Source organism: Capricornis sumatraensis, chromosome 14 (genome assembly GCF_032405125.1).
Source record: "Capricornis sumatraensis isolate serow.1 chromosome 14, serow.2, whole genome shotgun sequence".
Taxonomy (NCBI): Eukaryota; Metazoa; Chordata; class Mammalia; order Artiodactyla; family Bovidae; genus Capricornis; species Capricornis sumatraensis.
In genome coordinates this window covers 10,871,526-10,940,833 of record NC_091082.1, presented here as the reverse complement: position 1 = coordinate 10,940,833, position 69,308 = coordinate 10,871,526, and the positions used below count along the sequence as shown (strand labels likewise).

Sequence of the window (69,308 nt, the reverse complement as noted above, 5' to 3'; positions counted from 1 at the left end):
TTGCCCTGCCCCTCCCCACAGGTGGCACCATGGCATGGGGGCTGCTGGCTTCCTTTCTCTACTTTGTGGACTTGTTCTGGGGACCTGGCCCCCAGGTCCTTCTCGTCCCGGGCTCTGACCATCATCAGCACCAAGTGTGTCCTCGTGGGGAGGAGTGTGGGGCTGGGGCAGGCTTGTTCCCGAGGACCAACAGCAGCATGTGGCCTCCCCACACTGGGTCATGGGCCCTTCCCAGCTCTGCGGTGAGAGCCGGGGCAAATGCACTGACCGTTTGTGGGTCTCATTTGCCTCATTTCTATTAGACAGGCGGATCCTGTCATGGAGACGGGAGATAGCCTTTCAGATGTCCAGGAAAGGTGCTACCAGAAAACAACTGAAGAATGGTTAGAAGTGAATGAATTGGAGACACTCCCTGCAGATCAGAGAGTTGATCCTCAGCAAAGATGCCATTCTTGTGGAGGATGGTCTCACTGGCGTTATTCAGTTGACTCTGGCTATTCTGATGCCTCGGTGGTTACCCCGAGATACTTCCCCATCCTCTTGCTGTGGGCATGGGGCGTCATTTGCGATGCTGCTCAGCGCTCCCTTCTTCTTCCCTGCAGACTCTGATGGGTTGGCCCTGCCCAGCTTGTGAGGACTTGAGGAGTCTGCACTGGAGCCGTGAGCCAGAGTGACACCACCTGTCAGCTCTCCCCTCCGGTGAGTCCTCCAGGCAGAGCAGAGCCTTGCTGGTGTGTTGGGTCCTCACTTTGGTGCCTTGGCTGGATGGGAACAGCTGTGACCTGCTTTCTGGATTTTGCTTAACGGGCTGGCCTCCTCTAGGGAGTTTTCCCAGCCCACGCAAGAACCCCGGAGAGCTGGATCCCCGCGGGCATGAGCTGGGGAAGCTAGACTGGGGGTTCAGCTGGAGGTGTCAGCAACAGTCTAATCTTGCAGGAGCTCTCAGCTGCAGCCAGCAAATGGCCCTGGGAAAGGCTGCTGTGTCCCCGTGCCCTCCTCCACCCACTTTCTTATATCCCCCTCCTTGAGGGGCTTCCTTTATGCTTCAGGGGCCTACAGTAGATTCGGAGAGGCTGAGGTTTCCTAGATTTTGGAAATGTTAGGTTGTTTTTCTTTTGTAGGTAGGTTGGGGTGCACTTTAGTGGGAACTGATCTGAACTAGAAGGACTGGTTCCTGGAGCGGAGGGCAGGCAGCAGAGAAAGAGGGAAACGTGGCCCAGACAGAGGGGAGGTGTGGCTGCTCTGGCTCCTGGGATGGTTCCTGGGTTAGAAACTCACATGCTGCCAAGACCTTTCTTTCCTTTTTGCCAAATGTTCCATTCAGCTGACTGCCAGCTCCTGGTCCTGGGCCCTACTGTCTGTAACAGGGTGGCTCTTGGAAAGTTTTGAGAGGAGCCGTGAGGTGCTGCCTCACCTCTTCCATCCCTGACTGTCTTAATACCAAGACCCCACGTCTCCAGGGTGTGTGCCAGGAGCTTCGAGCCCCAGGAATTCCCTATGTGTGCACGTGTACGTATGTGTATGTGCTTTGAACAGAACCTGCTGCACAAATGGTTTCTGAGCAGGGACTGGGGACTGAAAGCAAACCTGAAGGGTATAACTGTGTCACACGGCCTCCTGACCCTCTGCTCTCTTAGGGCCAGAGAGCCTTTTATTAGGGCTCTTGGGTTCGCTTTGGCTTCAGATTGGTGGAGAATCCAGGGTAGGCCCGGGAGAGAGAGAGATGGAAAGTAAGTCCAGTAGCAAAGACTGAGCTACAATGGGACTGCTTTAATTTGGCTAAGAGGGTGCTGGAGAGGGGCTATGTGAGCAGGAAGCGCAAGTCGCTTTCTTCTACATTTGGAGCTAAGTGAGAACCATGCCGAGAGAACATGGTTAATAAGAGAAAGGCTTTGTTGGCGTGTGTTACTCAGTGATGGGCCTGACTTCAAAGCAGCCTGCAGAGTTGTATAAAACCTGTAGGTTTTCATTACGGAAGCAGGGATCGGCTGCACCTGTTTCAGGCAGAGAGCTGACCTACTTGACTTCTGGTTATACCTCCCTGCTGGAGGAGTCAGATTCCTGGCACAGGGCACGCTGACTTCCCTGTTGGAGCTGTGGGCGGGGAGACGTGGAGCAGGACAGCAGGGTGTGAGTTGAGGGGTGGGCGATGGGTCCCTGGCTGCAGAACCACTGGAATGGAGGTCTGGATACGTGTGGCTGTTGGGCGTGGCTAGGGGGAGGGTCCTCTCAGAAGAGTAAACTCTGTGAGCCAAAGGGATTAAGCCTTAATGGCCTCCAACCCTTTGACCCATTCTGTCCCGAGAGGTGGTGTGGAAGGTCTCCTCCTAGGGCGGCCCTAGGACTGAGTCATCTTAGGGAAGACAGAGGCTTGAGACTGCACATTTCTCACCACCTTTCTTGATATCTCTCCGTTTCCCCTGCTTGATGAAGATGGGCCAAGGTTCAGGCGGGGATTGAATTATTTATGATACATCTGTCACTTTCGCTAGATTGTAAGCTTCCTGGAATTGTGCCATTGTCAACTGAATACTTGGGTCTAGTATGGCGCCTGGCACGTAGCTGGTACTCAACACCCATTAGATTCCACTCTGTGGCTCAGCAGGTGGGGAGAGGACCCAGAACCATTAGTCTGTCCCAAGCAGGGCAGTTCTGATACAGTGGCCCCCATTGAGGCAACAGGAAGCCCTCTCCACCCAGAGCTGGAGTCACCGCTGGCCCCTGGGGCCCCGCCTTCTCTGGCACAGGCCCTGCACAGAGTCAGCTCGCTGCAGGGACTGCCCTCTCCTTTCTCCCCACCCTTTGACTCTGAACCATTGTTTGGCTCTGCTCGGACCAGCCTCCTCCCCTCTGACCTCCAGCCATCTGTTGGCAGCTGTGTGAACCTGAGTTTGGTGCCTGGTGCTGCTTAGACCCTGGCACCGGCCCGCTTGGCCATAAGCCCCTTTCCCTTCACCAGCTGACTGCCTGGTGCTCTTCGGGGTCCCTTTCCCCAGTTCCTTCTGTACTCCTGGTGGTTCTGAAACCTTAGTTCTTGGTGTCAGATCTGCACATCTGTATTGCCTGAGGGTCTTGGAAATGTTCAGAGTCCAGGGACTCACCCTACTAAATCAAACCCTCCAGGAGAAGGGCCAGGAATTTGTATGTTTGAAAAACTTACCAGATGGCAATTACAAGCATTCAAATGTGGGCCCTGTATTAGGTAATATTATTGGGTCAGCGTTACATTTTGCAGGTATGCTAACTGGCGTTGTGTTTACCTCGGAGAATGGCCTAGTTCTTCTGTAGAGATTCAGGCTAAAGTATTTAGAAGTGAAGCACTTACATCTTACTTTCAAATGTTAAGCAGAGAAAGTGTGTTCAAATGTGGGGAAATGTTAATAATGAGTGCATGCAGGTGAAAGGTAACTGGCTGAAAATGGTCTTTCAGATGGTTTTCATCTACTTTCTTGAGAGATGGATACTGGAAGAGAAAATAGCTGGGGCCACCAAGGCGCACAACTCCAGGGGGCACCACTCTCTTTGTTGTAGTAGACGGTGTCAGTCACACAGAGTATGGTGTCTGGGTGCTCCTTGCAGTTTGTGAGAGTGGTCTTGGCCCCTGCCTTCTCTTCCTGGATGAGCTGCAGAGTAGCAAAGACCCTGGTCCTCCTCTACCCCAGCTCTTTCCTGGGACCTCCATCATGCATATTTCTTTCTTTCTTCTTCTTCTTTGTTTAAACAGAATCCTTAGTAGCCCTTGAGGACTCAAGGAATAGAGAATTTGTCAACCCAGCAGAGTTTGGCAGGGAGGGAACTGAACTGGAAAGAGAATGGGGGAGGCAAGAAACACGAGACTCTGATTCTTAAAATACTTTGTGTATCCACACCCCTCCTGGAGGATGAAATTCAGGAACAGTCCTCAGTGGAAGCCAGCTCCCTCTAGCCCCAGGTGGTTGGGATCCTGCCTTCTCTTTCTCTAGATTTCCGCTGTGCCTGCTGCAGCTCTGAACCTTCACTCCACCTTGGGGGATGGCTCTCCCAGTCCTGCCTGCACACCTCAGGCCCGTCCGCAGTAGAGTGAGCAGAGCACTACGCTTTTGGAAGGCAGCTGCCGGTGTGGCCCGGACAAGACTTGTCAGCAGGCTGGGCCTCCTCTGCTTGGCCTGGTGGTGTCCTGGCAGGGAGCCAAGGGGCTGGTGGTTAGAGAAGGGTAGCTCAGCTTTCTGCATTTGATTTCCAGTTTGGAAAGAGCCGTAGGAGCTGGGCCTGCTGGATCTCCCTCGGGCTTTTTTTTTTTTTTTCCCTTGGCTACACCATGTGGCTTCTGGGATCTTAGTTCCTGGACCAGGAATTGAACCTGGGCCCTCAGCAGTAAAAACACCAAACTGTAACCACTGGATTGCCAGGAAATTCCCTGTTGGGGCTTTCTTCTCTTTCTTCCTAGGGCTAACTTTGGAGTCCTCTGAGAAATCAAGAGAAATCAACAAGACTGAAGGGAATCAATAGATCAGAATCAAAGAATCCCAGGGCTGGAAGGCATTTTGTGTGGTGGTCTTGTCCATTTGCCCACCTGCATTTACAGATGCTAAACCTGGTCCTATTAGCTGAAGCCTAGTCCTTCCTTTGAAGGATCCTCAAGGAAGGATCCATCTGTATCCTGACCACCCATCTCCTTGTCTGAAAATTCTTACTGTCAGAAAGCTCTACCCTTATGTCCCAGTTCAGGAGCATTTGTTTCTCAGTGGAAATGAGGTGATATTGGAACTTGAGCTTAGTTGGGGGGTAACAGAATCATACACATTTAATTTTGGATACATATTTTAAGCTGGTATTTGAGGTATATATAAGTTGCTTCCCAAGTGGTGCTCGTGGTAAAGAACCTGCCTGCCAATGCAGGAGACATGGGTTCGATCTCTGGGTCAGGAAGATCCCTTGGAAGAAGACATGGCAACTCACTCCAGTATTCTTGCCTGGAGAATCCCTTGGACAGAGGAGACTGGTGGACTACAGCCCATAGGGTTGCAAAGAGTCGGACATGACTGAAGGGACTTAGCACATTGAGAACAAGAAGATAGGGCCCTTAATTCAACCTGGGGGTCCAGAGAAGGCTTCCTGAAGAACCTGATGTCTGAGCATTTAGAATCAAATAAGCAAAGAACACTGGCAGTTGGGAAGGGTGCCTTGGAGCAGAAAGATACTGCATAAAATCACAGAGGTATCAAATAGGTAGTAATGAATGGTTGGAGATGGGAGGGAGATGTGGGCTGGTGATAAAGGCCTTGTTAAGGAATCAAATAGCCTTTGAAGGGGTTTAAACAGAGAGTGGGATGATTAGATTTACACTTTAGAAAGAGCCCTCAAGCCACTTTGGGGAGCAAGGGGTAAAGAGGGAAATGTTAGCACGAAGGACTGTTAGAAAGAAGGCTATTACGATAGTCCAGCTGAGAAGGTGTGGGTCTAATTAGGGCGGCAGCAGTTAGGATAGCAGGAGGGACTCGATTTGGGAAGAACTCAGAGGACAAGCCTTGGTGACCGGACGGGGCTGAAAGGAAGGAGGGATCCAGGAGGACCGCAGCTGCCTGGCCTGCGTGACTGCGTGGTGCCGTTCATGGCAGTGGGGAACCAGGAGGGGGAAGGCTGTGGGAAGGAAATACGGATGTGGTCGTTCATTTGGGCATCTGGGCTTGAGATATGGGTGGCCATAGCGACTTGAGGGGAGAGAGACTCATCTGGGGCCATCAGCACGCACCTTGTATGAGTGGGCAACAGACCGAGACTGCCCAGTGTCAGCCAACCCTAGGCGGGGAATGGAGTCCCGTGCCTACGCCAGCATTGCAGGGGTGGACACAGGAAGAGGAGGACGACGGTGGAAGATGAGAAGAAAGAGAGTCATGGAGGCAGCGGGTCAAGGGCACGGGAAGAAGGGAATGGTCCATGAGCCAAGGGCAGCAGCGGTGTCTGGACAGATAGAAACCTCTGTGGAAGCGGGGAGCCTGGGCGTTGTTGCTGGGGCATTCCAGTGGAGTGCTGGGGGCAGAAGGCAGGTGGCAGTGAGTTGAGGAGCCAGTAATGGAGACCTGAGAAGCGCTGTGTGTCGTCTGCTCTTAGCTCGGAAGGGAAGGGAGCACTGAGCAGGCATGAGCTGAAGGACAGGAAGCCAAGGTGATTAGAGTGTGTGTAGGCTTCTGTTTCTTCTTTCTTTCTAAGACCAGAAGAAGCTTGAACATGTTTAAGTGCTGCAGAGAGCAAGCCAGGTAAGGGGAAGAGGTGAAAGTCCCTGAGAGGAGAGGGGCGGGGAGTTTGTGGAGCATGTGTGGAGACTCAGGGGTGGGGCAAGTGCCCAGGAGGCTTCTAAGTCAGCGGGATGGGCTCTGCTTCCCCAGAGGCTGACGGGAGAAAAAGAGGCTGAATGCAGGCGTGGCTCAGTTAGTTAGTGGGCAAGAGAGGCAAGATGTTGAGAGAGATTATTTCCAGTGGCCTCAGTTTCTCTCTTCACAGTGGTGCCAGGCCAAGCCGTCTTACTACTATGCTTGTTCCAGCTTGGGGCTAAAAATAGAGCCATTCTCTGGATTAAACCTGGAGGAGGGCATGGCAACCCACTCCAGTATTCTTGCCTGGAGAGTCCCCATGGACAGAGGAGCCTGGCGAGCTATGGTCTACGGGGTCACAAAGAGTTGGACATGACTGAGCGACTGAGCAGAGCACAAGCTCAGTTCAGCTTTGAGCGTTTATCTCGTCTCCTATCAAAAGCACTGGGCCTCCTTTTCTTGGGTCCAGTGTCCCGTCTCTGGGCAGCCAAGTTCTGGGTATCTCCATCTGCTCATCCAATTCCTTGGAATTTTAAATAGCAGGACTCTCTCTTTTCCTCTGTGGACAAAAAGTAGTCTATAAGGAGATGTTGAAAGGTGGAGAAGTGCAGCGGATAGAGGAGGCAGCGGAGAGCCGTCTTTGCATACCCTGAAACCGGGCTGGGGCTATTCCACTTTGGGGGAAGTACATTCCAAGACTCACGGAGCCAGCCTATGCCTAATGGGTGCTCCAGGACCTGGGAGGGGGCCGCGTGTAAAGGGTGCTCTTGCCCTAACTCATGTGGGGTGTGATGGAACTTGCCACCCTGCACCTATCTGAACTTATTTTCTATTGATGTTTTCAATTTTCTTATCAGGAAGGACATGCTTCGTGTGTCTGTAACTTGCTGGGCCAAACAGTACAATAAAATGAAGGATTTTTTATAATTTTAGAAATGGTGAACTCAGCTGCTGGTGAGAAGCATCAGAAGTGACTTACTTCACACTCAGCTGTCCCAACCTCATCTGAAACACACATACACACACAGGTCTGTGGTTCTCAGCTTCGGCTACAGTCTAAAGTCTCCTAGGGAGTTTTTAAAAATACCACTGCCTTACTGCAGACCAATTAAATCAGAATCTCTTGAAAGTACCTGGGCTTCAGTACTTTAAAAAATTCCCCCAGTGTTTCTAATATGCAGCCAGGGTTGAGAACCACTGGGCCAGGCTAACCTGTCATCACGACCATGTCTTCATGCCATTTCATCCCACAGCACCTGAAGGAGAAGGATGCCAACGCTGAAGTAAATGAATGGGGCTGCTCATGGCAGAGGCAGCTGGCCAGGCGTGTGTGTGTGTGTGTGATCTTCCTGTCTGGTTTCCCAAGGGCTGAGGGAAATCAAGATTTTGGCACACCTTCCCTTCATCAGGCACCCGGGTCTTACCTGTTGGCAAGTTTTGTTTTATTGCTTGTATTGATTTATTTTGGGAGGATCTCAGTGCAGTCTGACTAGTTGTTTCATAGGGCCTTATTGTACTTTTCATTATAGATTTATTGAAGTGTAATTGACATATAGTAAACTATACATACTTAAAGTGTGCAACTTCATAAATTTTGAAGCCAGTGGTAAAGAATCTGCCTGCCAAAGCAGGAGATGCAGGTTCAATTCCTGGGTCAGGAAGATCCCTGGGAGAGGGAACAGCACCCCACTCCGGTACTCTTCACTCCGGTACTCTTGCCTGGAGAATGCCATGGACAGAGGAGCCTGGCGGGCTGTTGTCCGTGGGATTGCAAAGAGTCCACACAACTGAGTGAGCGACTAACAGCTGCATTTTCACTGTAGATTAGTTTTCCTTTTCCAGAATTTTATATAAATGGAATGCTACATACTCATAATCTTTTGTCTGACTTGTTTTTCTCAGCATAGTTATTTTGAGATTCATCCCTGTTATTGCATGTATCAATAATTAATTCCTTTTTGTTGCTGAGGGGTATTCAGCTGTGTGAACGTATCACATTTTTTAATCCGCTCACCTGCTGATGGACACTGGGTTATCCCCAGGTTTTGATACGTCTGTTAATCCCGAACGCCTAAGCCTTCCCCACCCCCGCCCCCTGGCAACCACAAGTCTGTTTTCTGTGTCTGTGCGTCTCTTTCTGTTTCGTAGATATGTTCATTTGCATCATATTTTAGACTCCACATGTAAGTGATATCAGTATGGAATTTGTCTTTCTCTGTTTGACATACTTCACTCAGTGTGATCATCTCTAGGTCCATTCATGTTGGAGAGCTGTCAGTTGACTGCAGAGCCCTTGTCTCTATCTTTTTGTCTTTGCTGATGCAAGGTGCCTCCTTCTTTCCTTGGGGTACCTGTAAGCGAGATGAGGATGGGATTTAGGGACCAGAGATAGAAACGGATGAATAGATACATAAAGTTCTCCTGGTGTCGCTCTCTTTTTTTCTCCCTCTTTCTGTTTCTTTCCATCTGTTGTAGGCACTCAAGAAACAGGCAGTGGCCCAGATTCTAGTGCCCAGTCAGATTGCTGACCCATCTCTTTTTGAGACCTAACGACTGGTATTTTTACCCCTTCCTTGCAGGTGCCCAGACACCATGCCACAGCCCTGCAGACCGGACGTTGCCATGAAGTAGACGACTTCCTTGTCTGCTCTCTCCCCTGTCCTCACCATGTCTTCGACTCAGGGCAGTGGGGAGCACTGGAAGTCCCTGGAGTCGGTGGGCATCAGCCGCAAAGAGCTGGCCATGGCTGAAGCCTTGCAGATGGAGTACGATGCGCTGTCCCGGCTTCGGCACGACAAGGAGGAAAGCAGGGCAAAGCAGAACGCAGACCCCTCTCTGATCAGCTGGGATGAGCCTGTCCTGGATGTCTATAGCAAGCCAGCCGGAAGGCGGAAGGATCTCAAGCTCCTACGCGGTCTTTCTGGCTCCGATCCTACCCTCAATTACAACTCAGTCTCCCCACAGGAAGGGCTGCCCAACCACTCTACCTCCCGGGGCTCCCAGCCTGGCCCAGATCCCTGGCCCAAAGGCTCCCTGGCCGAAGACTATCTCTACATTTTTGATGGTTCAGATGGGGGGCTCTCCTTGTCCTCAGGACCAAGGCACAGAGAAGACTCTTCTAAGAAACTGTCCCCGCCTCCTCTGCCTCCCCGAGTCTCTATCTGGGACACTCCTCCCCTGCCTCCCAGGAAGGGGTCCCCCTCCTCTTCCAAGGTTTCCCAGCCCAGTGACATCAACACTTTCTCTTTGGTTGAACAACCTCCAGGCAAGTTGCTGGGGCCCCGGATCCTAGAGGAGGAGGAGGAGCTGGGAGGTGGGAGTCCGGGGCGGCCACTGGGGTCCATGGACTACGACGGCATCAATGACGCCATCACACGGCTCAACCTGAAGTCGACCTATGACGCAGAGATGCTGCGGGATGCCACCAGGGGCTGGAAGGAGGGTCGGGGGCCCCTGGACTTTGCCAAGGACACTCCTGGGAAGCCCGTGGCCCGGAGCAAGACCATGCCCCCCCAGGTGCCCCCCCGCACATACGCCTCCCGCTGCGCCAACCGGAAAAACGCAACACCCGGCAAGAACCGCCGCATTTCTGCAGCCCCGGTGAGGACCTCTGTTTCTTCTGTGCCTGTTCCCCTTGTCCCTCAGAAACAGAACAGTCCCTCTTTCCTCTTTGGTGTCCGAATGCAGCTCTGCTCCACCCTCGCCCCTGGCCTGTGCCCCAGACCAGGCTGAGGAAGGGAGGAAGGATGCCAGGAGAGGGAGCTCCTTTCAGGGCCAAGCGGCCCTTGTGGGTGCGGGCGTTTCTGAATGCCCACTTAGTGATATTAGGGGAGACCTGGGGTGAGGAGATGCAGCACTGACTCCATGGCCAAACGGCCTCTGCTGACTTTCTGCTCGGCCAGAAGTGCTGCGTGACGATGGGGTTGAGTCCCGAGCCTGACCCATGTTTGGCGCTCACGGAGCCCGTCCTGGCCAGACCTCTCAGCGTCTTGCATGATGAACTGCGGTGCAGAGCCCTGCTGCCTCTGACCCCAAAGCTCCCCTGTGCTCGCTCACTTTCTCTCTGTGCTCTCTCCCCCACTTCTCTCCGGGTCTCTGTCTCTCTGCCCTGCTGTCTCCTCCCTGTCCTCTGTGCGTGCGCGCGCATGCCTCTCTCTCACTGGAATAAAACATACATCCCATAAATCTACTCTCCTAACCAGTCGTAGATGCAATTCAGCGGCATTAAGTTCGTTCATGTTGTTGTGCCATCATCACCATCATCCATCTCATTTTGCAGTGAAAATATTTAGAAAAAAGTATGCAGTATGACAATAATAGCTTCACTTTTATCAGTACATAGTATACAATAGCAAAGTATTTACACAGAAGCACAGGGTAGGTTTTTTTTTTTTTTTTGGTTTAAAAAGTGTCAGCAGCATCCCCTTCAGGGCAGGACCTGAAGCCTGCTTCGTGTTTCACCCTTGGGCTCTGGAAACCCTGGCCCCAGAGGAGCCAAGAGGCACCCCTTGGCAGATGCCTTCTGTGCTAATGGCGTTCCACTTCATTCCATCTTTGTTTTCTCCTTACCCATTGTCTAACGGACACTGGGGCTTTCCCACGTTACGTCCCAGTAATTGGGATCCTCCACGACTCTGGAAAAGCCACGTGGTCCTTCCTTCCTGTGCTGGTTAAGAGAGTCCCCAGAGCAGAGGCAGCTCCTGGGATAAGCTGTAGGGCACCAGGCTCTTTAAAGGCCCTGCTCCGAGAGGTGGGGCTGTTCCTGCTATTTATAGGGACAGGGAGAGTCTGTTCTCGCACAGCTGGGCCTGCTCGCACCGCGTCAGGCCACCCTGGTAGGTGGGCACCCCTGTGGCTCCCTTTCCCCTCCCCAGCTCTTACCCTTCCCACATCCCCTGTGTGTTATCAGAATTCTTGGGGGAAACTTGATCCAGAGTCTCCCTGAGGAAGCTAGGGCAAAGCAGAGCTCTTGCCCGTTCTTAGGGGGACATGCGGCCTTGGTCCTCCTCACCCGAGCCTGGTGCGGGGGCTCACCCCAGGAGCGGGGCCCCTTCCGGCTCCCGGCCCACACCACCTCCTCGCCTTCGCCGGGCCTCCAGCGGGAGCGACCCTCCTCATCCCGGGGCTGCAGGGCCAGCTAAGGAAACGGCTGGCTCCACGTGCCGGCGCGGTGCCCCTGCTGCCAGCCTCTACCTTGCAGGTGCCCCTGGCCAGCATCAGGCGATGCCCGCAGGGCCTGCCGGCCAGGCAAACGTAAGTGGCTTTGTTTTGTTTTCTTACGGAGCCCGTGAGCGGCACTGAAAGGGCCTGCGTGGCCCTCGCTGGCCACTCTGTTTTCTGCCCCTGCCCCCCCTCCCCTCCCTGTCTGTCTCTCTGTCTCTGTCGCTCTCGATTCTGTGGGTGAGCTGCTGACAGTGGCACTATTGTTTTGACTGGGATACAGCACGAACTTGGCAGGGCCAGGACCTCCCATGCCAACTGCCCCCACGCTGCCCTCCCCTCTCTGCACACCCTCCACACCCACCCAGGGGGGCAAGGCCAGGGCCTCCCATGCCAACTGCCCCCACGCTGCCCTCCCCTCTCTGCACACCCTCCATGCCCGCCCAGGGGGGCAAGGCCAGGGCCTCCCGTGCCAACTGCCCCCACGCTGCCCTCCTCTCTCTGCACACCCTCCACACCCACCCAGGGGGGCAAGGCCAGGGCCTCCCGTGCCAACTGCCCCCACGCTGCCCTCCCCTCTCTGCACACCCTCCACGCCCACCCAGGGGGGCAAGGCCAGGGCCTCCCGTGCCAACTGCCCCCACGCTGCCCTCCCCTCTCTGCACACCCTCCACACCCACCCAGGGGGGCAAGGCCAGGGCCTCCCATGCCAACTGCCCCCACGCTGCCCTCCCCTCTCTGCACACCCTCCACCCCCGCCCAGGGGGGCAAGGCCAGGGCCTCCCATGCCAACTGCCCCCACGATGCCCTCCTCTCTCTGCACACCCTCCACACCCACCCAGGGGGGCAAGGCCAGGGCCTCCCGTGACAACTGCCCCCACGATGCCCTCCCCTCTCTGCACACCCTCCACCCCCGCCCAGGGGGGCAAGGCCAGGGCCTCCCGTGCCAACTGCCCCCACGCTGCCCTCCCCTCTCTGCACACCCTCCACCCCCGCCCAGGGGGGCAAGGCCAGGGCCTCCCATGCCAACTGCCCCCACGCTGCCCTCCCCTCTCTGCACACCCTCCACCCCCGCCCAGGGGGGCAAGGCCAGGGCCTCCCATGCCAACTGCCCCCACGCTGCCCTCCCCTCTCTGCACACCCTCCACGCCCGCCCAGGGGGGCAAGGCCAGGGCCTCCCATGCCAACTGCCCCCACGATGCCCTCCTCTCTCTGCACACCCTCCACCCCCGCCCAGGGGGGCAAGGCCAGGGCCTCCCATGCCAACTGCCCCCACGATGCCCTCCCCTCTCTGCACACCCTCCACGCCCGCCCAGGGGGGCAAGGCCAGGGCCTCCCGTGACAGCTGCCCCCACGCTGCCCTCCCCTCTCTGCACACCCTCCACCCCCGCCCAGGGGGCGAGGCCAGTGAAGGAGGGTCACTCAGAGGAAGCGAACTGGATATTCAAAGGAGGAGCTCACTTGCTGCCATCTGCCCTGGGGCGGGGCAGGCAGGATGAGAGGTAGGGCTGGTGCGCGCAGACTGGTGCGCGGCTTCTCGGAAATGGCGCTTTTACCCGATGCCGGCTGGCGCTCCATCTGAGCCATCACTTCGTTCCTTGTGGGTGGCCTCCCCCGGGGATCTGGGCAGGTCTGTCAGGCCAGACCTGCACCAGCCCCTCCTCCACTTTGTCCCCCCCGGGGCTGTGCTGCAGGCTTTGTTGGAGGGCTGCTTTAAAACTCTCCGTGGATGACTGGACAGCCCTGTGGTGGAGGTCCTATCTGAGAACCCCAGGTGGCACACACGTGTTCTTGGACCGGAAGCGGAGCTCAGGCAGGCTCCCCGACATTCCAGCTGTGGGGGACCAGCAGAGTAAAGACCCAGGAGGACCTAACCCTTCTAGCAGGTCCTTTCCTGCACAGAAAGCTGCTTTGACACTGTATTCCTCAGACAGCATTGACCAGGAAGGCACGTGTGTCTGAGTCACCGCCTCCGTTTGTGGTCTCTTAGTCTCTCTCTGTGTTGGGCCCCTGGGGCTTGCTGTGGATGTTGAAGTGTTGCCCAGGGCCCCGCTTCCTTGGGGACTGTTTGGGCAACCTGCTTCCATGGGCTTCCGTTCTGGGATAGGGGAAACAGCTGTCCGCTCAGCTTCCCGCCATGCCTCTGAGAGCACCCCCCAGAAAGTCAGCCCCGGGGTCCAGCAAGCCGGGCGCTGCCTGACCTGCAGGCTTGAGCTTATTAGACACTGGCTTCTCTGGAAGGAGGTTTGGCCACACTCACATCCATCTCATCCAGGCTTCCAAACTCAGGCAAGACTTCAAGTGCTTTTTCAACTTGGCTCTTAGTCTCCCAGGACAGTAGATAAATATATTCCTGAAAGTCCCACATTTTCCTATGCCCCTCTCACCAGGAAGCCTTTACACCCAGAGGTTAAGAGTTTGGATCGAGGAGTGGCCTGTGGGAAGGGGATGATGAGGGAAAGGCTCTGAGTCAGCTGCTCTTCTCTTAAAGGTGGGCTCCCGGCCCCACGCCGTCGCCAATGGCCACGAGCTGTTTGAGGTCTCAGAGGAGAGAGATGAGGAGGTTGCTGCATTTTGCCACATGCTGGATGTGTAAGAGTTAATGACGGGGTTAGGGAGGGCTGTGGGATGGGGAGGAGACTCGCTCCTTTCAGAACTTTCCAGGCAGGAAGAAGAGCCATGTGTAATAGATCTCAGTGATAACTATGGAGCTCTTCCTGCAGCTGGTATTGGTAGGCTTTTTTGGAGTCTTAGAATTTTCACATTTTGGACAAAATTCATGAAACTTGGCTCTAACAAAGTATTCCAATCACTTCAGGAGCAGTTGCCCTTAGGAGCAAATATACCCCAGATGGAGATAAAGGGTGTAATCTTATCTGGAGCTAAAAGAGAAAGGAAATGGATCCGGAAAAATATTCCTCGGAACTTAATACGGAAAGCTGTGTTGTTTAGAATTGTCCCTAATGTTCAACTCAGCTTGAGAAATGTTTTGCCACTGTAACAAATGTGTCAAGTACATGGTTTAGCAGAGATGCTTCCCCACTGTCCCCATCCTGGCCTGAAGACCTGGAGGGCCGCAGGCGGGGTGGGGATGGAGGGGCCCTTGGGCCTCAGGACGGAGGCCAGCAGGCGTCTTGTCCGCCACTGTCTCCCGAAGGCACAGGTCTTCCCCTCTCTTTCTGCACAGCCTCCGATCCGGCTCTGATGTCCGGGACTACTCCCTCACCGGGTATGTCTGGAGTGCTGTCACCCCGAGCCCGGAGCACCTTGGGGACGAGGTGAACCTGAAGGTGACCGTGCTGTGTGACAGCCTGCGGGAGCCACTCACTTTTACCTGCAACTGTAAGTTGGGGGGGAGGCGGCATGGGCATCCTCAGAGGTAGGGCAGGGGTGACTGTTTTGAAACCCCAGACTGCTTCATTGGCTGGTGCTGGGCCTGCAGGGCGAGGGGGCTCAGGGTGAGCCCCGCCTGCCGCAGTGACCCCTCGTTGCCCCCCCGCCTCACCCCTTTCAGGCTCCTCCACTGTAGACTTGCTCATCTACCAGACCCTGTGCTACACCCGTGACGAACTGAGGGATGTCGACGTGGGTGACTTTGTGCTGAAGCCCTGTGGGCTGGAGGAGTTCCTGCAGAAGTGAGTGAGCGGGTGGGGACAAGCGGGCAGGAGGTGGCATGTGTCTTCTGGGGCGCAGGGTTGTGAGAGGGCTTCGCAGGGGCGCGCTGGGCTCGAGGCCTGGCCACAAGCAGGACTCCTGCTTTCCGGGCATACTCTCAGCCACGTTGCGCTTTCCCCAGGAGCTCGGTCTTCCAGAGGGCTTGGCTGGCTTCCTGAGACAAATCTGCTGTGGAAAGGGCTTGGAACTGGGATTGGGCAAAGATCGTATCTGCCTGCAGACTTCTGCACGTGGAGAGATGTGTGGGGGGGGCGGGGGGCTATGCTTCTCCTGCCCGAGATTACGTGCAGTGTCTTTACGGCTGGGGGCAGGAGGAGGACTGGGCAGAGTGCCCCCAGGACCAGGGGTAAGAACCACAATTGCTCTCCTCCCCCTTCCTCTGCCAGCGAGCCCTTGCCCCGCTGGCATGTGGGGCTGGCTGTCCTCCCCACCAGAGGCGCGCCTCCAGCACCCGTCTGTTCGGCGTCCTCTGCAGCGAGCAGCCTCACTGGAAAGTCTGATGGGGACCAGTAATCTTTCCACTGTGCCGGGCTCTGGGGGGCTGGGCTGGTGGAGAGGGGGCTGCACCCCTCGGGTGGCACGGCTGTGTGGCGGGCTGCAGAATCAGCGAGAGGTCAGTGGATCAGGAAACAGAGAGATCTGCCCTCCTCCTCAAGCTTCAGCCACCTGCTGCCCTCGTCCCTGGCCTCCTGGTGCAGCCGATGCTGGGAATGGGGAGAAGAGGCTGCCTCTCAGGGCTGAGGGGCTGAGGGGCACGTGGGGAACACCGCCACTTGCTCCTTCCCTTCCATGCAGGTCGAGAGGCAAGGACGCCTGATCTGTGACTAGCGCCATTCTTGGCTGGCTTCTCAGGGGTATTGTGGGCCCTTCCTGTCTCTGTGCCCTCAACAGGAAAACTGAGAGAAAAGAAGAGGGCAGGGCCCTAAGTGGCACAACTCCAGGGAAGTTCAATGTATACTTACTTTCCCCCAGAAGAATAAGAGGGGCCCCAGACTCGGGGGCTCCTGGCAGAGAGCCCCTGCCACTGTCGGAAGGAGCAGTGGGCACCGTGGGCACCTAAGCACAGCGGGTTGGGGTCTGGCTGCCTCTTAACTGGTTGTGAGACTCTGGCCCTCAGCTTCTGTAAAATGTGGCAAGGGTTATAGATGAGAACACCCTGATGAGCAATCCCTAAATATTCCCAGAGAAGGACCAGTCCAAAGAGAGGATCCAGGCCAGCTGGATACTGCCATTCCCTTTACGGCCCCTAGTCCTTCAGCCCCTGAGTTCAGAGGTGGTGGATAAGCGGTCAGGTGTTGACTTCTTGCCAAGACGCAGGGGGAGTGTCACAGGCGAGGGGAGCAGGATGGTTGGTCCTAGGGTCAGGCCTGCCTCCCTCTACCTTGAAGGCACGCGGAGGAAGGCCTTCCACAGAGAAAGTCAGGCGTGCTCCCCGGGGACTTGTGTCCATCACTCTTGGTCCAGGAGCCCCTCCTCCACCAGGGCTCTTCTCTTCCCTCTCGTGTAATAGAAAAGCCCAGGCCCCTGAGCACCTCCCTTGATTGGAGGTGGGAAGGCCCCTCCAGGGGCTCCAGAAAGCTGCTGCCTCCCAGGAGGCCCTGGGTTTCCTCCCCTGGCCTAGCAGAGGGGCCGACGCTGAGGGGGAGTGGCAGTCCAGGATGCAGGCTGCCCTGATAAAAACCTTGAGATGGTCCCAGGGGAGGGCTGGGTTTCCTGCCGCCTCCCCCACCTCCGCCGCCTCTTCCTTCCTCCCGGGCACTCCTGCCAGCCCCGCCCCATGGCCCAGCCTCTCCCACCCCCAGGTTTCGGCTGCCACCCAGTCTCAGCAGGGGGGCCCAGTTCAGAGGCTTGGCCCCTCTGTATGTGGACAACCCACTTACGTCCTAGCGGCCTGGCCTGGCCGTGGGCCTGGGCCCCTCTGTCGGCTTCTGCACAGAGCCCTCTGCATTGCTCTCTTCGCCGTTTCTGGCCTAGACTCCCGACTCTGCTGAGGAAGGAAGTCCCTTTCCGGCTTCTGTTCCCCAGCTGCTGGGACCTGGCCCAGGCCTGCCAAGCTGGCCTGCAGGGGGGGACTCTGTCTGCCCTTATCCCAGGCTTCCTTTCTGACCAAGATTTGACTTGGGGCTGGATCACCGGGGGACCCCCTAGTGTGCCTTCTCTGGAGCCTGGGCAGGGTAGGGGCACGGACGGCTCGTGTGTTGTCCTCTGAGCAGGGGTAATGGCATGCAGGTCGTCTGTAGAGATTATATTGTTATTCACAGTCACATGACCCACAGAGGGAGGTGAGAAGCAGGACTTTGGTTGGGGATAATTCCACCTGGAATCTTGGTGGGTTTGCTTGGTTGGCCTCGGCACCCCAGATGGTGATAGTGAGGAGTGTGTGACTTAAGACCACAGTGTGGGGGGACTTAAGACCACCTGTGCTTACGCTGGCTTCTGATCTGCCCAGGGCGTGCTTGCTGGAGGGACAGAGGGACAAGGCCGTTAGCATCCTAGAGATGCTAACCAAAGTTAGGCTTCCCTGGTGGCTTAGTTGGTATTGAATCTGCCTGCAGTACAGAAGACCCAGGTTCAGTTCCTGGGTCGGGAAGATTCCCCTGGAGAAGGGCATGGTAACCCACTCTAGTATTCTCGCCTGGAGAATCCCAGGGACAGAGGAGCCTGGCAGGCTACAGTCCACGGGGTCGTAGAGTTGGACATGACTGGGCAACTAACACACATATATACCAAAGCCAAGAGGAAAAGTGAAGTCGCTCAGTCGTGCCCAACTCTGCAACCCCATGGACTGTAGCCTACCAGGTTCCTGTGTCCAAGGGATTCTCCAGGCAAGAGTACTGGAGTGGGTTGCCATTTCCTTCTCCAGGGGATCTTCCCGACTCAGGGATTGAACCCGGGTCTCCTGCATTGTAGGCAGACGCTTTATTGTCTGAGCCGCCAGGGAGGATGGAGTTTAAACACTACCCCTGAGAAATCTCTGTTCCCTCCTCTCTCCAGAAGTTCCCACCCCTGGAGTTGAACCAGTGATAACGGTAATAAATACCTAGCAAAGTTCGTGTTTGTGCAGACCGAGGGTTAGCTGTATTAGGGGGCTTTTCTTTAGATACACCTCTGCTTCTTTCCCTGAGTTCTGCTGAGACATTTCCCAGCAGCCAGGGTAGAGGGTACGCCACAGATATACTGCCCCTCTCCCGCCTCCCCTTCCTCTTGTTTCTCTGGCCCCTAGGCTGAGGTGTGCACTTCCCTTGAAAGTTCCACTGAGTCTCTAGGATGCTAACGGCCTTGTCCTCTGTCCCTCCAGCAAGCACGCCCTGGGCAGCCACGAGTATATCCAGTACTGTCGGAAGTTTGGCGTCGACATCCGGCTGCAGCTGATGGAGCAGAAGGCCGTGCGTGGTGACCTGGCCCGCACGGTTCGTGTGTGCCGGGGAGGGGGGCCTGCACGGGGACACGGAGCACGCTGCGTGGGCCTGGGGCAGGAGCGCGGGGCTGCAGTAGAGGCAGCGCCCTTCTCTGAACAGGGTGCTCCTCACACAGGTGAATGATGACCAGAGCCCCTCCACCTTGAACTACCTCGTCCACCTGCAGGAGAGGCCAGTCAAGCAGACCATCAGCAGGTGAGAGCGGGTGCCGTCCTGGATGTGGGCCAAGCAGAGCGTCCGAGGGGACCCTAGGGGCACCCCTGCTTGCCTTTCTGCCGGGGTCCGGGCTTCTTGCCGGTGTCGGGCATGGGGTCCAGAGTCTCACAGGAGAAGATCCCCACTCCAGGGTGTGTGATGTGCCTTCCCTTGGTACTTTACTACGTTCTCCAAGTAAGAGGGGTCCCACAGAAGGGACTTCTGGCCTTCAGTCTGCATGGGACAGACGGGAAGAGCAGAAACCCCTTACATCAGAGCCTGATTCCTGAGCCGAGGAGGAGGAGGGAGAACCTGGGTGTTCCAGAACACTGGGTCTGTCCTGACTTCTCCTCTGACATTTCCCTGTCCCAACTCCCCAGGCAGGCCCTGAGTCTTCTGTTCGACACTTACCACAATGAGGTGGATGCCTTCCTGTTGGCTGATGTGAGTACAAATTCTGGAGCTGGCCCAGCGGCCCCAAACTTCTTCCTGCCTCTCCTCCAGTCCTCCTGGGATCAGTGAGCACTAAGGGGATCTGGAGCGGACCCTGAAATCTATTAGCAGAGCGCTTTTCATTCCTGTAGCACATGGGCACACCAAGACTGCCGGCCGTCGGGCGGCTGGCAGGTGTGTTCAGAAGGGTTCTGCTCCTCTGTGGGAGCGGGTCAGGAGTCATTCCTGGATCTTCTCTCTGGAGCACAGCATCTCCAAAGCTAAGAGACATAGAGTTGCTGCCTCGCTGCAGAACTCGAATGTCCTGTGAACAAGGCCAGGAACCTCCTATGTGCTGAGTCACAGGTGGCAAACCATCCGGAGGTGGAAGATCCCAAAGGTAGGGAGGGGCCAGGACTCTCCCCACTTGGATTCACATGGAGTTTTAAGCCTCAAAACCATAAGAATAAACATGTGCCCCACATGCTGTGACGGAGAAGGCAACGGCACCCCACTCCAGTACTCTTGCCTGGAAAATCCCATGGGTGGAGGAGCCTGGTAGGCTGCAGTCCGTGGGGTCGCTAAGAGTCGGACACGACTGAGTGACTTCACTTTCACTTTTCACTTTCACGCATTGGAGAGGGAAATGGCAACCCACTCCAGTGTTCTTGCCTGGAGAATCCCAGGGACGAGAGAGCCTGGTGGGCTGCCATCTGTGGGGTCGCACAGAGTCGGCCACGACTGAAGCGACTTAGCAGCAGCAGCAGCAGCCACATGCTGTGAAGTTGAAGAAAGTCACATAGTGGTCTTCAGAAACAATCCCTGTCTCACTGATGCTGTTTAAATGGTGGCCATCCTTTTGGGGGAGCTGGATATAGCTTTGTATCCTCCACCGACTGCCAGACTCCCTGCTCTAGCAGCCTCTGCTTGGACCTTTACTGTGATGAGAGATGAGTTCTCTGAATGCCTCTTTTGTACTAGTCTGGCCCTACGTTAGTGGCCGCTGTGGGTGGAGAAGCAGAAGAATTGTGTCAGGCTTCCGGGAGCTTGTGTTCCTGCCAAAAGAATGAAACAGTAACATAAAGCTATTAGTAGACAGAACAGGTTGGTATTGGGTAATCAAGGGCTCTTTGAGAGTGACGTAGAGGGGGACTGCTAGGCAAGGCTCTGGGAAGGAAGTGAGAATTTAGCTAGTCTGTGATCTGCGTTTACTTAGGTAGTCAGGGCAGGGAAGGTGAAGGGATTCCAGAATAGAAGGCCGCTGGAGCCATGGTGCAGGGCATGGCATGGCTGTGGGGCTGAGATGAGACCTCCGGGACAGGCTCGACACTAGTGGGACAATAAAGCTGCGTGCGCAAACGCGCCCCTTGCTCTTCATTCTCTGTGCATTGATTTTATGAAAACCGCACGTCACCTTGGTGAGACCCCGCATGTGTCTGTGTAGTATAAACAGACGAGTGGACAGAGGGAGGCTGGAGATAAGACGAGGTTCGGTGAGGATGGCTGAAAGCATTGGGGAACGTGGGCACGGCTCCTTTAATTCATCAGGAGCTGTGTGATACTCGCTAATGCTGGGTGTCTGAAAATAAAGCATGGGTCCCACAGGTTACCCTCCCAACCTGTTCCCCTTCAGCACTTGCCTGCCGGCCTCATTGTGCTGCCTCCCACAGGGGGACTTCCCACTGAAGGCCGACAGGGTGGTCCAGTCCGTCAAGGCCATCTGCAACGCCCTAGCTGCCGTGGAAACCCCTGAGATCACCAGCGCTCTCAACCAGCTGCCCCCCTGCCCTTCCCGAGTGAAGCCTAAAATCCAGAAGGTAACGGGGTGCAGAGTGCTAGCATGGGGAAGGAGGAGGGGAGTAGCCCGGGAAACCAGGTGGCGGGGTGTTCACCTCCTGAAGGGCTCTTCCCTCCAACTGCATCTTTCATTTCTGCACACTTGGTCACAAAGTTCCTGGGAAATGGGGGCCAAGTGTGTCCCCTTTCCCTGAGTCTGAGCGTGGGAAAAGTATATATATATATACTTTGAATGCTTTGGGGCCTGCCACCAGGACTGAGGCCAGGAACGCAGGCAAATGCTGCTCACAGTCACAGAGGCACTGCCTGGCGGTTCACATACCCACTGGGGTGCAAGACCAGAATCTCCTCGAGCCTGGGACGGGAGGTGCCACGGCGGGGGCTGCGTGCTGTGCAGACAGGGCCAGATGCACGGCAGGTGCTGCAATCTAACGCTGTGGCCCGAGGGCTGCACGGGCTCATTTGGGTGGACGCGATGGCTATATCCTAGCTCGTTTGGGTGGATGGGAGGACTGTATCCTGGCTCGTTTGGGTGGACGCGACAGCTGTACCCTGGCTCGTTTGGGTGGATGGGAGGACTGTACCCCGTCTCGTTTGGGTGGATGGGAGGACTGTACCCTGGCTCGTTTGGGTGGACGTGATGGCTGTATTCTGGCTCATTTGGGTAGACGGGAGGACTGTATCCTGGCTCGTTTGGGTGGATGGGAGGACTGTATTGTGGCTCGTTTGGGTGGACACGACGGCTATATCCTGGCTCGTTTGGGTGGACGAGAGGACTGTATCCCGGCTCGTTTGGGTGGATGGGAGGACTGTACCTGGCTCGTTTGGGTGGACGTCACAGCTGTACCTGGCTCGTTTGGGTGGACGAGAGGACTGTATCCTGGCTCATTTGGGTGGACGGGAGGACTGTATCCTGGCTCGTTTGAGTGGATGGGAGGACTGTATCCTGGCTCGTTTGGGTGGACGTCACAGCTGTACCTGGCTCGTTTGGGTGGACAGGAGGACTGTATCCTGGCTCATTTGGGTGGACGTGACAGCTGTACCCTGGCTCGTTTGAGTGGACGTGACAGCTGTACCCTGGCTCGTTTGGGTGGATGTGATGGATGTGCCCTGGCTCCTTTGGGTGGACGGGAAGACTGTATCCTGGCTCCTTTGGGTGGACAGGAGGACTGTCCTGGCTCGTTTGGGTGGACATGATGGCTGTGCCCTGTCTCGTTTGGGTAGACAGGAGGATTGTATCCTGGCTCGTTTGGGTGGACGTGATGGCTGTGCCCTGGCTCGTTTGGGTGGACGGGAGGACTGTATCCTGGCTTGTTTGGGTGGACAGGAGGACTATCCTGTCTCGTTTGGGTGGACAGGAGGACTGTATCCTGGCTCGTTTGCGTGGACGTGATGGCTGTGCCCTGGCTCGTTTGGGTGGACGGGAGGACTGTATCCTGGCTCGTTTGGGTGGACAGGAGGACTATCCTGTCTCGTTTGGGTGGACAGGAGGACTGTATCCTGGCTCGTTTGGGTGGACAGGAGGACTATCCTGTCTCGTTTGGGTGGACAGGAGGACTGTATCCTGGCTCGTTTGGGTGGACGGGAGGACTATCCTGGCTTGTTTGGGTGGACGTGACAGCTGTACCCTGGCTCGTTTGGGTGGACGTGATGGCTGTGCCCTGGCTCCTTTGGGTGGACGGGAAGACTGTATCCTGGCTCATTTGGGTGGACAGGAGGACTATCCTGTCTCGTTTGGGTGGACAGGAGGACTGTATCCTGGCTCGTTTGGGTGGACGTGACAGCTGTACCCTGGCTCGTTTGGGTGGACGTGATGGCTGTGCCCTGGCTCCTTTGGGTGGATGGGAAGACTGTATCCTGGCTCATCTGGGTGGACAGGAGGACTATCCTGTCTCGTTTGGGTGGACAGGAGGACTGTATCCTGGCTCGTTTGGGTGGACGGGAGGACTATCCTGGCTCGTTTGGGTGGACGTGACAGCTGTACCCTGGCTCGTTTGGGTGGACATGATGGCTGTGCCCTGGCTTGTTTGGGTGGACAGGAGGACTATCCTGGCTCGTTTGGGTGGACATGATGGCTGTGCCCTGTCTCGTTTGGGTGGACAGGAGGACTGTATCCTGGCTCGTTTGGGTGGACGTGATGGCTGTGCCCTGGCTCCTTTGGGTGGACGGGAGGACTGTATCCTGGCTTGTTTGGGTGGACGGGAGGACTATCCTGGCTCGTTTGGGTGGACGTGACAGCTGTACCCTGGCTCATTTGGGTGGATGTGATGGCTGTGCCCTGGCTTGTTTGGGTCGACGGGAAGACTGTATCCTGGCTCATTTCGGTGGACAGGAGGACTATCCTGGCTCGTTTGGGTGGACATGATGGCTGTGCCCTGTCTCGTTTGGGTGGACGGTAGGACTGTATCCTGGCTCGTTTGGGTGGACATGATGGCTGTGCCCTGGCTCGTTTGGGTGGACGGGAGGACTGTATCCTGGCTCGTTTGGGTGGACGGGAGGACTGTATCCTGGCTCATTTGGGTGGACATGACAGCTGTGCCCTGGCTCATTTGGGTGGACGTGATGGCTGTGCCCTGGCTTATTTGGGTGGATGTGATGATGGTACCCTGGCTCATTTGGGTGGACAGGAGGACGGTACCCTGGCCCGTTTGGGTGAACGTGATGGCTGTATTGTGGCTTGTTTGGGTGGACGGGAGGACTGTATCCTGGCTCGTTTGGGTGGATGTGATGGCTGTGCCCTGGCTTGTTTGGGTGGATGTGATGACTGTATCCTGGCTCGTTTGGGTGGACGGGAGGACTGTATCCTGGCTCGTTTGGGTGGACGGGAGGACTGTATCCTGGCTCATTTGGGTGGATGCGGTGACTGTATCCTGGCTTGTTTGGGTGGATGGGATGACTGTATCCTGGCTCGTTTGGGTGGACGGGAGGACTGTATCCTGGCTCATTTGGGTGGATGCGGTGACTGTATCCTGGCTTGTTTGGGTGGGCACAATGGCTGTATCATGGCTAGTTTGGGTGGACGGGAGGACTGTATCCTGGCTCATTTGGGTGGATGTGGTGACTGTATCCTGGCTTGTTTGGGTGGACACAATGGCTGTATCATGGCTAGTTTGGGTGGACGGGAGGACTGTATCCTGGCTCATTTGGGTGGATGCGGTGACTGTATCCTGGCTGGTTTGGGTGGACACAATGGCTGTATCATGGCTAGTTTGGGTGGACGTGAGGACTGTATCCTTGCTCTGGCTCATTGTCCGTCACACGGATCTGGTACAGACTGTCACTCTATCCTCCCTGGGGAACCTCTGGTCCTCGAATTTCGGTCCAGCCTGGTCCAGATGAGGGTGGCTATGAAAAGCTGTGACGGAAAGGACTGTGGCCCTGAAGCTCCCCTTCTCCTCCTTTCTCCCCAACAGGATCCCACCATCTTGGCCGTGAGGGAAAACCGAGGTAAGGGACCGCTGTCTTCATGCGGGCGGGGAGGGTGAAAACCGCAGGCTCTGCCCAGATTCCTTTTTCCTCCCCAGCTCCCTTGATTTATGGGTCCAGTCTGCCTCTGTGTGTGTGTTTTCCTATATGAGGTGTGGACACAGCTGGAGAGCACATTTCTTTCCACAAAATGTTTTTGCATTATTTTTCCTAGTTATTCCTATGGTGTCCCTGGGAGATGGAGATGAGTTGGTGTAAGTGTGGGGGTGGGCATGGTGCCCCGGCTTCCAAATGGGAAAACTTTCACTTGAGTAGGTTGTAGGCTCATAACCCCCATGTTTCCAATTTAGCAGGGGCCTAGGGCGACAGTGATAAAGAATTTGTCCCTAGGATCCCCTCTTAAGTCTTTCAAGCAGAATGTTGCCCATATCCTAGAAATATGTTGCTCGTATCTCCAGGATTCTTGGTCAGTGATTCCCAATCTTTCAGATTTTGTGGACCAAAAAGTATTATTGTGGTGACCAACATACAATTGCTGGTCTTATTTTGCTAAGCAGTGACTTCCTAGTAACTGATAACTCTTATTCCGACTATTTCCTAAAAGAAAGGACATTTAACACAAAATAAGTAGCAGCGCATATAAATAAGGACGGTGTTTAGAACTGAGCATCGTTCCCTTTATGAGCAGCGTGTGCTGTGCTCCTGCTTTCCCCATTTCAGCGCAGACGTGTGGCTGGCGGCTCAGGACCGCGGTCCTGGGCAGTGCCTTGCCCACGCAGTGGGGCTCACTGCCCCTCAGTGCTCTTTCTCCTGTGCCCTTCCTTAAACAGAGAAGGTTGTGGAAGCCTTGACGGCTGCCATCTTGGACCTGGTGGAGCTGTACTGCAACACGTTCAACGCAGACTTCCAGACTGCGGTGCCTGGGAGCCGCAAGCACGCCCTGGTTCAGGAGGCCTGCCATCTCTCCGGGCCGCTGGCCTTCACGGTCTATGCCACCCACCGCATCCCGATCACCTGGGCTACCAGGTGAATGCGGGCTCCTGGCCCGGGACCAGGGAGCGAGCCGCGTGTCACCTCGGATGCCTTTGTGTCTGCATGGGACTCCACGGCCCTAAATTCAGGGTCTGTGGCACGGTGGTGCCCCATGCGCCCACTGAGAGGGACACAGAAGGGGGACATGCAGCGGGGGAAGGGGCAGCGGCAGCCAGGGCTGGCATTCCCGCTCCGCCCGGTGCTGGCTGCAGAGGCATCCCTGCCCCTCCCACCCAAGGCCGGCGAGGGGGACACGCTGGCAGCGACAGATGGCCGCTTCCCGGCTTCCCAGGCTGAGTGCACCCTCCCACCGTGACCGCACTCCCCTGAGCACAGTGGGCGGGGCGGGGGCGCGGCAGACCCTTTGTCTGGAGTCCCCCAGGCCCGCGGGGGCCGGGTGGGGGACGTTAGCGTGATCCTCAGGCCCTACCGTGCCGGCCCCCTTGGCCCAAGGGGATCAGGCCTGTGGCGCCCCCCACTCCGCCCTCCTCCCGGACCCTCGCCCCCTTCCCCGCTCTTTTTGTTCCCTGCTTAATGTATTCCTCTGGGCGACTGGCAGAGAACAAAGGGTGACTCTGGGAGCCTGGGCCTTCGCTGCCCTCCTCTGTCAGGCACCTGTCGGCGCAGGGACCCCCCCTGTGTCGGCATTCATGTCTGCATCTGTCGCGCTCTCCTCCCACGCCCCCCACTCCCTACATGCACCGGCACAGATGTACACACGGGCCTGGGGCTGGCGCTGGCCCTGGCCCTGGGCAAGGGCTGTGGGCTGAGTCCAGTAAGGGGCAGAGGCCAGGGCTCTGCATGCAGCCTCAGAGCGGGCAGGGGCACCCAGGCTGAGCTGCTTTTCCCGGAGCCTGCGTCCCCAGATCCTACCTGGCTGTCCAGCCCCTTGACCGCGTGTTCCGGTCCCACAGACCGAGAAGAGTGTAACCAGGGGAAATGGACCTTGGTGTGGTTCGGTGCCAAGATGCCGTCTGGGAGCCGAGGGCCCTGACTTGCCTCCTTTCCCTTGTAGCTATGAAGAGTTCTACCTCTCCTGCTCCCTCAGCCACGGCGGCAAGGAATTGTGCAGCCCCCTGCAGACCCGACGGGTCCACTTCTCCAAGTACCTCTTCCACCTCGTCATCTGGGACCAACAGTAAGCACTCCTCCCACGCCGACCTCCTCCCTGAGGCTCCAGGGCCCACTGCAGACCCTCTCTCAGCCTCTGAAGACCCAGGTTAAACTGGGCTCTCTCATTGACTAGCCAGGAGAGCCATTCAGACTCTTGAGTCTCCACTTCCAGAACTCTTAAATGAGGACCGGTGTAATTTCTAACTTTAAAGTAGTTATGAGTCTCCAATGAGAAGTGACCATAAAAGCGTGTTGTAAACCATGAAGGACCATATAGACATTAGTCTTAATAATAATTCATCATTTTAATCTTGTCTCCCTTAAGAGGTTTAACTAGTCTGATTGAGTCTCATCTTCTCCCTTGCTCCTAAATTGCCTGTAGAAGAGGGAGACAGGACTGTGTGCTTTCTCCCTTACGTATCAGGGAGGAAAGGCTGCCTGTGGGGAAGAAGAATGGGCTTGGAGCCATAGGAGTGAAGCTCTGTTTCTAGCGCTGCCCATAGTCCTAGATTCTCTGAGACCTCAGTTTCTGCACCTGTGAAATGGGGACATTTGTTTAACCCAGAGGCAGTTGTGGCCCTGAAGTGAGATAGGTTACAGATACAAACATGAAACCACAAGCACAGGATAGTAACACCGTGCTATTAACAGTAATTTGCTGTCAGGAAGGTAGGCATCAGCCAAGCAGAACAGGAAGGAAACGGAGGTGCGGGTGCCTTCCTGGCGACATTGCAGAACCTCGTGTGCCTTGTGCATTTTCCGTGCTGTGCTCCATCCACTCAGGGAGTTTGGTTGCTCCCCCAGCTTCACTTTCCCAGATTGACTTATCTCTGAGTCCTTATGTACAAACCAGAAGATTTAGGAGATGGAGGAGGGTCCTTGGTGAGGCCACGGGGTGCTGAAATAGATGCATGGCGAGCCGGGAGGTCTGGGAGAGGTGGGCCATTTTACGGGTGGCTGAAGGGGGACGAGCAGGATGGAGGGCAGCCCCTGTCTCCTGCCGTCCACTTTTACGGTTCTTAGAGCAATAAAGGCAGAAATACGGTTCTCTGATTAAGCAGCCGCTAGGGCTGAAGAGTCTCTTTAGAGGCGGAGGATGGCTGCATTAAAAGGCTCTTGAATTCCATCATCCCCTCGGGACTCTCTGACTCACTTACCACTGCTGCTAAGGGAGGGAGCGTTACAGTGCTCTGGCCCAGGCAGACCCCACAGTGAGCCGTTGCCCGCGGAGCGTCAGAGGCATGGAAGCAGCCCAGCATGTTCTGCCCTGGGCTCCCTGAGTCTCTGCCTCAGACCCCACGGGGCTGGTCTCCTGCCTAGAGCCTCGTGGAAGGGGTCATCTCAGCACTGCCCCTCCAGGTCGCCCTTGGGCACCTTCCTGATTGAGACCAAGGTGCGTGGGAGGGCCTGCTACAGTGTGGGGTTCAGAGCACTGGCTTGGAGTGCCACCATCCTCTCCTCCCTGCAGGTGCCACCTTGGGCAGGTCATTGAGTCCAAAATGGACGGTGATACAGCCTACCCTATAGGGTTGTTTGAGAGCAGTCGAGACATTGCAAGTAAAGTGCTGGGCACGATACCTAGTGCGTGATAAATGCTTTCTTCTCTATGTCATGTTTTGAGCTGGAGGAGCCCTTTCAGTTCCGGTTTCTCTGTTCCAAGTGACTGGCGCAGTGACTGACACTTGAAGATGTTTGTGCGTGAAAGGACTAAATGTGTAACTCAGTTCCAGTGCAGTAACCACAGTGTCACACAGAGAACAGCACACAGTATACACACGTGTCACACACGTGAAGCTCTGATAAGGAAGCTGAGGCACAGAGGTGTGAATAGCTGGCCCAGGTTGGGAGAGGCAGAACCAGGACTGGAAGGGCACATCCCAGGACCCCTGCCGGCAGGAGCTGGCCCCTGTGCCATGCTGTTGAGGGATGGGGTGCAGAAGGGAGGAGGCCCAGGGCTGCAGCTCACCTACGGGATGTCCTGACTGACCCCAGGTCCATGGGGAGATTTCAGAATACCGGATATACCCAAGGGGCGAGGAGAAGCGGGCCTTGGCTGGGGCCAGACTTGCTGGTTTCGGTTCAGAAAGTTTCCACACTCCACTTTTCCTCTGGGTGCCCAGCTGGAAGCCTCTTCTCGGGTGAAAAGAAAGGATCGGAACTAGCTCGTCCCCTCTCTGCTGTGAGGCCAGCCGGTCCTCTCCCCCACCTTAGTGTGGGGATCAGCTAACTCTCAAAATAGGCACAGCAGCCTGGCTCTGCCCCTAGCCGGGCCTGGCATGCGTGCTGGCTCCTGGAGGGGTCCTAATTATAGCTGTGGGCCCCCGGGGTAGGGACGGGGCAGGGCCCTGCCGGTCTCTGGCAGGGAGGCGGGAGTGCTCCGCTTAGGTGGAGGTTCCCCCAGGACTGAGGGGCACGGTGGGGGGAGCTGCTGGTCATGAAGCTGCTCACCACTGGGGTGGCTGCCCTGCCTCTGTGTCCTCGGGCGTAGAAGCTGCTGGGCCCGGGGCTGGCCAGAAGGGTGTGACAGCATGGACTTTGGCCCCGGGACAGCTTCCCCGAAAGGTAACGCGGGGCCTCCCTCTTCCCACAGCTCCCCTCCCCTTCCCCCTCACCCCACCCCCGGGCCTGCTCCTGAACTTGGAGGGCGAGGCTGGGTGTGGTGTGACTCAGATGACCGGAGACCATCTGGGTCCTCCGGGGCTTCTGTGCCTGACTCCTTTGGACCCTGCCGTTTGCTTTCTCACTACCCGGGGGCGGGGAGGAGCCCCTTCTTTTTATCCCTTTGGTTTTCAAAATGTTGGGGGTGAGAACAAACTATTTGTGCCTGGTGGGTTAGAAGAGGGGGCTGGGGAGGGCTGTGTGGCGATGGGGGTGGTCAGCAGGAGGAAGAGATCCTGCTGCTGCTTCCTGGTGGCGGGGATTGTTCAGTGGAAAAGGATTGTCAGCAAATGGGCTCTTGGGGACCCTCTGCAGAAATCCTGAAACTCAGGAAGGAGTGCGGCAGACAGTTCGGGTCATGTCATCACCTGAACTCTAGGTGGCTCTGGCTAAGTGAGTTCTGTCTGGTTACACTGAGGAGCCTCAGAGTCAGAAGATGTTTGCCTGACTCTCCCCAGAGGCTGCAGAGACTCTGGACTGTGGTCCCGAGGGCCTCGAGGGAAGTTTGGCCTGCAGTCTAGGGTCTGTCCTGGTTCTGCAGGAAGGCTTCCGCCGGGAGCACGTGGGAGGCGGAGCCCTCAGCCTCAGCCTCAGCCTGCCGTCCTGGCCGCCTGGCCCTGGAGGCCACAGGGGCAGCACTGGCTGATCTGGTTTCCTGTGCTCCCTAGAATCTGCTTCCCTGTGCAGCTGAACCGGCTGCCTCGGGAGACCCTGCTGTGCGCCACCCTCTACGCTCTGCCCGTGCCCCCGCCTGGGAGCTCCTCGGAGGCCAACAAGCAGCGGCGGGTGCCTGAAGCTCTGGGCTGGGTCACTGCTCCGCTCTTCAACTTCAGGCAGTACGTGGCCTTGGCTGGAGGAGGGCCTAGGCAGAGGTGTGACCAAGGAAGCTACTGGGCAGGAATCACGGCCCAGGACTGGTGGGAAGGGGCAGGGAAATGCGTGCTCAGGTAATGCCATCTGGTCTTATCATTGGAAGGACCAGTCCCCCTCTCTAGCTCATGAAGGCGTCCACCCCAGGTGTAGTGAGCTTAGAAAGGCTTCCTGGAGAGAGTGGGATTTTTTTTAAGGCTTGAAAGAAGGAAAAGTTGGTGGTCTGGGGGGAGAATGAGAGAGAAGAGTTGGGCAGAGAATTCAAGCAGAAAAGGCAGATTTTTGGATGGGGAAGCAAGAGAAAACCATGTCCTTAGCCATTGGGTTTGTTGGCTCATCCCCTCTTCCATCTCCCTTAGAGTCCTGACCTGTGGCCGGAAGCTTCTGGGCTTATGGCCAGCAACACAGGAAAGTCCCAGTGCCCGCTGGAGTGCACCTAATTTCCATCAGCCAGATAGTGTGATCCTGCAGGTGAGAGCCCAGCCCGTCCCTCCCACCCTCAGACCCCTCCAGAGGCGGCTCCAAGGCTCCCCTGGGGGTCTGGGCTGGGCGGTAGCAGAGCATGCGGAGCTGGGGCGGGGGGTGGTTTGGCGGAGGCCGCCAGGCGCGTGAGGCTGGAGCAGAGTGGGAGGGCCGTCTCTGTGGAGTCCGAGTCCTGTCTCCTGGAGGTCACCTGATTTCAAGGAGCCCGAGGCGGGATTTGAGGCCCCTGCCAAGCAGGGCTCAGCTCCTCAGAGCCCCTTGTGATGAACTCTAATATTAGTAGGCTGAGCCATCCCCTCTTGGTGCCCGTGGGGGAACCCATTCTCTGGACAAGGGAGGAGTCGGTCAGGTCCAAGGTCTAGTTAACACTCTCCGGCTCCATGGTGGTCACGAGATGCTTTGGTTTGAAATACGGAATATCAAAGTGGATGCAGAATGAAACCTCCAAGAGGCAGGCATTTTTATCTGTCGTATTTACTACTCTGTACCCAGGGCCTAATGCTTGGCGTATATTAGGTTTCAATAAGCATTTCTTGAATGGAGGGATGTGGAACTCCCTTTGAGGACGGTCTCCCTGAGCTCTGACGTCCGTTACAGGAGGGTGAGCGTGGCAGCACAGAGGAAGGGGACGCAGCATTGCGGCCTCAGAGTTGGCAGGGCCCTCGCCTCGCGTGTGGTCCCGGCTTCCATCAGGTGGTGCCCGCCAGCCTCGGCCTAATCACACATCTGTTCAGAGCTCTGGCCTGGGACCAGTCTCTTCCTCATTTGACCATTTTTCTTTCTGTCTCTTCATTTCCTTCTCATTTTTTTGCTGGAGGTTATAGCTGGAAGGGACTGTAGTGATCACCAGGTCCAACAAGGTTATTTTGCAGACAAAGAATCTGCGGGAAGGGAGGGAGGGAGGCAGGAATGCTGGCAGGTAAGAGCGAATTGGAGCCCCGGGTCGGCGGCAGCCCCACCCAGTTGTGGTTCTCTCTCCTCACTTTCCCAATGCCATCCCGCAGATTGACTTTCCCACCTCGGCCTTTGACATCAAGTTCACCAGCCCTGCTGGAGACAAGTTCAGCCCCCGCTATGAGTTTGGCAGCCTCCGGGAGGAAGACCAACATGTGCTTAAAAACATCATGCAGAAGGAGTCCCTGCACTGGTGAGGTGCAGGGCATGCCCCGCGTGTGACTCAGGCCTCCAGTGAATTTCTCGGGTTCCAGCTGGCCTCCCAGCAGGTCCCTGTCCTCCCGCTCTGGGGGGCGAGGTGGGCTGGGGTGGGCATTGACTGCCACCTGGGCGGGAAGTCATGGAAAGAGGGCTCCGCAGCCCCTAGAGCTTTTTCAAAAGCTGGCGTTAGGAGAGTGGAGAGCTCAGAGTGAGGATGTTAGATCGGGGAATGCCCCTCCCCACAGTGGGCACTTGACCCAGGATCAGCTGGCCAGGAGCCCCAGAGCTCTGCCCACCGCAGATGAGCCGTCCGCTGTTTGCTGTCCACCGGGGCCGCTGGGCTTCCCACCGTGCCCCCACTTGCTGCCCCTGCCACACCCACAGCCTCGGTGTTTCTCTGGCCCTGCCACTTTCCAAAGAGGATCTGCTGTCCAGGCAAGCTGGCAGCTCTCGGGGGTCTGTGAGCCCAAGCTGATCTCCCCCTGGGGGCCACTTCTCTCGGCTGGTTTGGAGGAGCCTGAGGAGCCGTGGGGTCTGGGCACTCCCTGGCCTGTCCTCTCCTGTACCTGTCTGGCTCTGGCATGGCCCTGCCTGTGGCAGCTGAGGAAATGAGAGAGCTGGGGCTTCTCTTGCTCGCTCCTGTCCCATCAGGGCGCCCCCCGCACCCCCCGCCCCGCTGACCTCTTACTCCTCCGCCCCTCAGCTCCCTCCCCCATTGGACACGTCATCTCAGGCCAGGCCCGTTAGCTGCAGGCGCTCCAGCTGGCCCCCAAGGTCCCCAGAGGCCTCTCAGCTGCCCAAACCCTGGCGTGGGGACCGCTGCCCTCTGGTGGCTCTACTTGGGAGATGCCCTCGGTGATGCCCTCTGCATCCTCAGGAGGGGCAGCCTATCCTGTGCTTGGCCCGGATGTCCCTGAGATTTGGACTCTGGCTCCCAAAGTTCACTTCACACGTTGCGATCCCTTAGGGATAGCATCTGACTTCCCCATTCTGACTTAAGGGCTCTTGGGTGTAGCCTGGACGGAGGCGTTCACAGCGCCCCTCGGGTACTAGGCGGGAAGTTCGGGACTTTCTTAGTTGTCGCGCGCTGCATTCTCGGAGGCGCAGCCTTCTCTTGGAGGCCGGGCGCCCTGCAGACAGCTGGCCCCGCGCCCTCTCACCGCCCCCCGCCCCCGCCCCCAGGCTCACGGATGCGGACAAAAAGCGCCTGTGGGAGAAGCGGTATTACTGCCACGCGGAGGTGAGCGCGCTGCCGCTGGTGCTTGCCAGCGCGCCCAGCTGGGAGTGGGCCTGCCTCCCCGACACCTATGCTCTGCTGGCGCAGTGGACCCCCATGAACCACCAGGACGCCCTGGGGCTCCTGCACGCCACGTGAGTCGCGACACCCACCTTTCCCGAGCAAAAGTCCTGCCCCAGCAGTCACGTGGGCGTGGAAATTCAGGGCTTTCCCACTTCTGTTTCTCCACCCCTACCCTTCATGTTATACTATGAACATTTTCCAAACATACAACAAAGCTGAAAATAGTGAACATCCATATTCCCGCCACCTAGATTCTAACCTTTAGCATTTATTACATTTGATTTATTGTATATGTATTTCCATCAATATATCATATTTTTATATGCATTTTGAAGTAAATTGAGACATCGTAACTCCTTCCTAAATTCTTTAGCAAGCATATCATTAACTAGAGCTCAATGTTTATTTACAGTTTTTCCTTTGAGATAAAATATACATATAAATAAATGCCTGAGCCTTATGTGTACATGTGCTGAGATTTGATGTATGCACACACCTGTTTAACCCAAATCTTATTACTTTTTCAAAAGTTCTACTTTTGAAGCCATCGCTTTCTTCTTTCCGCTAGGGACACAGGCTTCCAGTCTCAAACCCCTAGATGGTACCCACTGTTCTTGGCTTATTTTCTACTACTCTTAGTAATTAAAATGTATCTAATCCATGCATTTTGCCTTCAGGACTGTTTGAGGCAATGGATTTGCTAATCTCTGCTAAACTAATTCTGGCTAGATATACTGGCTTATATATAGTGATCTCTGTTACTCACCAGACAAGTTTCGCATTAAAGGGTGGTACCAAGAAATGATAGCACTTTGACTCTCTTGAGATCTCTTTGATGATGGGAATTTCTAGCAGAGTGGGAATTAAAGAAGAGATCTTTGGGAGTGGGTTTGAGGACTTTGTCTCATTTTCTTTAGCTCATACAGGGAATGAGAGTGACTTCCATGGCCTGAGGCTGACTCTAACTGTGGGCTGGGACATTCTCAAGGATTGCAATCCAGAAAAGGTGCTTAGGACTCCTAGTGGCTTTGGCAGATTCTGGAAGTCATTACCTTTTCTCCACCCGTGCCTCTGAGGCCCCGGTGTGAGGGTGCTTGCTCACTCCTGTGCCTCAGACCCTGGGACTGGATTGTCAGCATTCTGGGCCCTGTCTTGCAGGTTCCCAGACCAGGAGGTGCGTCGCATGGCCGTACAGTGGATCGGCTCCCTCTCTGATGCTGAGCTGCTGGACTACTTGCCCCAGCTCGTGCAGGTGAGTGGGCTGGCCTTCCCTCCAGTTCTGATGGTCCCGCCCCCGGGACCCCAAGACAGACTGTATTCTACAAGGATATTGGTTGGTATAGAGTACGGACAGTCAACAAAGCCCCCTGTCCCCTGTCTCCCACCCAGGCCTTAAAGTACGAATGCTACCTGGACAGCCCCTTGGTGCGCTTCCTCCTGAAGCGAGCGGTCTCTGACTTGAGAGTGACTCACTACTTCTTCTGGTAAAACTGTGCAGAAAGGGGAGAGGTAGACTTGTCTCCCTCACTTGGGAGCACTTTACTTTCACCCTGCAGGATGGGGGCTTCCCGGGTGGTGCTAGTGGTAAAGAACCCGCCTGCTAGCACAGGAGACAAAAGAGGCGCAGGTTCTGTCCCTGGGTTGGGAAGATCCCCTGGAGAAGGAAATGGCAACCCACTCCAGTATTCTTGCTTGGAGAATCCCACAGACGTAGGAGCCTGGCAGGCTGTAATCTGAGGGTTTGCAAAGAGTCAGACACCACTGAAGCGATTTAGCACTGCCAGGTGGGGAGCTGAGCCGTCTGGGTTGCAGTATTTGGGCCAGCACCTTTTCCTCAAGGGGTCTCAGCCCACCCCTATGGTAAGCAGAGTGGGGAATCGTCCCTGGCCCTCCCCTCCACCCTCATGTGGCAGAAATATAAAGGAGAAACCAGATGCATGAGGCCTTTGAACTCTACTTAAAAACAGCATGGGCAAGCTGAGAGGTGGATGAACACCTCTGTATCAGTTTTACATACAGAGTCTGTTTTCTGTCCCAAGTTTGGGGTGGGTTTTCCAGGGAGTTGAGCTGGGTCTGCCCATTCCCCAGCCCCCTTGCTTGTGGTCCCTTGGGTGTTCTGACTGCCTCGCTTCCCTTTGCCGGATAGGTTGCTGAAGGACGGCCTCAAAGACTCTCAGTTCAGCATCCGCTACCAGTACCTGCTGGCCGCCTTGTTGTGTTGCTGTGGCAAGGGGCTGAGAGAGGAGTTTAACCGCCAGTGCTGGCTTGTTAATACCCTGGCCAAACTGGCCCAGCAGGTCCGGGAGGCTGCCCCGTCTGCACGGCAGGTGAGCAGGGCGAGGCTGCCTCTGCCCCATTCTGGTTCTGGGCCTCTGCAGCCAGTTGTAACTTCTCAGGCCTCCTGACCAGCAGGATGGCACTTGACCATCACTGGTGAGGGGCTGAAAGGAGGTGATTCTCTAATCTACAGGCTACAAACCATGGGTGTGTTTTCTTTGGCTTGCTAAGTATTAAAATGTTTATTTAACTGTTTGCCTTCAAGGCTGAGCCAAGTTGTACCAGTGGTTCACCGCGTAAGAGCACCCAGCCAGAGGGGCCAAGTGGGGGCGAAAACCCAGTCATCCTTTGTTCACTGTGCAGTGAGCCCCATTTCAGGACCACCAGAAGGGGCACCTTTATGTTTGTACAACGGGCCTGTATAGGCCAATATTAGGGACCCTGGTTGCTAACCTTTAAAAACTGGGAGATGATAAAGTCTAGATTATTGGCTTGCTCTGGCCACGGCCCAAGCGGCAGCTCCTCCTTGGCCTGCGGCCCCCTTGCGTTCACTGCGGCCCTGTGAGCCATTCTGCCATCCATTCCGTCTCTGCAAGTGTTTGGGCTGTGGCCTGGCGCTGGCCCGGGCAGGGGTGTGGGGGTGGTTTTCCTTCATCGCGGTCTGCAGGAGGCTGTCCACACCTCTCCGGTGATTATTTCCATACCAGCCACTACTGGGCACCCGACCGGGGAGGGGCCTGGCTCTGGCGGAGCCCCCGGCCCTCACCTGGGCACCCGGCCGGGGAGGGGCCTGGCTCTGGCGGAGCCCCGGTGCTCACCCCACCTGCTCCCCCCACAGGGCATCCTCCGTGCCGGCCTGGAGGAGGTGGAGCAGTTCTTCGCCCTCAACGGCTCCTGCCGCCTGCCCCTCAGCCCCAGCCTGCTGGTTAAGGGTGTTGTGCCCAGGGTGAGCGACTGGCGGGTGTGGGGCTCTCGGAGTGGGGAGGGCTCATGGAAGCAGGGCCCTCACTGACCTGCTTACTGAGAGAGACGAGAAAGAGGGGCTTATGTGGAGCCTCTTCCCAGCCCTGACACGTGTGGTCTTTCACCTGACAGCTGTGTGGTGTGGGTGAGTGTGTGATGTGGGTAGGTGTGTGGTGTGGGTGTGTGGTGTGGGTAAATGTGTATATGGTGTGATGTGGGTGTGTGGTGTGGGTAAGTGTGTGGTGTGTGGTGTGTGTGTGGTGTGTGTGTGTGGTGTGGGTGAGTGTGTGGTGAGGGTAAGTGTGTGGTGTGGGTGTGTGTAGTGTGAGTATGTGGGTAAATGTGTGGTGTGTGGTGTGGTGTGTGGTGTGGGTAAGTATGTGGTGTGTGGTGTGGGTGTGTGGTGGGGGTGAGTGATGTGTGGTGGGGGTAAGTGTGTGGTGTGGGTGTGTGGTGTGGATGTGTGATGTGTGGTGTGGGTAAGTGTGTGGTGTGGGTGAGTGTGTGGTGTGGGTGTGTGTGGTGTGTAGTGTGTGGTGGGGTGAGTGTGTGGGTGTGTGTGGTGTGTAGTATGTGGTGTGCGTGTGTGGTGTATGGTGGGGGTGTGTGGTGGGGTGAGTGTGTGGCGTGTGGTGTGGGTGAGTGTGCGGTGTGTGGTGTGGGTGAGTGTGTGTGGTGTGCATGTGTGGTGTGTGGTGGGGGTGTGTGGTGTGGGTGAGTGTGTGGTGCGTGGTGTGGGTGTGTGTGGTGTCTAGTGTGTGGTGTGCGTGTGGTGTGTGGTGTGTGTTGGGGGTGTGTGGTGGGGTGAGTGTATGTGGGGGTGTGGGTGAGTGTGTGGTGTGTGGTGTGGGTGTGTGTGGTGTGTAGTGTGTGGTGTGCGTGTGTGGTGTATGGTGGGGTTGTGTGGTGGGGTGAGTGTGTGGTGTGTGGTGTGGGTGAGTGTGTGTGGTGTGCAGTGTGTGGTATGCGTGTGTGGTGTGTGGCGGGGGTGTGTGGTGGGGTGAGTATGTGGTGTGGGTGTGGGTGTGTGGTGTGGGTGAGTGTGTGGTGTGTGGTGTGGGGGTGTGTGTGGTATGGGTGTGGGTATATAGTGTGGGTGAGTGTGTGGTGTGTGGTGTGGGTGAGTGTGTATGGTATGTGTGTGTGGTGTGTGGTGGGGGTGTGTGGTGTGGGTGTGGGTGCGTGGTGTGGGTGAGTGTGTGGTGTGGGTGTGAGTATGTGGTGTGGGTGGGTGTGTGGTGTGGGTATGTGGTGTGTGCGGTGTGTGGTGTGGGTGAGTGTGTGTGGTGTGCATGTGTGGTGTGTGGTGGGGGTGTGTGGTGTGGGTGAGTGTGTGGTGCGTGGTGTGGGTGTGTGTGGTGTCTAGTGTGTGGTGTGCGTGTGGTGTGTGGTGTGTGTTGGGGGTGTGTGGTGGGGTGAGTGTATGTGGGGGTGTGGGTGAGTGTGTGGTGTGTGGTGTGGGTGTGTGTGGTGTGTAGTGTGTGGTGTGCGTGTGTGGTGTATGGTGGGGTTGTGTGGTGGGGTGAGTGTGTGGTGTGTGGTGTGGGTGAGTGTGTGTGGTGTGTAGTGTGTGGTGTGCAGTGTGTGGTATGCGTGTGTGGTGTGTGGCGGGGGTGTGTGGTGGGGTGAGTATGTGGTGTGGGTGTGGGTGTGTGGTGTGGGTGAGTGTGTGGTGTGTGGTGTGGGGGTGTGTGTGGTATGGGTGTGGGTATATAGTGTGGGTGAGTGTGTGGTGTGTGGTGTGGGTGAGTGTGTATGGTATGTGTGTGTGGTGTGTGGTGGGGGTGTGTGGTGGGGTGAATGCGTGGTGTGGGTGTGGGTGCGTGGTGTGGGTGAGTGTGTGGTGTGGGTGTGGGTATGTGGTGTGGGTGGGTGTGTGGTGTGGGTGAGTGTGTGTGGTATGTGTGTGTGGTGTGTGGTGTGGGTGTGTGGTGTGGGTGAGTGTGTGGTGTAGGTGTGTGGTGGGGTGAATGTGTGGTGTGGGTGTGGGTGTGTGGTGTGGGTGGGTGTGTGGTGTGGGTATGTGGTGTGTGTGGTGTGGGGGTGTGTGTGTGGTGTGTGGTGGGGTGAGTGTGTGTGGGTGTGTGTGGTGTGTGGTGGGGTGAGTGTGTGTGGTGTGCGTGTGTGGTGTGTGGTGGGGGTGAGTGTGTGGTGTGGGTGTGGGTATGTGGTGTGGGTGGGTGTGTGGTGTGGGTATGTGGTGTGTGTGGTGTGGGGGTGTGTGTGTGGTGTGTGGTGGGGTGAGTGTGTGTGGGGGTGTGGGTATGTGGTGTGGGTGTGTGTGGTGTGTGGTGTGGGTGAGTGTGTGTGGTGTGCGTGTGTGGGTGAGTGTGTGGTGTGTGGTGTGGGTGAGTGTGTGTGGTGTGCGTGTGTGGTGTGTGGTGGGGGTGTGTGGTGGGGTGAGTGTGTTGGGGGGTAAGCGTGGCTGGGTCAGGCTCTGTCCTGGTGATGCCGAGGCTGAAGGGCAGCTGGCGGTCCGTCGTCTGTCAAGCACTCCCCTGTGCCCGGCCGTGTTCTCGGTGCTTCCCTTTGGCGTCACGTCTCATCCTCACCGCTCTCCTGAAGTCAGCACTGTGAGCCCCGTTTTAGGGGCGAGTATAGATGGGACGCCTGATTGCCAGCAGTCACGCAGCAGAGCAGCGGAGTGAACGGAAGGGCTAGGAGGTCAGGCGCAGCAGCTGAAGCTCTAACACACTAGACCGGGGCGAAGGCGACGGGAGGGCAGAGGAGGGTGGGCCGCAGAGGCTGGGGAAACGGGGGGCGGCCATTTTCCCGCCTGGGCCTGGGCCGCCCTGACTCTCACCACTACCCTCTCGACGGCGGCAGGACTGTTCCTACTTCAACTCCAACGCCGTTCCCCTCAAGCTCTCCTTCCAAAACGTGGACCCGCTGGGCGAGAACATCCGTGTCATCTTCAAGGTGAGGACCCCTCTCGAGCCTGGTGGGGTGTAGGCAGTAGAGAGGAGAGGAGGGAGTCCACGGGGCAGAAACAGCCTCAGGGCCCCTCTCGTCCTGCTAATTGCACTCATGCTGCCGCTGTAGTGCATGAAAGACTGTTGGCTGAAAAGGAAACAGATCGACTGTGTGTGGGCCCAGAGGAAACCAGGAGCAGTGTTGGAATGTACAGGGAGGCAGCTGACCGCCTGTGTCAGAAGTGTTTTCTAGAAGGCCAGCAACGAAGCGGATAAGGTGCTAACCTGCTTGTCCCTGGGGTCTTCAGGCTGACTGACTGTGACAGGCATGCTGAGCGGGAGATTCATGTATCAGGTGCAGGTTGGACTTAGATGAATCTTGAGGTTCCTCTCACTGGGCCGTCCCTGATTCTGAGGAATAAATATAGGCTCAGAGCATACAGTCCGGGGGGGAGTGAAAGGCATGAGCGTGGCTTAGTCACATACATGTGCTGTATGTAAGCTCCACCAAGGTGTGAACACTTGACTTGGATGGTTAGGAGGGCAGCGTGAAGGAGGGGACCCAGACTTGGCTTCAGATGGGGGTGTGGGGTTGGGGAAAGGCCACAGCAGTGCAGGGATAAAGGGTGGCTGTTGGCCCCTCTCTGGTGTCTGACCTGGTGGGAGCTGGGTGAGCAGGTCCAGGGCTGAGGCGGAGAGCCGGGCAGCGCCGGCCACGGTTGCCCTCCCAGAGGGAGCTGGGGCCTGGTGCGAGCTGGGGGAGGGGAGCGAGGTGCTCTGGTCACCGTCTTCCTTCCTCCAGTGCGGGGACGACCTTCGCCAGGACATGCTGACCCTGCAGATGATACGCATCATGAGCAAGATCTGGGTCCAGGAGGGCCTGGACATGCGCATGGTCATCTTCCGCTGCTTCTCCACCGGCCGGGGGAGAGGTCAGTCAGGGCCGGGCGGGCTGACGGCTGGGCCGCTGCCGTGAGGGCGTCCTTGCTGCATGCCCTTCTGCCGTTCCCTAACAGGAGCTCCGTGCTTCTCCAGGAAAATGGAAGGGCAGGGTTATGCCGTTAACTCTGTGCTTCTCCAGGAAAATGGAAGGGCAGGGTTATTCCGTTAGAACCTGTGGAACAGCATAAAAATGAAGGCAGGGAGAGAGACTCATGAACTAAAGCAGACTTGGAGGCATGGCAACCATGTACACTGTGTAGACTTTGGATTCTGATCCTAACACACCCAACTGTGGAAAGATATTTTCTGAGACAGTTGTGGGAAATCTGTGTATAGGTTGGGCTAGATCAGATCAGATGAAAGAATGACTGCTAAATTTTTAGAGTTAATGCCATAATTATGTCCTTGTTAGTCATACTTGGAATACGTATGAGTGAAATGACATGTATGGGATTTACTTAAAAATACTCCAGATGGGATTGAGGCAGGAGGAGGCTGGAGGAGAGAAGAGGGAAGCAGGGCTGGGTAATTGAAATAGATGAAACAGAATTAGCAAAGTGTTGATAATTTTTGAAACTGGGTGATGGTGATGTGTGAGTTCATGAGACCTTTCTTTACTCTTACATGTATTTGGAAATCCCATGATAAAAATTAAAACAGTAAAAGATGATGGCTGTGAGCTGGGGACACCAGAGTCACAGTGTGGAATATGAAAGCAGGGGCGTATCTTTCCCCTTAGTGTGTATATATTTTAATTGAGCTATAACTGCTGCACAGTACTGTGCCGCATGTATGCACATCCCCCTGCCTCAGTCTTGCCTCCCCCGGCCCCTCATTCCGCCTTCTAGGTCGGCACAGGGCGCTGAGCTGAGCTCCTTGTGCTATCCAGCAGCTCCCACCGGCTCTCTGCTCTACGCAGAGCGGTGTGCATGTCTGTCCCAGTCCCCAGGTCGTCCCCTGCTGCCTCCATTCTCTGTGTCTGTGTGTGTTTCTGCCCTGCAAACAGGCTCATCTGTGCCGTTTTTCTAGATTCCACAAATACGCCTTATTATAGTGTCTATTTTTCTCTTTCTGAGCTACTTCATTCTGTACGGCAGGCTCTAGGTCCATCTACTTCTCTACAAATGACCCAATTTCGTTCCTTTTTATGGGTGAGCAGAGCTTTCCGTTGTGTATCCGTACCACATCTTCTTTACCCATTCATCTGTTAATGGACATGTAGGTTGTGTCCATGTCCTGATTATTGTAAATAGTGCTACGATGAACACTGGGATACACGTGTCTTCTTGAATTAAGATTTTCTCAGGTCATATGCCCAGTAGTGGGTTTGCTGGGTCGTATGGAACCTCCATACTGTTTTCCATAGTGGTGTGTCCATTGACCTTCCCACCCACAGTGTAGGAGGATTCCCTTTTTTATACACTCTCCAGCCTTGATTGATTGTAGATTTTTTAATCTTTGACCAGTGTGAGATGAGACCTCATCCTAGTTTTGATCCACAATTCTCTAATGACTAGTGACACTGAGCATCTTTTCATGTACCTCTAGGCCATCTCTATGTCTTCTTTGGAGAAATACCTATTGAGGTCTTCTGCCCATTTTTTGATGGGGTTGTTTGTCTTTTTGATACTGAGCTGTATGAGCCATTGGAATATTTTGGAGATAAATCCCTTGTCAGTTGCTTTGTCTGCAAATATTTTCTCCCATTCTGAGGGTTGTCTTTTCATCTTTTATGGCTTTCTTTGCAGTGCAAAAACTTTTAAGTTTAGTTAGAGCCCATTTATTTCTTTCTGTGTTTAGTTTCATGACTCTAGGAAGTGGGTCAAAAAAGATCTTGCTGTGATTTATGTCAAAGAGTGTTCTTCCTGTGTTTTTCTCTAAGCATTTTGTCCAGTCTTACATTGAGGTCTTTAGTTCATTTTGAGTTTATTTTTGTGTATGGTCTTCAGTGTTCTGATTTCATTCTTTAACATGTAACTGTCTAGTTTTCCCAGTGCCAATTATTGAAAGAAACTGTCTTGTCACCATCGTATATTCTTGCCTTCTTTGTCATAGATTAGGTGACCGTAGGTGTGTGGGTTTAATCTCTGGGCTTTCTTTTCCGATCCATTGATCCACATTTCTGTTTTTGTTCCTGTGCCATACTGTCCTAATTATTGTAGCTTAGTCTGAAGTCAGGGAACCTGATTCCCCCAGCTCCATTTTTCCTTCTCAAGATGGCTTTGGCTGTTTGGGGTCTTTTGTGTATCCATACAAATTGTAAAACGTTTTGTTCTAATTCTGTGAAAAATGCTGTTGGTAATTTGATAGTGATAGCATTGATTCTGTAGATTGCTTTCGGGTAGTAAAGTCATTTTCACAATGTTGATTCTTCTAATCCAAGAACAGGGTGTATCTCTCCGTCTATTTCTTACAGTTTCATCAGTATCTTACAGTTTTCTCAGTACAGGTGTTTTGCCTCCTTGAGTAGGTTTGAAGGTACAGTTGAAGGTGCAGCCGCTCAGTCGTGTCCGACTCTTTGCCACCCCGTGGACTGTAGCCTGCCAGGCTCCTCCGTCCAGGGGATTCTCCAGGCAAGAGTACTGCAGTGATAGATGGGATTATTTCCTCAAATTCTCTTTCTGACCTTTTGTTGTTGGTGTTTAGGAAAGCAGGATCTTTCTGTGCATTACTTCTGTGGCCTGCAGGTTTACCAGATCCATTGATGAGCTCTAGAAGTTTTCTGGTGGCATCTTTAGAATTTTCTATGGACAGTATCATGTCGTTTGCAAACAGTGACAGTTTAACTTCTTGTTTTCCAATTTGGATTCCTTTTGTTTCTTTTTCTGCTCTGATTGCCATGGCTAGGACTTCCAAAACTGTGTTGCAAGTGTGGGCAACAATAGCGGCAAGAGTGGACACCTTGTCTTATTCCTGATCTTGGGAAATGCTTTCCGTTTTTCGCCATTGAGAATGATGTTTGCTGTGGGCTTGTCATATATGGCCTTTATTATGTTGAGGTAGGTTCTCTCTATGCCCACTTTCTGGAGAGTTTTCATCATAAATCAGTGTTGAATTTTGTCAAAAGCTTTTCCTGCATCTATTAAGATGATCATATGGTTTTTCTTCTTTGTTAATATAGTGTAACACATTGGTTGGTTTACATATATTGAAGAATCCTTGCATCCCTGAGATAAAAATCCCACTTGATCATGGCATGTGATCCTTTTAACATGTTGTTGGATTCTGTTTGCTAGCATTTTGTTGAGTATTTTTGCATCAGTGTTCATCATTGATTCTGGCTGGTAATTTTCTTTTTTGTGATATCTCTGTCTGATTTTGGTATCAGAGTGATGACGGCCTTATAGAATGAGCTTGGTAGCGTTCTTTTCTCTACAGTTCTTTGGAAGAGTTTGAGAAGGATGGGTGTTAGCTCTTCTCTAAATGTTTGATAGAATTCGCCTGTGAAGCCATCTGGTCATGGGCTTTTGTTAAAAGATTTTAAATTGCAGTTTCAGTTTCATTACTTGTGATGGCTCTGTTTGTATTTTCTATTTCTTCCTCATTCAGTCTTGGAAGGTTGTACTTTTCTAAGAATTTGTTCATTTCTTCCATGTTGTTCATTTTGTTGGCATATAGTTGCTTGTAGTAGTCACTTATGCCCTGCTGTATTTCTGTGGTGTCAGTTGTAATTTTTCCTTTTTCATTTCTAATTTTCTTGATTTGAATCCTCTCACTGTTTTCCTTGATGAGTCTGGCTAAAGATTTATCCATTTTGCTTGTCTTCTCAAAGACCGAGCCTTTCATTTCATTGATTTGCTATTGTTTTCTTCATTTCTATTTTACCTCTGCCCTGATTTTTATGATTTCCTTCTTTCTACTAACTTTGGGTTTTGTTTGTCCTTTTTCTAGTTGCTTTAGGTATAAGGTTGATCTTTCCCGTTATTATCAAACTTTGTGCAAATGTCCGAGGGCTTAATTTATAGGGACACATCCAGCAAAGCCCCTGTAGTCCTCTCCTGACAGATGTCTTTTCTCTGCTCTGGAGAGTGACTTGGTGTCTCCGCTCACAGGGATGGTGGAGATGATCCCCAACTCTGAGACCCTGCGCAAGATCCAGGTGGAGCATGGGGTGACCGGTTCCTTTAAGGACCGGCCGCTCGCTGACTGGCTGCAGAAGCACAACCCTGGGGAGGACGCGTATGAGAAGGTAGGACTGGAGAAGGGGTGAGTCTGGGGTGGGGTGCGCGTGGCCTGGTGCCCTGCCGGGTTCCCCCAAGGCCTACGTGTGCACAGTGAAGGCGGCTAAGCTGTGCTGGGAGGGAAGAAACACTCTCGGTGGACTGGTGCCTCCCAGTGAGGGGGTCACATGCCTGATGTCAGCTGCCCGAGCGCATCCTCTGGTATCCAGCTGGGAAGCCTTCCCTGGCTCCTCTGGCAGACTGGGTTCGGAGGAAGGGGCGCCGTGTCAGTCATGGGTCCTGTCCACGTCCTCCTGTGCCTTCGGAGGAGTCCAGTGGTGCTTTGCAGAATAAGAGTTGGAGGAAACTTAAGAGATCATTTTATCTACCTCCTCTTTTTAATTAATGTATTTTTTTAATTGAAGGATAATTGCTTTACAGAATTTTGTTGTTTTCTGCCAAACATCAACATGAAACAGGAATAGGTATACATATGTCCCCTCTCTCTTGAACCTCCCTCCCATCTCCCCATCCCACCCGTCTAGGTTGTTACAGAGCCTCTGTTTGAGTTCCCCGAGTCATACAGCAAATTACCATTGGCTATCTATTTTATCCAACTCCTCTTTTTCTTAGATGTGGATTAAGGTTCATTCAGTTGTTCCCAGTTATGGAGTTGGTCTGTGGTGTGCAGGGTTGAGGGTAGATAATGACACCGAGATGATGGAAAAGGCAATTGACTTTCCTCGGGAGGGGCTTTCCTGGGTGGTAGGGCTCGGTGACCTGCCTGGTTTTGTGGCTGGTCCACAGCCCCACGGCTCTTGCCTCTGGGTTAATCATGTTTAAGGGAGAGAGAGTAAGTCATCATCACCACGCTCGTAAGAGAATGACCTTAAACCAGAACGCGAGTTTATGGGGATCTATATATACTGACTTTCCTTGCCCAGTGCCTTTTATCCCTCAGGGAGAACCTACATGGGCAGCCAAATTATAATCAGAGTGTTGTTGAGTGAACATGTAATTAGATGGCCTTCCAAGGCCGTGAGTGTTTGCGTTCCGCAGGGTTTAATTCCTGGCCTGCTGGGCTCTTTGTGCTCTTCTTGGGCCAGTTCATCATCTGTTACTTTACCCCCCTTGCTGATGACTTCCAGAACCACTCCCTCTTCCCTCTTACTGCCCGATTGCTGGGCCTCTGCTTGTGTTGACCTGTGCGTCAAACTCAAGTCAAAACTGAGCTTTCTGGCCCTCTTTGTCCTCTTGACACCTGGTTTTTGTGAGTTTCCTGAGTGATAAGGCTCTCTGTGTGGTCTCCCAAGACAGCCGTGAGTCCTCTGCTCTCTGTTTTACTTCATTTAGCTATTCGCTGTGCTGGGTCTCCATCGCTGTGCGTGGTTTCTCTTTGCAGGGGCTTCTCTGGCTTCAGAGCCGGGCTCTAGGGCACATGGTCTCAAGCAGCTATAACAGGCGGGCTCTGGAGCGCAGGCTCAGGAGTTGTGGCACTTGGGCTTAGTTGCCCTGTGGCATGTGGAATCTTCCCAGATGAGGCATCAAATCTGTGTCCCCTGCATTGACAGGTGGATTCTTAACCTTAACCATTGGACCGCCAGGGAGGTCTGAGGCATAGATCTTCCTGATGCCTCCACTCTGCTTCACCGAGCCCTGATGATTCTGTTCCCCAGGGGCCTCTTGACTCTGTCTTACTTCTTCTCATGACTTCTTTCAGCCGGTTTCTGTCTGCCCCCTGAACCGCTGGAATGCCTCTCCTCTTCACATTCATTCTCTGCTTGATTTCTGAGGCTTTCAAAATAAAGTGCAAACTGCTAATATCACTCCTTTGCTCTCTGTTCTTCAAGGACTCCTTGTGTCCTAAGAGATGAGCTTATCGTCCACGACATTGCTGCAAAGCCTTCTGTAACCCAGCCCCGCCGACCCCTGTGGTCTCCTCCACTGCGCCTCCCCGTCCATGACACTGCTGCAAAGCCTTCTGTAACCCAGCCCCGCCAACCCCTGTGGTCTCCACTGCGCCTCCCCGTCCATGACACTGCTGCAAAGCCTTCTGTAACCCAGCCCCGCCAACCCCTGTGGTCTCCTCCACTGCACCTCCCCGTCCACGACACTGCTGCAAAGCCTTCTGTAACCCAGCCCCGCCAACCCCTGTGGTCTCCACTGCGCCTCCCCGTCCACGACACTGCTGCAAAGCCTTCTGTAACCCAGCCCTGCCGACCCCTGTGGTCTCCTCCTCTGCGCCTCCCTGTCTTACGGTCACTTATGTTATAGCTTAGGGAGCCACTTCCATTTCCTAGATTCCTTTAGACAGTAGTGTTCCCTTTGCCAGGAAAGCCCTTTCTTCCTTTCCGCATCCCTCCAAACCCACCTCCTCTATGTTGTGAATGTTAAGGTCCTTTACCCTTGGAAAGAAGTAATATTGTTTCCACCCTCCCTCGACTCCATATACTATTTATACTAACATGTATTTTTCAGGTATTAAATAGCCACCATAGACAGGCACTGTACTTGGTGTTGGAATTGTGATTACTCCTTGCCAATGTAATAGTCATAGTAAATGTTATAGAAGTTTGTACAAGAATACACACAGAGAGAAATTCACTCAGCATCTCAGCGTTTAATATCAGTCTTTCAGAGGTGACTCTCAGCTCCTCTAGCCTTCCTACTAGGATGATGCAGATAGTTTCTTATGGCGCCTTCCAGGAGGGAAAAGCTAGAGATACTTGTACCTTGGCCACCTACTCAGCAAACAGAGTACCCCCTTCCTACACATGAAACCCCTTAAATCAGGAGCGCTCTCTTTAGACGTTGAGACTTCCTGCCAGTAAGCAGCTAACACCCTGTGTAATCAGGTGAGGAGACTTTAGTCATTTACTCTGTGATATAGTATAGGCATACAGCTGCTTCGTAAGTCGAAACAGGATACATTTCAGGTAGCCAGAATACCTGTGACAGGAAGACAGGAAGGTAGAGATGGTCAAGACTGAGAGTTGATGGGTTATTCAGCGGTTTCTTCTCAGTCACGTATTTCCCTATCATAGAAGTCATCTTTTTTTTTTTTTTCAGGATGAACATTCTGTAAGTTCTTCACGAACTTTCTATTCTTAACTTCCTAGGGATTAGTCATCTGGTTCAATTTAACAAGTAGCTGGGAGATTTCTGTATTTTGAAATAGGCCTGTGGAGCAGCCGAGAGGCTGCTGGGAGATAGGATCCCTGGGCCCTGGGGAAAGGGAGAGTACTAAACTCTGAATGAGTGTTGGTGCCTGTAGGGGATCAGCAGGGAGGAGTCAGTGCAGGCTGGGAGGGTCTGGGAACTCAGGAAGGTCCCTGAAGCCTGGATAGAAATTTGCAGAGGGAGGTGGCGAGGGCATGTTCTATAGCTGGGAAACTTTCTCTCATGCCCAGTTTCCTGCTTGGCTCTGACAGCTGTAGCCTCTGCTCAGGTCTTTCTTGAGGTCTTAGGAATTCTCTGAACCTCCCAAAGAGGATTTGGAGGATGGAAGGTGTCCATTCACGATTTCCATACATTTTTATTGGAAAGCCAGATAAGGGGGCAGATATTAACCAGATAAAATAAGGTAGATCTAACCCCTTACTCCTCCCCCTCCTGCTTTAAACTCAGAAATAGCTCTAACACATTTTACCAACTAAAGATGTCTGATTTTCAAGTGTAAAACACCCTCTAGAAGGGTTCAAACTCCCTCAGCTCTTCCTTGGAGTGAGGCGAATTTAAGTAGATTAGCATTTATTGGTTACCAAGAACACCAGAAATGGGAGCTTTACTGGGGATGGGGATGCACACAGAAGAATTCTGAGCAGGGTCAGGAGGGGACCTTTGAGTCTGCTGCCCCGGTGCTATGCTTGAGTTAAGGTCACCACAACGAGGTGGGAAAGTTGTAAACATCAAGCCTGCCTGATTCTGGGCTGGTCAAGCCTAGGCTCCTGAATCAGTCCATTGTCCTTCCAGCCAGTTTCCCGAGGAGAAAGAAAGGTGCAGGAAGTGTCATGTATTGCAGATAACAGATACATTGCGGATAGTGGATATATGCGTATAAGCCTCCCGTCTGCTTTTTGCCCCATAAGATACAGGACAAGCTTCCGTGTGCCTCAGGGTGTATGTCAGTGTGTGATGGAGGCTGAGCAGGCAGATGTGAGAGCCCCTGGGCTCCTGGGAGAGGGTCAGGGCGGGCTTGGGTCAGCCTGGTTTTGCCCCTGGGGCCCCTGTGCACCGGCTTTACGTCCTGCCGTCTGCGTGCCCTCCTCTCAGGCTGTAGAGAACTTCATCTACTCCTGTGCCGGGTGCTGTGTGGCCACCTACGTCCTGGGCATCTGTGACCGACACAACGACAACATCATGCTGAAGACGACCGGCCACATGTTCCACATAGATTTCGGCCGCTTCCTGGGCCATGCCCAGATGTTCGGCAACATCAAGCGGTAAGCAGCCCCCTGAAGCCAGGACGTGCGTGTGGGCCTGGGAGGTCAGCAGAAATGGTTCAAAGCTGGAACGCAAGCCCATGATGGGAAAAGGCCCCCACACCGCAGAGTGTGGCCCCTGGGTTGAGCAGCTCTGGGGAAGAGAGCACTGAGGCCTTGCAGAAGAAGGCAGGGACCAGCCCTCCTCCCTGCCTGCTGAGGGCTGAGCAAGGGGAAACGAGCCCAGACCACAGCCAAAAGAAGTACCAGATACCCGGAGGAACATCACTAGCTCACAGGCAAGGGACCAGTGAACGACGTGTCTGGGCATCTTCTAAGGTTAAAGTGGGAAAAGAAACAGTGTTGGAGGAGCCCGTGGACCCAGTGTCACACAGGTTTCGAGGGATGAGGGGAAGCTCCCCCGACAGCCCACACGGTGAGCCTCCCCTTCGTGCTGATCTTCTGCCTGTGTGTTCCCCTTGGCTCAGGGACCGCGCCCCCTTTGTCTTCACCTCGGACATGGCGTATGTCATCAACGGGGGTGACAAGCCTTCCAGCCGCTTCCATGATTTTGTTGACCTTTGCTGCCAAGCCTACAACCTCATTCGCAAGCACACCCACCTCTTCCTCAACCTTCTGGGCCTGGTGAGGAGCTCCATCCCTTTCTGAAACCCTCCTTCTTATCATCTGACACCATCTTTAAGACTCTCCGTCTTGCTTCCGGAGATCTGCTTCTCTGAGCCCGAGATAAAGGCAGGGCCCAGACCACCTGGGGACAGTGGTGTCTGCTGGTGTCTGACTTCCTGCTCCAGACCCCCCAGCTCCTGTGGCCTGCCAGCCGCTGCCCACCGCATCTCCCTACCACCCTCTAGAAGGGTTAGGGAGCGAAGCTGTAGAAAGTCTTGAACTCCTGGTCGTTACAGACACCCTCTCCTCTTTGCTCTTGTAGATGTTGTCCTGTGGGATCCCTGAACTCTCAGACCTGGAAGACCTCAAGTACGTGTACGATGCCCTGAGGCCTCAGGACACGGAGGCCAATGCCACTACCTACTTCACCAGGTGAGACTGTGCCTACGAAACAGCGCTGCCCATTCTGGTAGGTAATTTCCAGGCCGCTCGATGGGGAGGAGCTGGGCTAGGCTGGGAGAGGCTTTGCTCTGGTGGCAGAGCTGAGAGTTGACAGCATGGGTCAGTTGTCTGACTTGGGTAAATCATTTTACTTCTCTCGGGCTCAGTCTCCCACCTGTACTTGGGTGCTGACCTTTACACAGAGGTATTGCGATCCCCTGCTTGCTTTCTCACCAGGTCACGGTCAAGGACGTTGTCTGTGGGGCCGTGTACAGTAGGGATTTTGTAATAGTTTTTAGCTCTCTCGATCGGGACCTTCCCCCTTGTCAGAACATGGAATTTCATGGTTCCATTTTCCCACATTCGATGTTTTTAGACACATTTATGTATGAAAGCAGGAAAGTGCCTATGTACTAATGTCTACGGTTTTGTCCATTTTATTATGTACCCTTTTGGGAAGTTAGCGAGTTAAATTTTCTCTGGCGCTAATACACTACCTTTCCTTAGGAACTAAAATCTCTGTGTTGGGTTTTGTTTGGTGAGGATCTATTGTCCTGAAGCTTGAAACTCAGTTTGACAATAGTATTTAGACTTTTACGTGGTGACCCCACGGTGGCATCCCACAGTTCCTTCCTACTTTGGGTTAACTGTCTTTGGCCCAGGCAGGCAGTGAGGGGAGATGAGACCCCCAAGGTCCACAGGAATAAACTGTATTCAAATCATTGTGTGCAGTCATGTCCTTATAAGGCTAGCACACAGGGGAAATGATCTGATCTGAGCTGCGTGTTAGCCTCAGGTGTCGGGCGATATTCCTTGAGATACAGCTCTGCCCAGGCAGTGGGGACTTGGGTCTGTGGTTGTAACCCTTTCTTCCCATCCTTCTGCAGGTTGATAGAGTCCAGCCTTGGCAGTGTAGCCACAAAGCTCAATTTTTTTATTCATAACCTGGCTCAGATGAAGTTTTTAGGCTCAGATGATCGGCTGACCCTCTCCTTTGCTCCACGAACACACACTCTCAAGAGCTCAGGCCGCATAAGCGGTGTGTTTCTCTGTCGCCACGAGAAGGTCTTCCACCCCAACAAGGGCTATGTAAGTGTCTGCTCCAGTCTGGCGCTCTCCTGCTCCCCGCCACCGAGTTTGTTGTGGTTCTGTTTCTTGCCTTCCACACTGTGGGTGCTGGAGCTGGCTGAGCACCCTGTGCTGGGGGCAGTTGCAGACCCTTTCCCCTCCCCGGCCCGAGTGGCCTGCCTGCTGTCAGGGAGATGAGTTGGATGGCTATTCCCTCTGAGCCGAGGGTCTTGTGAACTAAGGATTCTTGTGAATCTTTGCTTTCATTTTCCTGCATATGTGTATTATCTTCGTCTCCATTAGAGACATTTTTATCTTCTTCCTTCTGGAACGCGTAACTCTTCCAACACACACACACACACAGACACACACACACACACACACACACACACACACACACCCTCTGTCCCCTCACCTGCCCTCTTCATTGGTTTGGCAGGGTGTGTTCACTAAGATTTGGGCTTTGCAGATTTACGTGGTAAAGGTGATGCGAGAGAATGCTCACGAGGCCACTTACATCCAGCGGACGTTTGAGGAGTTCCAGGAGTTACACAATAAGCTGCGGCTGCTCTTCCCTTCTTCCCTCTTGCCCAGGTAACTGCTCCGCCTGCTCTCTGCACTGAGGGGGTAGCGGGAAGGGCAGCTGGGGGCTGGACAGCACAGCCCTTGGGAGTTAAGACCTGCGTCCTTGGTTTTCTTAACTGGCAATGTGCGATGACAAGCGCTCCCCCTGCTGGCCGTGCGCTTCTGAGGCTCTCAAGTGGTCTTCCTCCTGCCTCAAAAACAAGCCTCGGTGCACCTGCCAGGGCAGCAAACTGGGTCTAAAGGCAGGGGATTGATGGCGTCGGAAGATGTTTTGAAGTGTCTAATCTTCTAAAAAGTATTTTTGAAATATGTAAAGAAAATGTGATGTATATACAAAATGGAATATTACTATACTACATGATTCCACTTGTGTGAAGTACTTAGAGTAGTCACATTCATAGACACAGCCAGTAGAATGGTGGTTGCCAGGGGGAGGGAGCAAACGGGGAGCTGCTTAATGGGCACAGAGCTTCAGTTTCGCAAGAGGAAAAGGCTGGAGAGGGATGGTGATCATGGTGTCACCACAGTGCGAGTGCGTTTAGTTCCGAACTGTACGCTTACAAATGGGTAAGACAGTAGATTTTATGTTAGATGTGTTCTACAGCAATTTTAAGGAGCCGTTTTTCAAATAGAGTTTGAACCATGATCAGCTCCAGAGCTGCCTGAGCACTTCTGGACAGCTGCAGTGCTCTGCTCAGCGCTTTGGGTTTCTCTTCCGGGGTCCGTGGAATTGTCCAGTGGGAGATGCTGCGCGTGCGTCCTCGGCACAGACCTGCGGAGCCGGGCGAGGCATGGAGTCGGGGAGAGGTCCCTGGGGAGGGAGGCCGGAGAGAAATGCGGATCAGATGGCTGAAAATGAAAGTGGAATGGCACTAAAGGCTATTGCTTCCTTTTCTTCACCGTCTTCCCACCGGCCGCCAGCTTCCCCAGTCGCTTCGTGATTGGCCGCTCGCGAGGAGAGGCGGGGGCCGAGCGGCGCCGGGAGGAGCTGAACGGCTACATCTGGCACTTGGTCCACGCGGCCCCGGAGGTGGCCGAGGTGGGTGGCCCTCTGTCCCTGGCCGGCCTGGCGCCGCTGAGAGGTGGGGAGTGTGGACGGAGGCGGGTGGCCATCGCAGAAGGCGCTTGCGTTTCCTGGGTCTGTCCGGGGAGCGGGGAGGAGGGCGGTGGGTCGTGGCACCCCAGCCCCATTGAGCTGCGCGCAGAAACGTGAAACCCAGACACGCAGCCGGGCACACGGAGACACAGATCTGTGTCAGCTGCCGCCATACAGTGCTTGTGCTAAGCAGGAGCCTGAGGAAATGGAAGGTTTCTGAACAAGCTGAGTATGTGTACCACCTGGATATTTCTTTTAAACAAGTGGTGTTACAATTTGGTATTATAATGGTCATAAAGACAGAGAGTCATCAGGAGTCTCATCACCCTAAAAAACCGTCTAACCCCATTTCCATGTTTCCTTCCTATCTGGCCATATATAAATGTGACTTTGACAGTTTTATAGTGGTTTTATTTTTACTGAAGTGTTTGTAGTTAGCATAACTTTAAATATCTATGCTAAGTTAATATACTGACTTGCAATACCAGCTCTTTAACCATTCGCCTCTTGAAAGATATTTAGATAATGCCCCTCCCGACCTTTTCACTATTAATGCTAGAGTGGGTATTGTCACACATTTTTGTTTTCATTTCCCTAATTGCTTAGGAAACATTCTCAAAAGTACGATTTATAGTCCTTATCCAAGGCTGGCTTAAGCTAGGGATCGAGCCTGGGACCAGGCAATGAAAGCTCTGAGTCCTAGCCACTTGCCTGCCAGGGAATGCCAAGAACAGACTGCTTTTGAGTTGATGTGACTACTTTTATTTGCTTTCTTTTTTTCAAAACTTTTTTATACGGGAACTTTCAAACATACAGAAAAATAGAGACATGGTATAATGAATACCTATATATTCATCACCTAAACAGGTATTATTTTTTGCCATGTTTGCTTCATCTGTTTTTTCTGAAATATTTTAAAGTAAGTCAAAGCCATCATGACATTCTACCCCTAACTACTATGCATCTCTAAAAATCAAGGACATAATTTTACATAACTGGACTGTTGTTACACCACCCAACTCTTAGCCCATATTTAGAATTTTCCTGTCGTCTCCAAAATTCTTTAAACAGTTGGTGTTTTTGAGCCATGACCCAAATAAGAACTGCATATTACATTTGGTTATCGCATTTTGTAAGTCTCTTTTAATGTTGAGGAGTTCCTTTTTTCATTGGGCCGTTGTCTTACTGAGGAATGACCCTGTTTTCTGATTCTATTCCAGTGTGATCTGGTGTATACCTTCTTCCACCCCCTGCCCAGGGATGAGAAGACTGCAGGCAGCAGCCTGGCTCCCAAGTCCTCAGGTATGGTGCCGTCTCTGTGACGTTTCTGCCAGCTTCCCTGTTGTGGTTCAGTCACTCAGTCGTGTCCGACTCTGTGACCCCATGGACTGCAGCATGCCAGGCCTCTCTGTCCTTCACCATCTCCCAGAGTTTGCTCAAACTCATGTCCATTGAGTCGATGACACCATCCAACCATCTCATCCTCTGTCTCCCCCTTCTCCTGCCTTCAATCTTTCTCAGAATCAGGGTCTTTTTTTAATGAGTCAGTTCTTTGCATCAGGTGGTCAAAGTATTGGAGCTTCAGCACCAGTCCTTCTGTTACCGAATTCGCAAGCCTGTGTGCCCGATGCACAGTGAGGCCTATGGATATGAAACATTAGAGCCTGGAACAGAGAAAGGTTTTATTACGGATTCATACAAGGAGATGGGTGGCTCATGCCTTAAGGACCTCAATGTTACTGAAAGCTTTCAGCAAGGCTTTCTAAAAGCAAAAGGTGAAGGACGGGTGTGGTTAGTTCTTGCAGACTTCTCGGTGTCAGAGTCTCGTTCTTGAAGTTAGGTCAGTGGTCAGGCAACAACGTTCCTGTGAATCTCTGCTGGACAAATGTTATTCTCTGTCCTGATAAGAAAGGGCAAAGTCCCAAGGCACAACTTTAACCCTCCAAGGTCCCAGTCCTGGCTAAGGGGAGGCATATCTCAGCTGGCAGCTCCTCAGGGCCAGGTTCCCATGTCTTGCCCAGCTGTCATCCCTGAGGGAGCCTGGCATCCAACCCACTGGTCCTCAGTCTCCTCAGGTTGCCCAAACGGGGAGACCAGGTCCCCCAGACTGTGACCAGGCAGACGGCCACTGCTAGAGGGTCACAGAGACAGGGATGGGGGAGAGGGGCACCGCTTCTCAGGGCCAGGGCCAGGGCTAGTGGAGGGGCTGAGTGAGGGCTGCCAGGAGTCATGCGCAGTCTATTCCCTGGGCCCCCCAGCTCACCACTGGCCCGAGGCTGGGTAAGCTGGAGGGCCTCCAGGAGAAGGCCTGGATCTGCCTCTTACTCACGTCCACCTGATGACCACCATACCTCTGACCCTTGACTCAGCCACTTCCCCAGCGCTCCCTCGCTGGCAGTCACCAGTGGGCGGGGCCCGCTGTGGCCCTGGCCAGTAGCTGAGCGGGAAACGGACGCTGCTCGTCGACAGTGGCTGCTTGTGGGCAGGGTCTGCTGAGGGGCCTGAGCGGCTGCTGAGCAGGACCTGCTGCCCAGTAACAGGTGCAGAGAGATGAGGACCAGCAGGGGCTGCCTGCTCAGGGCTGTGCTCACCTTGTTGCTTTTCCAGTGAGTATTCAAAGCTGGTTTCCTTTAGGATGAACTGGTTTACCCCTTTGCTGTCCAAGGGACTTCTCGAGAGCCTTCTCCAGCACCACAGTTCAAAAACATCAATTCTTTGAAACTCAGTCTTCTTTATGGTCCAACTCTCACATCAGTCATGACTACTGGAAAAGCCATAGCTTTGACTACATGGACCTTTGTTGGCAAAGTAATATCTCTGTTTTTTAATACGCTGTCTAGATTAGTCATAGATTTTCTTCCAAGGAGCAAACATCTTTTAATTTTACGGCTGCAGTCACTGTCCACAGAGATTTTGCAGCCCAAGAAAATAAAATCTGTCACTATTTCCAACTGTTTTCCCATTCTATTTTCCATGAAAGTGATGGGACCAGATGCCATGTTCTTAGTTTTTTGAATGTTGAGTTTTAAGCCAGCCTTTTCACACTCCTCTTTGACCTTCATCAAAAGGCTCTTTAGTTCCTCTTCGCTTTCTGCCATAAGGGTGGTATCAACTGCATATCTGAGGTTATTGATATTTCTCTCAGCAGTCTTGATGCCAGCTTGAGCTTCATCTAGCCCGGTATTTCTTATGATGTACTCTGTATAAGTTAATAAGCAGGGTGACAGTGTACAGCCTTGCTGTTGTACTCCTTTCCCAATTTTGAACCAGGCCATTGTTCCCTGTCTGGTTCTAACTATTGCATCTTGACCTGCATTTAAATTTCTCAGGAGGCAGGTAAGGTCTGATATTCCCATCTCTTTAAGAATTTTCCACAGTTTGTGGTGATCTACATAGTTAAAGGCTTTAGCATAGTCAATGAAGCAGATGTTTTTCTGGAATTCCCTTGCTTTTTCTATGATCTAATGGATGTTGGCAATTTTATCTCTGGTTCCTCTGCCTTTTCTGAACCCAGCTTGTACATGTGGAAGTGAAATAAATGCAGTTGTGTGGTAATTTGAATATTCTTTGGCATTGTCCTTCTTTGGGATTGGAATGACAACTGACCATTTCCAGTCCTGTGGCCACTGCTGAGTTTTCCAAATTTGCTGGCATGCTGAGTGCAGCACTTTAACAGCATCATCTTTTAAGATTTTAAATAGCTCAACTGGAATTCCGTCACCTCCACCAACTTTGTTCACAGTAATGCTTCCTAAGGCCCACTTGACTTCTCATTCCAGAATGTCTGGCTGTAGGTGAGTGATCACACCAGCATGGTTATCCGGTTCATTGAGACCTTTTTGTACAGTTCTTCTGTGTATTCTTCCTCCCTCTTCTTAATATCTTCTGCTTCTGTTAGGTCCATGCTGTTTCTGTCCTTTATTGTGCTCCTCTTTACATGAAATATTCCCTTGGTATTTAATTTTCTTGACGAGATCTCTAGTGTTTCCCATTCTGATTCTGTTGTTCTTTTCTATTTCTCTGCATTGTTTACTGAAGAAGGCTTTCTTATCTCTCCTTGCTCTTCTTTGGAACTCTGCATTCAGTTGTATCCATTCCTTTTCTCCTTTGCCTTTCTCTTCTCTTCTTCGCTCAGCTATTTTGTAAGACCTCCTTTGACAACCATTTTGCTTTTTGGGCTTCTTTTTCTTGGGGGTTGTTTTGATCACCGCCTCCTGTACAGTGTTACGCACCTCTGTCCATAGTTCTTAGGGCACTCTGTCTGTTAGATCTAGTCCCTTGAATCTATCTGTCACTTCTACTGTATAATCATAAGGGATTTGATTTAGGTCATACCTGAATGGCCTAGTGGTTTTCCCTACTTTCTTCAGTTTAAGAACCAATTTAACTTCTCTGAACCTTCCGAAAGGTAATTTTTCCTGCCCCCATTTCTTCCCAGGTCTCTCTCCTTGACTCATCTCTGTTCCTTGGCTCACTGGCTAAAGAATCTGTGGGGTCCACAGCTCCATGGGCAGATTTCTCAGGGACTGGATCTACTTACAGACTGAAATTGGATAGACTCACCCCAACCCAAGTCATGCTTGCAGACAGCAACCCAAGTCATGCTCATAGATGCCACGTGGCCGATCCCTGATGGGACATCAGGAATCTGACATGGAGATGGGGCAGGGGGTCAGAAGAAAACAGAGCCATCTACCTGGCACCCGATGGGGCAGGGCTGGCCCCCTGACCTTTCTGTCCTTTGCCCCTACAGAAGGCACATGGGCCCGGCCAGTCGGGAAGGTTGGCGGAGAGGTGAAACTGTCCATCTCCTACAAAAACAATAAACTCTTCATCATGGTGATGCACATCCGGGGCTTGGTAAGTGCCTGCTGCTGCTGCTGCTAAGTCGCCTCAGTCGTGTCCGACTCTGTGCGACCCCAGAGACGGCAGCCCACCAGGCTCCTCCGTCCCTGGGATTCTCCAGGCATACACAGTCCTTATTGGGATCTTTATCTTCTGGCACTTTTCTGACTGATGAGACCTGTTTTGTTACCCCCCTCTCATGAGAGTAATCACAAAAGTTTCTAGATGAATCCCCAGTGAGCCTGCTCCCATGCTAGGCCTGTGGTATGACCAAGCAATGTTGGACAGAGCTTCTTACTACCTGTGGCCTTTGGCAAGTAGCCCGGTTACTCTTAGCCTCATTAAAATGAGATAATGTTAGCATCTGCCACGTAGGGTTGTTATAGGGGTTAAATGAGATAATGCATGTAGAGTACTTAGCATAGTGCCTGGTATTATTATTATGGTGATTATTATAAGAGAGAGACCCAGGGGGCCTATTTCCTGGTTATAGAGGTAAGGCAGCCATATGACATCCTTCAGGCATAATCAAGGGAGTATATAATTACTAAATTTTTGATATGTTTCTGAGAACCTTATGAGTGGAAGGGGAAGGGAACTCATAGAATACCTACGGAGTCCTGGACTTCTGCAGGGTGGGGCACTGCTGTGTGGCAGGAGGTCCATGAGGTCTGGAATCAGAGGTGATAGGGGTTCACTCTCACAGCATCACTCATTCATTGTAGTCAACAAATCTTCATCAGTCCCTTACTGCGTGCCAGGCACTGATACGTTAGCTCTGGACAGGAGGGCAACAAAATAAAGTCTCTGCCTTCAGCGAGCTCACAATATAGTAGGCAGAGGGAAACAGTTAAGTAAAATACACGGCAAGTCAGATAGTGGTAAGCACTTTGGTAAGAAATAAAGCAGACGAGGAATACCGGGGTAGAAGGAGGGCATCAGCAGTTTCTCAGAGCGGCCAGGGAAACCCTCACTGATGAGGAGGTGCGGGAGGGGCCATGTGTGTCGGGCCCTGCAGGGGGTCCCAGTGTGACTGAAAGTACTGGAGCAGGGGGAGAATAGTGGATGCTGAGGTCGGAGGGGGCCGACCAGGGCGGTGGTCCTGCGCTCAGGAGCGTGGCTTTTCCTTGAGTGAGATGGGAGCCACTGGAGGGTTTGAGCAGAGGCATGCCAAGATCTGACTGAAGTTTTAAAGCATCAGCCTGTGTGAGTCACTAATTGGCTGACCTTGAACAAGCAACTTCATCTCTCGGACTCATTTCTCTGCTTATCTCTCACTAGGGGTTTCCTGGGTCAAATGACAAAGTAGACAGACATTGGGTGAAGATATCTGGGGATATTATGGTTCATTTGGAACAGACCAAGTTCTGGTGTGCCCTGAGCATTCATATGCAGAGTATAGACTGGTGTCATGGGTGATCTGATGTTTTAGGATGACATCTAATGTTACCGTGGTAGGTGTTTCTGGCAGAATGCAGTAGGCTGGCTGGGAAACGTGAGTGATTGTGCATTGCAAGAAGCTGGGTGTGGGAGAAGAGAGACTGGATCAGGGGGTGGTCACAGGAATAGTGATACAGAGGCAGACGGACGGTTTGGTTTCTCATTCCCTTTGTAGCAGCTGCTCCAGGATGGGAATGATCCCGACCCCTATGTCAAGATTTACCTCCTTCCTGACCCTCAGAAAACCACTAAGAAGAAAACCAAAGTGGCCCGGAAAACCTGCAACCCCACCTACAATGAGATGGTATGTGGGGAAGGTGATGGGCGGGGCTGGAGTTGGTAAACAAACAGTGCCTGGTTTTGTAAATAAAGCCGTGTAGGGCCATGGCCATTCCTGTTCATTTAAGTCTTGCCTCTGGCTGCTTTCACGTTGTTCCAGTGGGGTGAGTATCTGTGACATAGACCAAACTGTATGGCCTGCAGAGCCTAATGTATTCCCTATTTGGCCCTTTATGTTAAAATGTTTGCTGATACTTAGGGTAGGGATTCCACAGTTGGGCGTGGTCTGTGGGGAGGAGGAGCCTGCTGGCCCTTTGCTGATAATGAACTGTGGCCCCGATGCTGAGCCTTCATTTGCTGGAACCCTGAGCTGAGAATAGGGTTCTTCGAAGGTCCCCTTGGGTACTGTATGCCTTCTGTATTCCCTTGGACTTTGGTTGGGGAAGTAAAGTGGTCTTACGCTCAGCCAGATCAAACCACCACAAACTACCTTTCTTTTTTAACCAGAACATTTTTTCTTTGTTAGGTTCACTTGTTCCCCCCCAGCATTTGTTTGTTTATTTGGCTGTGCCAGTTCTTAGTTGTGGCACACAGGATTTTCGATCTTCATTGAGGCATGTGAGATCTTTTAGTTGTGGCAGTAGAATCTAGTTCCCTGACCAGTGATCGAACCCAGGCCCCCTGCCCTGGGCGCATGGAATCTTAGCCACTGGTCCACCTGGCAAGTCCCTGAACCACAGCAGACAAGCACCTCCCCCTTCCGTGTTCCCTCTCTCACTGCCTCCCTCTCTTCCCAATTTGGCGTCTGCAGCTGGTGTATGATGGAATCCCCAAGGGCGACCTGCGGCAGCGGGAGCTGCAGCTGAGTGTGCTGAGTGAGCAAGGGTTCTGGGAGAATGTGCTCCTTGGAGAGGTGCACATCCGCCTGCGAGAGCTGGACCTGGCCCAGGAGAAGACTGGCTGGTTTGCACTGGGATCTCGAAGTCCTGAGACCTTATGAACACAGCGGAGCCCCGGCCTGGGACCCCAGGCTCACGGCAGAGCCAGGGAGAGGACTCGTCCCTTCCTCGGGTAGGGGCATGGCCCTCAGTGGGCCTCCCTGCCATCCTGGCCTCCAGGGTGGGAGGCAGGGAGAGTAAAGATGCTGTCTGCTGTCCCCTCCTCTGAAGACTGCATTTGAGTTGGTTGTGATGAGCAGCCCTGTGGAGGCTGTGAGGTTGCAGCAAAGTTTTAAGTTTACCTTGTGTCAAGGGAGCAATGCCTGGTTTGAGGTGTGTGAGGTGTGCTGTAGAAGTAGCATTTAGCGGGAGGGTGGGTGGGTATCTTTATTTTTATTTTTAAAAAATGAAATAGTAATGTTGTCCTGACTGGACAGGAAGCCTTATGAGAAGGGACTTACATGTGCCCTAGAAGGCAAAAGAGGAAGACTATTTGGACTTTTCTTGATTAAGGTTCTTATTGGACTTGCCCCTAGGTTTTTGTTTGTTTTGTGTTTCTATCTATAGGAATTATTTGGGGAGGGGCCCAGTGGGCCCTTGGGGAGCACCCTCCCTCCCTGAAGCAGGTCAGGAGGGGCAGGGAGGGCTGGGTGTGCTTGACTGAGGCCTGCATGCTGGGCCTGTCTGATTTTGCCTCCAAAGGAGAGCAGTGTGATGCCTGTGTGTGTAAGGAAGGGCCTTCCGGATGGGGTTCTGCAGAGGACCTGTGTTCAGGGACCCGGGCTCGTCTGGGGGGAGTTTTTCCTCTGGTCTGGCCCTATTCTGCTAGGACATGCCTTGAACACTGTCTTCTGCCCCTCCGTCAGCCTTTCTGGGGACCGTGCTGTCCCTGTGAATACGCTGGGGTGATCCCCCACAGGCCTGTCCCTTCAGCTTCCTCCGGTGGGATGGCCTGCGGCCGGGTTTGGCCGCGGGCGTCCTGGCCCTGGGGAGGGTTCCGGGCTGCACGCGCCAGCAGGGCCGCCTGTGGCCTGGCCTCATCACCTGCCACTCCCTTGTCACTGCTTCTCCCCCAAACTCCACTTCTGTCATGTTTTCTAATAAGAATTTCTTTCATTCTGTGGGGCCATAAACCTGTTATTCCGGAGCCAAAGGGATGCCCTGACTGAAGAAAAGGGGTGCGGGTGGGGGATCCCATCAAAACTGGGTTTTTTCCTGTGATTTTCTTTGGTTGTGTGGAGGCTGGATTGAGCTGAGCTGGGAGGGAGGGACTGGGTCTCTGAACTCTTATCACTCTTCATTCCCTACCAAATGATTTGAAATTCACTCGTGCGCTTTACTCCAAAGGGTTGTCTTCCTTGAAAAAAGAAGGAGCGACTTTGAATTTGATATTAACTTCTTAAATTGGTGGCTGTGTCCAGTGATTTGGGAATGGAGTTAAATGGGGATACTCTTTGGACTGTCCTCCCCAGCTCCAACAAGGATCAGAAATTTCCCCTTTTGTTAACTCATTCCATAACTGGAGAAAGAAGCGCCATTGATTAAAGCCACAGAGCAGTAAGGAGGTTATAAACTTTTAAAGTAAAAATGCCAAGAATATAGCTGGCTGCTGTGAGCAGGAGTTGGGAGAGTGGGGAGCAGAGGTGGAACTTCTCCAGGTGAATGGACCAGAGATGTGTTACTGGCTTTTTGCCTGTAGCTCATTTGACTTTGACCCTCGATGCCCCCGATTTAAAGAGATCTGTGTACTGTACCCACTTCCCAGATGTCCTTGTATCTCCTACTTTCTCTGGAATTGTATTTTCTAATAAATTGATGTTTAGAAAAACAAAACTATCATTTTCAAGATTTGTTTATGTTTAAATGTTTAGGTTAAAACGTCTGACATATGAGATGAAGATGATAATGTTAGTAATGGTTCCATAAATGATAACTTTTATATGCATGTGTCAGCTGAATCTTTCCTTACAACAACTTGATCAGGTGAGTAGTATTATCTCCCAGTTTACAGACAAGAGATAATTAAGTAATTTGCCTAAGGGCATAGCCACTCGGCCTTGGCTCTAGAATTTGAACCCAGGTTTGACTCCAGACCTGTGCTACTTTTTCTAGGCAGTGTTTAATACAATCGTTTAAGTTATTAAACACTCAATAGTTTTGTAGTGTTTTAATATACATGTCATTTTTCATTACAGCTGTGCTGGAAAGTAGGCTCATTTGTTAACTGTCAACATTTACTGGGCTCACCAGTCATTGCTACCTGGGGGCGTGCCTCCACCACAAAGAATACAGTCCTTGGAGCTGTGCACTGGGCCCTCTCTGATTTAGTCACTAAGTCGTGTCTGACTTTTGCGACCCCGTAGACTGTAGCCTGCCAGGCTCCTCTATCCATGGGATTCTCCAGGCAAGAGTACTGGAGTGGGTTGCCATTTCCCTCTCTACCAGGTAGCAAAGATTGCAAAGATAAATGAAGATGGTTCTCTGCATTTAAGAAGTTTACTGCCTAGTGATAGTTAACCCAGCCTGTTTCATAAGAGAGGAAACAACCTTTGAGATGCCACACAACGATTATATTGTTAGAGCCGAGCCATCACCCAGAATTGAACCCACATGAAAGCTGGAGGTGATGTGACCCTTGTTGCAAGCAGTTTACTCAGAAGTTTTCAAAAGTCTCCAGTGTGGAGTCATATTTCATGCTGGGAAATTTTGTGGGGCTTCCAAGGGACCTTTAGTAGTAACAGTAGTAAGTGATAACCTACCTTCTGTGTTTCTAAGTGGCTTTGAGATGTCACTGCAGTTCTAGGCAAGTCCCAATAGACTTTTTAAAAGTTAGAACTCGAGTCTGGCAAGAGTCTTAGTTAAGGAAATTTCTTGGCCAAATGGGGTAGAAATCTGAACCACCCAGAGGGAGTGGGAATGAGGACTAGGAAGTGTGCGGGGAGGGGTGCCCAGGGAGAAGAGAAACAGAAGCCCAGGAGACTGGATTTTCTGAGTTCAAACAGAGGTGGTAAAAATGATGTAAGCGGACTTGTTAGGGTTTGAGGGGGTAAAGGTTAGATTAGACTTGAAAGTTCAAAAGTGAGGCAGCATTTTAAGTTGGGAGGTAATTCTGGTGTCTGGGATTTGTCTGATACGTCTATTCACAACACTGATGGCCTTCTCTGGGTCAAGTGGGTACCAAGCACAATGGCTACTAAGATAACAAGGATGTGGATCCTGTCCTCAAGGAACTCAGAGTCCAGCTATGGAGGCAGACATGGAAACGTGGTTAGAATGCTGTGTCCCGGACAAGGTGCAAAAGGTGAGGGATTGGGCAGGCAGAATGGGCGTCACCGGGAGATATTTGAATTGAGTCTTAAAGTCCATCAGAGCTCTGGATTTCATTCCCAGTGTGATGGAGATGCCATTACAAGGTTTTGAGAAAGGGATTATAGCACTGTACGTAGTCAAAGATCACTCTGGTTGCTGTTTGGAGCAAGAATGGAAGCAGTAGTCTAGGAGGGGAGTGACATTACGATGGGGATGGTGCAAAGTAGTTCAAGTCTGGATATATTTTGAAGGTAGAACTGATAGGGGGCTTCCCTGGTGGCTCAGCAGAGAAGAATCTGCCTGCTGATGCAGGAGATGCGGGTTTGGGTCGGGAAGATCCCCTGGAGAAGGACTTGGCAACCCACTCCAGTATTCTTGTCTGGAGAATCCCATGGACAGAGGGACCTGGCGGGTTACAGTCCATAGGGTCATGAAGACTCAGACATGACTGAAGCGACTTAGCACCTAAGTTTAGGGGCTTGGCAACTGGGTGAAAAGGACTGTAGGGGCATTATGGGATGGGGGAGATGGGCTTGGCGGATCTCAAGAGTTTTATTTTGCTCATGGTAAGTCTGAGATGTCCACACATCCAAGTGGAGAAGTAGGATGATGGAATCTGAAGCCCAAGGGAAGGGTCAGTCTGGAGTTTAGAAGTGGAAGTTGGCATTTAGTCCTGTGGAACTGGATGAGATCACTTAGATTAGAGAGGCTTAAAAACAAACAAAGCAACAGGTGACTGAGCTCTGATGCAGCCAACATTTAGAGGAAGAGGAAGAGTCCCTGGAATTGTGGGGACACGGAGGTAATGATGTCATGGAAGTCTGAAGAAAAGGGCTACTGTAACGAGGGACACAGACTGGGTGGCTTAAACAGCAGAAACTGATCTCAGTTCTGGAGGGCAGAAGTCCAAGATCAAGGTATAGGGTTGGTTCTTTCTGAGAGTTGAGAAAGATAATCTGGTCTACGCCTTTTCCTAGCATCTGGTGGTTTGCTGGTAACCTTTTGCATTCCTGGGCTTGTAGGTACCTCACCCTAGTCTCTGCTTTCAGTTTCACACGGTGTTCTCCCCGTATGTGTACACACATGTCTGTATCCAGGTTTCCCCATTACATAAGGACATAGTCATGTTGGATTTGGGCACACCCTCCTGACCTCATCTTAACATACAAGGACGATATTTCTAAATAAGGTCACATCCGTAGGTCCTAGGGGATTAAGACTTCAGCATCCTCTAGGGGTGCACACATCAACCCACAAGTAAGAGAACTGGATTTGGCAAGATGTTCTTGGTGATCTTGATAAAATCTGGGTGGTTTTTTGCTGCACTGGCTTCGTTGTGGCCAGTGCCCTTCTCTTGTGGTGCCTGGGCTCACTAGTTGAGATGGGTATGGGCTTCGTTACCCCATGGTATATGGGATCTTAATGTGTGTCCCCTGCACTGGAAGGAAGATTCTTAACCACTGGATCACCAGGAATGTCCCAGTAAGAGCTGTTTGAATGAGTGTTTGGGATGAAACCCACATTGCAGTAGCCTGAAGACAGAATAAGTGCAGAGAAAGTGGAGGCTGTGAGAGCAGACACCTCTTGAGAAACTTTTGCTGCAGTGGTGTGGAAACTTGGAGATGCAAGTATCTAGGGAGAAGTTATTTGCTGCTTAAGATAGGCAGTATTAACCCATGTTAATGTGAGTGTTCACCTAGTTTAAGAAAAACAATTACATGTTACAGGAAAGAGGAGATAAAGGAGGCCAGATTTCCTCAAGTGGACATGAAGGGATAGGATCCAAGAGGCTTCTTCGCTTATAATGGGATCAAAAGCAGAGTGTGTGGGTCCAGACGCAGGTAGATCGGTGGATTTGGTGGTGAAGACATGAAGTTGTTTATGTCCAGTTGTATGTGTCTTCTCAGTGAAGTATAAGGTGTGTCCATAAGCTGAGAAGAATGTGTATGGGAATGCTGGAAATTTGAATCAACATTGTGGAACAGTCTCAGCGTAGGCGATGCAAAGCTGCTAAGGACCTATCTAAGGGGACTTCTCTGGCGGCACAGTAGTGCAGATCCTGTACCGCTTCAGTGGGGGTGGGTTCAGTCCCTGGTTGGGAAACTAGAATCCTGCATGCCTTGGCCAAAAAATAAAATAAAAACGAACTAGGTAAGAGTGCCTGGCGTAGATGAAATTTGTCATCACAAATAGGAAGTGAGTCACTCAGCACGTTTGAGTGCTCTTCTCAAGCTCGGCAAGACTATAGGCTCAGAATAAGTGGATAGTTGGGTTCCACTAGGGTTGAAATTTTGCCAGAGAAGAATTCTGGCATAGGAGAAGAACATGAGAATGAAGGGTATTTGCATGGGGGTAGTTTTCACACTGGGTCATGAGATTCTGGATTGGGTAAGGAGGGTGATGAGTCACAAAAACGTGGTAACTGTGATGGTTTGGAGGTTTGGCGAGGGCAGTGATACCAGCTGAACAGGGGTCTCAAGGCAGTGAGCTGGAAAGATAGGTGCTCTCCAGAGTGTGAGATACTTGAAAAATAATTTTGGAGGGGGTACTGACTGAAAAATGAAGGGAAAAGCTACACACCCTTTACCTTAGACCCTGAAAAATCTTTTAAAATAAATACAACTGAGGTTTAAATTATCTTCTGCCCAACTGCCAGTCAGCTTGCCTGTCTAAAGACTTCTTGTCTTCACCAGCAGGCACACAGCCCTGGCAAGACAGTGCTATCTCTGCGGACAGAGCTGCCTTCCCTCCGCTGCCTGCTTGATAGCGGGCTTCAGGAAGTGGCTCACACTTTATTTTCCTACCAAGACTGACAAGGCAAAGTCACATATTCTTAAAGTTTTCCAGTAGTTTATGATCCCATTGTTTCCCTTTAGAGCAAATTCCAAGGTAAGGAAAGTAAAAATTATATATCCAGTGATCAGATGGGGAAGGAAGGCCCACTCAGGTTGTTTTAAGGAACATGTGGAGGGAGGCAAGGGGCGTTATGACAAAGCTGAATGGAATGTAAGAGACTTGGCCACAAGGAAGATGCTATTATTTTGAAGTATTAATACTCTTCCATTCATTCAACAAACATTTATTGGTCACCAATTATGTGCCAATCAACATCCTAGGTCAGTGGTTCCTAAACGTTTTGGTCTCAGGATCCCTTCCTTAAGAATTGGGAAGGACAATTGTTGAGGACCCCACAGAATTTTGTTTATGTAAATTATATCTATAATTATTGTTTATAATTATTGTTTTAGAACTCAAACATGAAAAAATTTTTAAATATTAATTTAAAAATATAAACCCATTACATGTTAACATAAATATCAGAGAAAATAAAAATTTAATTTTTTAATGTCTAGCAAGAAGAGGGCCATCGTTCTACACTTCTTCGCCAATGTCTTTCATATCTCGCTTCCTAGAAGGCATCTGGGACCTCATACCTGCTTTGCATTCCGTCTGTTGCCAGATCACGTTATCATGTACCCTCTAGAAGACCCACGTGTACTATATATTCACAAGAAAAGGAAAGTTAAGAAAAGTAACAGCTTAGTATCATCGTGAAAATAATTTTGGCCTTGAGGACCCTCTGGAAGGGTCTTAAAACGGGATCCTCAGGGGTGCCCAAATCATACTTTGGGAACCACTGTGCGAGGTACTGGTATACAGCCCTCAACAAGCAGAGACCAGCAGGAGAGAACATTCACAGGGATATATACAGAGCAGTGTGTTATGCTCTAATGGAGTACAGTGGTGTAGTTCTGACTGTGAAGGTCAGCAGAGACTTCGAGAAGGTGTTGACACTGGAGCTGAACCTTGAAGCTTGCATAGATATACAACAGAGAAGGTGAGGGCCTTCTTGACTGAGAAACTGAATAGCGTTCCTCAGAGTATAACCTGCATGAAGGGAAGTTACTGAAGAGAAGGCTGGAAAAGTATAGGGAAAGAACAGACTGTACAGAGCCTTTATTCTGCAGATGATGGGAAAAAATCTTTAGTGAATACATAACAAATATTGGCTGATGTCTGTGCCTCTAATCTATCTAGGAGAGGAACGATATTAGAAATTTAGTTCACTCATCAACCCACTGAGCTTTGAGTATTTAATTTGCATACCCGGATCTCTTGTCATTAAACTTATTCCCATTATTAACATATTTTTTCTGAACTGTAAATGAGCTATTGCTAGAGAGATGGATAATAAGATAAAAAGGGATAAACTATAGAAATTGCGGACCTCTTAGTTTCCTAGAAAGAAGTGGCCATTCTTCCAACAGTCTCAACAAAGCAAGAGGAGCAGCTGGCTTCCTCTGGGTTCCTGAAAGATCTTATTGCTGTCTCCAGGGCTCAAACCTGCTACACTCCCTCTGAACAAATACTTGACTTCAGAGGTTTTTAAAAAGTCTTATTAGAAATAAAGAAATGGACTAAGATCAAACTCACAAGAAAGAATCAAATGTAGCAACTAAGATTATAAAGTGAAGTCGCTCAGTCGTGTCCGGCTCTGTGCGACCCCATAGCCTGTAGCCTGCCATGCTCCTCTGTCCATGGGATTTCCCAGGCAAGAATCCTGGGGTGGGTTGGCATTTCCTTCTCCAGACTCTTTACCCTCTGATAGACACAGTTTTTTTCAAAGGATAATTCTCTGTGCTTCCTTCTTTGGGTGTGTATCCCATGGTTCTAGGGGCTCAGGATACAAATATGACTTGAAGGGGAAGCAAAGACGAGAGTAAACAGTTCTAGGGGCTCCGTTTCTTTTCTCCTGTTTGCCTCATTTGAAGAAACTAACAGGGACACCACCTGAGAAACAGTTCACATTTTTTAATGAAAGACTTACGTGGGTTAGATGCTGAAAGACCTCAAAGCTGGATACTGCTGCTGCTGCTGCTGCTAAGTCACTTCAGTCGTGTCCGACTCTGTGCAACCCCATAGACGGCAGCCCACCAGGCTCCCCCGTCCCTGGGATTCTCCAGGCAAGAATACTGGAGTGGGTTGCCATTTCCTTCTCCAATGCATGAAAGTGAAAAGTGAAATTGAAGTCGCTCAGTTGTGTCCGACTCTTCACGACCCCATGGACTGCAACCTACCAGGCTCCTCTGTCCATGGGATTTTCCAGGCAAGAGTACCGGAGTGGGTTGCCATTGCCTTCTCCTAAGCTGGATCCTAGGTAACACTAAACCGGTATTTAGAAATCCTAAAACCGAGCAGGCAGGAATGCATAATGATTCATTTTTCACTTAAGACTTATTAATCACGCCACATTATTAGTGTTTTTAACACCAGATATATATTTACACATTTCCCAACTTTTACTGGACTTAAATCTTAGGGTGATGATCTACTGTTATGCCTGGAGTCCGAGTCCCCAAAACTGAGAGAATAAGACATCCACAGCAATGCAAAAACATAAAGGGATTTTATTGCTAGCTGGAGCTAGGGCTCAGGTCTCATCCAGCGCAGTGGAATCCGACAAGAGCCCCGAGTTCTGAGTAACAACTGCTTTTATATAGGCAGTTCTTTGTCTCAGCAACAGTGTAGCTGGCATGTGATGATTGGCTAAGCTGTACGTGTGCGTGAATTTTGAATCCTGCATCCCTATCCGGATTGGCTCAAGCTTGGCGCGGATGGGGACTCTCCTGATTGGCTTGGGGGTACAGTTCCCAGAATCATGACTCAGGTCTATGAGAATCTGAAACTTTTAGGCCTAGTGCAGCTTGCTGAGCCTGTCATGGCTCAGGTTAGGTCCTAACATTCCCCTGTCTTTTGATCATACAGAGGAATCTTCCTCTTTATTTTGGGGCAAGGCCTGATATTGTTGCCTGAGTACAAGTAGTTGGACTGTATTGATGCTTTGTTTTACAAAGGTTACAAGCTTGCTTAGGATACATGGGCCAAAAGTGAGTTTTAATAATAGCACTATAAGAGGGCCCACCAGGATGGAAATCAGCGTTGTTAACCACTGAGACTGTTGGAACCAGGACTCAAACCATCCTTGTTGGGCCTCCCGCT

General features: G+C 52.7%; 1 protein-coding gene across 2 annotated transcripts; it reads left to right on the top strand.

The window, feature by feature from the left end:
• The first annotated feature begins 8,957 nt into the window (after window positions 1–8,957).
• PIK3C2B (phosphatidylinositol-4-phosphate 3-kinase catalytic subunit type 2 beta) lies at window positions 8,958–60,317 on the top strand. Of its 2 annotated transcripts, XM_068985887.1 has the most exons (33): window positions 8,958–9,890; window positions 13,942–14,042; window positions 14,638–14,792; window positions 14,965–15,085; window positions 18,424–18,535; window positions 18,660–18,739; window positions 19,120–19,183; window positions 20,842–20,988; window positions 24,382–24,415; window positions 25,225–25,420; window positions 26,442–26,564; window positions 29,866–30,033; window positions 30,427–30,538; window positions 31,555–31,697; window positions 32,888–32,945; window positions 33,030–33,076; window positions 34,164–34,257; window positions 34,395–34,489; window positions 35,152–35,332; window positions 36,121–36,228; window positions 39,072–39,164; window positions 39,960–40,089; window positions 44,152–44,288; window positions 48,532–48,701; window positions 49,169–49,325; window positions 49,630–49,739; window positions 50,636–50,837; window positions 51,286–51,410; window positions 52,323–52,440; window positions 53,718–53,799; window positions 57,251–57,357; window positions 58,958–59,086; window positions 59,873–60,317. In XM_068985887.1, the coding sequence occupies exons 1-33, from the start codon at window positions 8,958–8,960 to the stop codon at window positions 60,059–60,061; spliced, it is 4,821 nt and encodes a 1,606-aa protein (XP_068841988.1). In that variant the 3' UTR covers window positions 60,062–60,317. The 2 variants fall into 2 exon arrangements, with proteins under 2 accessions (XP_068841988.1, XP_068841987.1); XM_068985886.1 differs by having other exon boundaries at window positions 32,888–33,076.
• Window positions 60,318–69,308: the final 8,991 nt, after the last annotated feature.

Excerpts from the sequence above, each read along its gene's own strand:
- PIK3C2B (XM_068985886.1), top strand. The coding sequence starts at position 8,958 with ATGTCTTCGACTCAGGGCAGTGGGGAGCACTGGAAGTCCCTGGAGTCG. Across the intron at positions 34,490-35,151 it reads GTGACTCACTACTTCTTCTG|GTTGCTGAAGGACGGCCTCA; the intron begins GTAAAACTGTGC and ends TTTGCCGGATAG. Across the intron at positions 36,229-39,071 it reads TTAAGGGTGTTGTGCCCAGG|GACTGTTCCTACTTCAACTC; the intron begins GTGAGCGACTGG and ends CGACGGCGGCAG.